At 35.0% G+C, this 72,089-nt stretch overlaps 4 protein-coding genes and 1 long non-coding RNA gene across 5 annotated transcripts; 2 read left to right on the top strand and 3 right to left on the bottom strand.

Moving 5' to 3' along the window:
• Positions 1-215: 215 nt before the first annotated feature.
• Positions 216-21,987, top strand: LOC129746846 (palmitoyltransferase ZDHHC3-A). The gene is made up of 2 exons (XM_055740744.1): positions 216-1,297; positions 18,391-21,987. The coding sequence occupies exons 1-2, from the start codon at positions 1,182-1,184 to the stop codon at positions 19,082-19,084; spliced, it is 810 nt and encodes a 269-aa protein (XP_055596719.1). The 5' UTR covers positions 216-1,181; the 3' UTR covers positions 19,085-21,987.
• Positions 21,988-33,025: 11,038 nt separating this feature from the next.
• LOC129744781 (pyroglutamyl-peptidase 1) lies at positions 33,026-33,933 on the top strand. Its single transcript, XM_055737484.1, has 2 exons — positions 33,026-33,347; positions 33,408-33,933. Exons 1-2 carry the CDS (start codon positions 33,147-33,149, stop codon positions 33,810-33,812), a joined length of 606 nt encoding a protein of 201 aa, XP_055593459.1. The 5' UTR covers positions 33,026-33,146; the 3' UTR covers positions 33,813-33,933.
• LOC129744780 (uncharacterized) lies at positions 33,842-36,022 on the bottom strand. Its single transcript, XM_055737483.1, has 3 exons — positions 34,982-36,022; positions 34,093-34,918; positions 33,842-34,034 (listed from the first exon to the last, which is right to left on the bottom strand). Exons 1-3 carry the CDS (start codon positions 35,830-35,832, stop codon positions 33,921-33,923), a joined length of 1,791 nt encoding a protein of 596 aa, XP_055593458.1. The 5' UTR covers positions 35,833-36,022; the 3' UTR covers positions 33,842-33,920.
• Positions 36,023-36,338: 316 nt separating this feature from the next.
• LOC129744782 (uncharacterized) lies at positions 36,339-38,002 on the bottom strand. Its single transcript, XR_008736999.1, has 3 exons — positions 37,122-38,002; positions 36,649-37,062; positions 36,339-36,592 (listed from the first exon to the last, which is right to left on the bottom strand). It is a non-coding gene; the product is annotated as an uncharacterized LOC129744782 (long non-coding RNA).
• Positions 38,003-39,079: 1,077 nt separating this feature from the next.
• On the bottom strand, positions 39,080-40,126 carry LOC129748530 (dolichyl-diphosphooligosaccharide--protein glycosyltransferase subunit DAD1). Its single transcript, XM_055743185.1, has 2 exons — positions 39,799-40,126; positions 39,080-39,351 (listed from the first exon to the last, which is right to left on the bottom strand). The coding sequence occupies exons 1-2, from the start codon at positions 40,004-40,006 to the stop codon at positions 39,221-39,223; spliced, it is 339 nt and encodes a 112-aa protein (XP_055599160.1). The 5' UTR covers positions 40,007-40,126; the 3' UTR covers positions 39,080-39,220.
• Positions 40,127-72,089: the final 31,963 nt, after the last annotated feature.

A 72,089-nucleotide genomic window follows, 5' to 3' on the forward strand; every position in this document is an offset into this window, starting at 1 on the left:
ATCATCTTGCCTCACCAAACAACTTTTTTCTTATGTTTGTAAACAAAGATAACCAGCACCACCACCAATATCCCGCGCTCTCCTCGCCTACTTACTGCAAAAGTCGGATAACCTAGTATTTAAAAGACCTTGGTTCTGATCTCTCGCTAAACTTTATTTTGAGTTGAAATTCGTTATCGTGTTTTAGTACATTTTAGTACAGCTGTTGTCAAACATGAACCACCCACCCCCACATCCTCTCGCAGCTGATTTTCCAACCCGTTATTAGTGGTTTTATTGCTGGTTTATAGTGGAAAACCGTGGTATTCTCGACACTGAAGTCACGTCTGGTCTGCGATGTGTTTTTGCCGACGAAAAGCTAAAAACCACCGACGAGGACGGTAGGAAAAAGAATCATCAACATTTCCATCGGAGCCGCTCCGCTTTAAGTCGAGAAAACGAGCTTGCGCACTAGTATTTGTGGTGCGGTTTTCCATTATTACAAAAATGAATGTACTTGCAGCAGCACCAGTCGTCAATCGGAATCTTTTGTGTTAGTGTATCATCGCAGGCAAAGTGCTAAATTTCGGGACATAAAAAAGTTCGTCGAATTTGCGACACTTTTCGGGGTAGCAATAAAATTATGCTAAAACAGTGGACGCATTCAAAAAAAGTTTAAAATATTGATTTGATAAAGTGCGAGAACAAAAAACCATCCAGCAGCCGTTCAAGTGCACTCACTGCCTGTTCCCCCATATCGTCTGTGTTGGGAGAAGGTTGGCAAAAGTTGTTCATAAAATGCCCGAACCCGATTATTGCTGCTGCTTGCTGCATCGATCCGTCGTGGCTATCGTCGATTGTATCAATTGAACCGAGAATAATGACCTGCTGACTGGAGAAGCAAATAGAAATCGTCACCAGCATTATTTTTGTGATTGCACCTAAAGCATCAGCAACAGCCGTGTCCATATAGACGACGGAGGCAGCTTTCTTGATTGCGGTGGAGCTAAGCTGCTGCTAAATCAAACAATCAATAACCCGACTCGTAGGTTTGATATTTAATGTGTTCCGTTGTTTTCACAAGAGAACGAGATTAAAAAAGGTCCGGAAAACAAATCTTCACAGCTAATCGCTTTTAGCTAAGAAAATTAAGAACACACTTTCTCACGTACATTAACAAAAATAATCCGATAACCATCGCAATGGGTTTCGTGAAGGACCCCTGCGGAATTGTTTGCGTCCTGGTGACCTATTTGGCCGTGATTTATGCCGACTACGTTGTAACCCGGTGGATCATTCTGCAAACCATGCAAAACAGGTGAGCGTCCGTCTTCGCGTAGATTGTTTGGTTTTAAAATGGTTGGTTATCAGCAGAAAAGAATTATCTCTTATCATATCGATGTTTTTATTTTTATGTTTCACGAAATTGAAGCGATACGAAGATTATCTTGCTCCGTGGTCTTGTAATCGAGCTTTTTTTTTTATCAAATATTTATATAATTTGTGTTCTGATTCAGAACACGGATTTTAGAACGATATTTGAATTTTGATTTTAGTATTTTTATTGACAAGAGCAAACAAACATTAACCACTGATGATTCTGTACAAGACTTTCTTGTCAGATTTTCTGAATCGCAGAACTAAAGAATTCTTGTTTACAACATACCTACATATGTAGTCTGTTATTTTTTAAGTTGATAGGTATCTAATTAAGGTGATAACACCAAATTCGCAACAGAGCCGACTGACATAGATTTTAGTTGAATTTCGTCACTAGAATTCTTCTAAGATTGTCCAATTTTCCCACTAAAATTAGATATTCAGAATGTTTCACGAACATGCTAGGTGTTTAATTACTTTTGAAATTGAACCTATTGAAGCTATTTTTATATGCAAGTTAATAGGTATAAAACTTAGGAAGGGAAAACCAAAATCCGAAATCCTGAGATCAAACTCTGTAAAGATAGTTTAAATCGTCAACAGACTTTTTAATTGCAAAAATAGACCAAATTTGCTATCATTGAGAGCCAAATTTGCTCTTATTGCCAAAAGTTTCATGCAAAGCAATGCCATTTTTAGCGTGCACTGAAACCCTTATTTTACCTCGTTTTGCTAACGTTTTTTACTCGATTATCGATGATGTCAAATTTTGCCATTACTTGGTACCACTAGCACAATGTGCTATCATTCTTAAAACGAGTTACATATAAAGCTATGATCATTTAGAATCCGTGCATTTCATTTCGGTGACAGATACATTACTAGAGTTTGGATATGCACAATTTCGGCAGCTTTTTTCAGATTTTTAAATTCACGAGTCTTTTGCATTTAAAACTAAACTTAGATTGAACCAGAACTGAAATATCAGAGTTTCATCATTCGGAATTTTCATCCAGATTTACTAGTTGAATTACGAATAATTGAAGAAAAAATGTATATAGAAAATTAAAGATTTAAAATTAAAAAAAGAGATTTCTGATTAAATATTCTTTCTGTTCCGTTAAATTATTGGGAATATTTGTTTGGAATTCAATAATTTCTATTCAGGTTCAATATGCAGAATTCAAAATCGGAATTGAAATTTCCCAAAACAAAACAAAATAGGTAAAAACCACTATTATAAAATAAGATCTGTACTTCTTTTTAAAAATTGCGTTGTTTTAAATATCTATTTTTTATTAACTTTTCACAGGATTTTAATGATGAATTAAGTTATTAATGATAATTTATTGTTGAATAAAATAACTTGTACTTAACTTTCAAGTTCAGGAAAATTCAGCTGGAAATATATTTTATTGATTTGTAGTTTAACGTTATTTATATTGTAGATCCTTAAAAAAGCAAAGCTTTGAACCAAAATCTGAATGTATCTCATTAAAATATACTCAATAGAGATTCCGCCTTTCCGACAATAGAGATTCCGACACGCATCATTATTTCGTATCTCATCTTGGCTCTCTGCCCAAATCACTACCCACCGTACTTACTCGGAGAGCGAACAAACACGTTCTGCTGGACGCGCTGCTTGTGGTTCTAGACATTCAGGAATGATTTTACGTTTATAATTTTCATATTTTTGTGAAATCTCACAGCGTGAATTGTTGCCCCTCACTAGAATGTAGATTAAATTTGCTTTCCAATGAATATACTTTTTGTTGGTCCAAACAAAGTAAAAGCACTGAAAATCCGGGTACAACCTGACGGTGGACCACAAAATCAGATGAAATTTCAATTAAAAAAAAACGCGCAAGTAGTAGTCATCTTTGAAAAATTCCAGTAAATTCAATTTTTGTTGCATCAAAAATCTAAAGACTACAAAATGTTAGAATTAGAATAAATTTTGTAGTCATATTTTTTCAAAAACTCTACAATCGCTAAAGCAGTTTTTACTAGCAATCGAATGAAAAGTAGGTTTTACAGACCACTTTTTTGAACTTTTTGTGACCCTTTCACCCAAAAAAGTTTAAAACAATATTTCTTGGCTTCATGATGTAGACATTAACTTCAGCTTTCATATGCATAAGGCAAATATTTTTTGGACGTGTAATATATGGACTACAGCAGTTTTGCTGAGGCATGTTTTTTCCGATTTTTTTCTTTTATGCTGAATAACGAGAAAACTAATAGCTTTAGCCATATATAATGTTCTAAACATATTTTACTGACATTACAAGGTTTTTATTGATATAAGATTTATATGAAATTAACCTTCCCGCGCCGCTCGGGTCAATATGACCCGAAGCGTACATTCAATTCATCATAACTCGTGACAAAAAAATCGAAAAAATCTGAAATTTGGAACAATTATGCAGAGCCGCAGAATACACAATTTGTAGTACCAGATAACTTCCGGTGACCACCGGAAATGGCCCCATGAAAAAAACCGATAATATGCCGTTCGGGTCATATTGACCCGAGCACTTGCGCACGTTCCCCTGGCCACAAATAATAACCGATTTTGATGATATTATATTCGTTGTTTAGGTAATTTTATCTAGTTTCTCAACGTTATGAAATTAAGTCAATATATTCTAGGAAGTTATCAGTAGTCCATTCCGAATGAAAAAAGTCCAAAAAAAGAGCTCTTTTTGAAATGCTTATAACTTCTGAATGAATTAATTTTTTGAACTAACTTAACGATTTTCGAAATTGTTAAGAATTTACCTTTCTACAGATGTACAAATATGTGGGGGTCCAGTGGAAGGTTTGGCCGCTATTCCAGAACTTCCGGTAGAAAAAATTCTTACTTCAAAAAAGACATCCAATTTTGGCTTTGCATCGCTGTATCTCGCTTACCAATGGACCGATTCTCAAAATTCAAATTTTAGTTTTTTTTCGTCAACTTTATTATTATTTTCATTGAACATACTTGGTTCCTTAAAAATCTCAGTTCTTCAGTATATCGTAATGAATCTCACATCTTTTTTGCCATTTTTCAAACTTCCCCTCGAGTTGGTAGGCTTACGGGATTTTGTTAGCGTGATTTCTCTAAAAATTGAACTCAAATTGGCCACTTTTTATATACCTAGAGATTCATTAGAGTCTCCTCTTTCGATGGACATACTTTTTGTGTAGTGTTTCGAAAATTTGTAACAACGTTTTTCGAATTTATTGAAAGCTGTCAGATTTCAATCAGTTTGGCCGACATTTTCAGCAGGTTGGTGTACAAATCTCGCACCCCTCACGTAGCCGCGGGAGAAACAAATCCTTTAGCTCTCTTTTGTCGCTCACCAAATCTACCTACCACCCCACCCAGCAGCAGGAGGAACTGACATCTCGCCGCATGGCTTAGGTAATGAATTGTGCTGATGCTGATAACGTAATAAATGTTTTATTTTTGTAGGTATTGTTTGAATCTTTTTTGATATTTTTTATTACATAGGTAGGGTAAATGAGCCTAATTTCGCTATATTTTGTCAGAGGTTTTTAGATTTGATATTATTGCGCCGAATCTTTAATACTTAGATATACAATTTTTTGGTAACTACATTCCAATTTTTTTTCTGAACTCTGTTTTGGTTTGAAATAATCATTTCAAGCCTTAATTTACGAGAAATATCATGTTTTATCAAGTGTGTCGATGTTCCTAATATGGCACTAATTGTTCCTAATGTTAACATATGGGTGTTCCTAATGTTAACATATGAGGAAAAATGTATCCGCGTACCCAAATATAACACTTTTTGTTCCTGATTTTGCATATGGGTCTGTTTTTTAATACTTTAAAAAGAAAAATCTTAAAACTCACCTTTTTATAAATATAACAACGTTTTTGGAATATGAATAGGGAAATAAGAACTATTTAAACCCTACACAATATTCCTTACGCTTACGCTATTTACGCTAGTTTTGAAGAAAATAGTGAATATTGAGCTCATTTAAATTCGAACTTTACCTTTTCCAATGAATACATTTATTATATTTCAAAAAGTAGAAAATTCATTGTAATGGATACAAATAAGTTCAGTTAAACAGAGCATCATGCATCATGCAACAGCATTGTTAGATGCAACATTTGGGTACACTTATTTAACTTTTATTTTAATATAATTGATTAAAATTATCATTTAATGATAAAAAACAACGATGATGCCATAGTTTCTCACATCGTGAGAGAGTTTTATGAAGTTTTTGAATCTCATAGAAAATTCGAAACATCGAAATTTTTACATTTTTGATGCCGTAAAAAACTTTACACAATGGGATGGATTGACTTAGTGATATTACCTATGAACTTTATATGGAATTTATTATCCTACATCAACACTGTTGGTGTATGAATATTTTTCGAACAATCATTTAATTTTTTAAAATAAATATTTTTAAAATTCCGTTACCAGTCTGGGCTAAAATGCATCGACATGGAAATCAATGATTTACAGTTTAAATCTTGTTTCCATATGCTAGAATATGATGTGAAATTTTTGTAGTATTATTTATCCCTAAATGCATCAGCACCCTTCTGCTTTCTTCTAAAAGAAAAAAATATAAACTTTAATTCTAACAAAATCTTAAATAACTGCAGATCGTGCTTTATGCGTAACGACATCACAAATATGTCAAAAACTTTTCAAATTTTTTTGTTTGATTTTTCATTAAGAACAAAGGTTTTTGCAACTTAGATACCCCTTTTTCTTAGTAGGGTGAAAATCGCATGTTATGTAAATTTGAAAATAACTGGTGAAACCAATTATTTTTCTGACTACGTTAATTTGATGTCCCATTTACCTTAAAACTTTTTATGTACAAACGGTAGGATTATCAATGGACATTAGGGTTTAAGAAGCAATTGAAGTTTAAAAGTGTTGCATAATGCCCCAAAAGACGGTATACAACGTATTTTATTCAGATTTTTTTTTTATTTTTCCTTTCGATTCTGTTCTCGTTAAGAAGCTCTCTGTAACTCGATGGTTTCCTTCTCTGTCGCGAAAGGTGCGTTCCTTACAACCTGGCGAAAATATTTTTTCAACATTTTAAGCTTTGAGATATACTGAAGTAAAAAAAAATCATGTTTTATTAGCTCAAAACATTTTATTTTAACAGATCGTTGAAAATTATGTTAAAACACAATCCTTTCAATCAAATTTATTTCAAATACATTCTATGACTTTGATATAATTTGGAAAACTTTGACTATGTCCATAATTAGGAACACATTGAAAATAGTGTTCCTTATTGTGGACATATGCTTTTTTCAGTTTTTACACGAACAAAACATGGTTCTAACATACTTATTACTTAAATCATGATAAAAAACAATCCGACAAAAAATTTCAAAAAAATCGGTTGACAAATTCAGCTTTAATCTTCTATTTCTAAACAGGTGTTTTTTAAGAAAATTGCTAACAATTCCATTCAATTTAGACATACTTGGAAACAATCCGGATTTCACGAAAAATCTTGTGAATTAGAAAGCTAATTTGTTAGTAAAATGAAAGTTCAAATGATCCTTTACATTATCAATTTTTTGATAATTGTGATAAGTGAAAAATAACGTCAAAAACAGGCAAAATCGAACAGTATGTTAATATTAGGTACACATGCCACATTAGGAACACTTACCCTACCTATATTTTATGGATGGTATTATACATTGATCCATTTTATTCAAGCACAATCTTCTGCAAATGTGAAATTTATTATTTTTATAACATTTTATTCTATTTTTATTATAGTCGTTTTAACACCTTTATGTCATTCGCGACGTATATCAACGATACAGTTGGCAGACAGTCATGGAAAAACTTATCCGGTACAACTGTGCCCGAACTCACGGATTTCTGATTTCAATTTTCAGCTTGAGATTTCAGATTCAGATTTCAGATTCAGATTCCAGATTCAGATTTCAGATTCAAATTTCAGATTCAGATTTCTGATTTCAGATTCAGATTCCAGATTCAGATTTCAGATTCAGATTTCAGATTCAGATTCCAGATTCAGATTTCAGATTCAGATTCAGATTTCAGATTCAGATTTTAGATTCAGATTTCAGATTCAGATTTCAGATTCAGATTTCAGATTTTTGGCGGCAGAGCTTAATCTCGGGACATCGAAGATATCATCTTCCCTTATTTTCAAGTTTCACTTGTATTTTAAATATAATGCTCGACGGAATTTAGTGTAAGAAATAATACTTTTCAAAAATATTCGAATAAGTTAAATAGGTGATACAACTGAAAGAAAGATTGAAGCACTTAACTGGTTATGATAAATATTTATTAGCAAATCAATGACGATCCTACAATAAAACATTCATAACATAGGTATCGGCATGAGCAAAATCAATCAAAATTCAATCTACAAGCCACGCGGCACGACGATTCCTCCTGTTGCTGCTGGGAGGTAAGTTTGGTGAGCGACAGGAGAGCTAAAGGATTTCGTTTCTCTTGAGACTACGCGAAGGGGTGCTAAAATAGTACGCCAACCGTCTGAAAATGTGTGCTGGACTGGTTGAAATCTGACAGGTTTCAGTATATTGGAAAAATGTTGTTACAAATTTTTGGAAAACTTCATAAAAAGTATACCAATCGAAAGGGCAGATTCTAATGAATCTCTTGGTATATAAAAAGTGGACAGTTTTAGTGGAAATTTCCGAGAGATCACCATGACAAAACCCCGAGAACCCATCAACCAAAGCGAGAGTTGAAAAATGTCAGAAAAGTTGTTAGTTTCATTCAGATATACTGAAAAACTGATTTTTTTTAGAAACAAAGTTTGTTCTATGAAAATAATAATAGAGTTGACGAAAAAAAACTAAAATTTGAATTTTGAGAATCGGTCCATTGGTAAGCGAGATACAGCGATGCAAAGCCAAAATTGGGTGTCTTTTTTGAAGTAAGAATTTTTTCTACCGGAAGTTCTGGAATAGCGGCCAAACCTTCCACTGGACCCCCACATATTTGTACATCTGTAGAAAGGTAAATTCTTAACAATTTCGAAAATCGTTAAGTTAGTTCAAAACAATAAATCGTTCAGAAGTTATAAGCATTTCAAAACAAGCTCTTTTTTTGGACTTTTTTCATTCGGAATGAACTTCCGGTAATTTCCTAAAATATATTGACTTAATTTTATAACGTTGAGAAACTAGATAAATTTACCTAAACAACGAATATAATATCATCAAAATCGGTTATTATTTGTGGCCAGGGGAGCGATAACAAACTGCAGGTCAAATAGTCCCGAAATTTTTTTTACAGATATTTTGCGAACGGCATGGGAAGGTTAATTATAATTCAAATGACTTAGATAGATTTTACTTTTGGAGTGTCAAATTTACACTCCTAGTGCTGATAAGGGTAACGAAATCTAATGCGGATGAGGGTAAAGAGTTTGTGGACGATTTTGAACAAAACGGAAAACATGATGTTCAGAATAAAAAAAGAGCTGTTTTACTGTTTTGGAATTTGGCTGGATCCCCCCCCCGAAATATCGTCGAAGCCTTACAAAGCGGTGGTCAGTAAATCATTAAGACCAATAAACTTATTCTACCTCATGATAGTTTGTCTTAATAATTTATATCAAATAAACCATGAAGTGGAGTTTCTCCCTAAAAGTATGCAAATTAGTACACCGATTGCAACTGAGTTGAGTAAAAAAAATTGAAATATGAAATTTCAATCGTAAAATGATCTTGAAATTACCATTTTCTCAACTCATATCGGTATTTTAAGATTTAAAAGTAAAGTGAATTTCTATTAGTGCAGGTCACTGCACTTCAAAGAGAAATCCGATGAGAAAAAAATTATTTTATCAAGATTGGAGATCGAGTACGCTGCTTTACGAGACTCTGCATTTAAACGATATATTTCGAACATTCAGCGAGAAGTTAAAGAAAATCCATCGACGTTTTGGAAATTTATCAACAGCCGATGCCATTCGAATACTATTCCATCGTCTGTATCATTCCAAGGACGCACGTCAAGTTGTATCAAAGAATCAGCTTTTTTATTTGCCGAATTCTTCAGCAGCGTATATACCTCGACAACTCCAGACTGCTCCGATTCCTATTTTGGAACTCTGCCCAACTATGACATTAGGTTTCCGCAACCGCTTTTAACTGAACAGGAAGTTACAAGTGTTTTGGGTACTCTCGATCCATCAAAAGGTGCAGGGCCGGATGGAATTCATCCGTCATTATTCTCGAGAATTGCAGTTTCCCTCGCAAAGCCGCTTTGTCTGTTATTTAACCGATCAATCTAAGAAGGAGCTTCTCCGAGCCTTTGGAAAACCGCGTCAATTGCACCGATTCATAAGTCTGGAAATGCACATCAGGTGGAGAACGACCGACCGATTTTAATTCTCTGCTGTTTTTCCAAAGTGCTAGAAGTCCTAATGTACGAAAGGTTTTATGCGGCAGCTACTCCGTTGCTAACCGAGGTACAGCACGGTTTTATTATGAAAAGATCAACGTTGACCAACTTGATGTGCTATGCCAGTGACCCACATGCCGCAATTAGTAAAAAAATGCAAGTGGATTCTATATACATCGATTTTGCCAAAGCCTTCGACAAAGTTCTTCACATTCTCGTGCAAGATAAATTGAGGCGCTTTGGATTTCCAGAGTGGGCAACTAAATGGTTATTTTCATATCTATTAAATCGTCAAGGCTATATAAATATTCGTGGCACACACTCCACTGTGTACGAAATACCGTCCGGAGTTCCACAAGGCGAGGAGGAGTTCCACTTACAGGGCTGGTAGCAAGTCACTTTTTAGTGACTTGGTCACTTTTTTTGGGTCAGTCACTAAAAAGTCACTTTTTTCATCATTTGTCACTAAAGTCACTATTTTCTGAAAAATGGTCACTTTTATCACCAAAAGTCACTTTTTTCACCGATAATAAACCAATGAAAGAGTAATTTGAATTGCGCGTGTTAAAATTGACGGTAGTAACGGTAAATCACTTGATCAGTCAGTTAGAAATTTTTTTCGCCTCCGGCGGAATTTCGGCATTAATCACCCTTGGCTTGAGACATTTCGATCTACGACATTGTTTGACTTCGTGAATTGAAACTAACTTTGATTGTAGATTCTAGTTTTTAGTTCAATCAACCTTTTGTATTGGAACTCAAAACTTGATATACAAAAACCCTATCTCGTCTTTAGTTAGAATGGGTTTTTATTAAGAATTGTAATTAAGATTGAGATTGAAACGAACCATTTTCTTTTATGAAAAAAAATCTTTTATGTCATAACAAATGTTATGATGATATGAAATATTCTTTAAAAAACAATTTCAGACTCAATTTTATTTCGTGTTTTTTGTTCTTCTAAATACTTAAAAAAAGGGTTGTACAAATTTACACAAGGCCACAAAAATTACATTTTTTTTAGGTGCAATGAATTTAAACGATAATTTCAACTAATTTGGGTTCCCCGAATCTAAATATGTATGCAATATTTCTATCAGCTTTTATATTTATTATTATTTATTTCGTCTTTGGTTTAATTACCGTACAGACTGATGACTTAAAAACTAGGAAATTCTTCTTAAGCCTATTTTAAAACGACGTTTGCACATATTAAAATTAAACAAATTATACACTAAATTAAAAAGTTCACAACAGTTGTCAATAGGGTGGTTTTGGCCATAGGCAGTACGGTTATGAGGAATTGAAAGAAACTGACGTTGTCGAAGTGTTCTCGTTGGTACATAAATGTTAACACGTTGTAGAATGTAAGCACAGTCAATACGGTTGGTCAATGTGTCGAAATTAAAACCTTGCTGCAGTTCGATGCGCCGCTTTTCGAGTGAGTTTAGACATATCAGAGACCTTTCCTCGTACGGTGGGTTTTTTATTGAAATGAAAATAATTTAAAATCTTTAGAGAAGTTTTTGCACTTTCTTTTTACAAAAACTCAAATCAAAAACATATTATTTAGAAATAAAAGTTTTATATGAATTAATGAGCTTTAAATAGAATCAAGTTTTTTTTACACTTTCTGATGTGATGTCAAAAATACTTGTAATGACATTTTTCCATAATCAGTTATCTATCAATTTTACTAGTAATAAACTCTTTATTACCAAAACTAAATGGCCGAATTTGACAAAATTTCTAGTTGAGGTCACTATTCACCAAATCAATAATTGAAAAAATAAGCACCAAAATGGTTATGATGAAACATGTTCATTGAAAAAACTCTTCCTGAAATGTTTTTAAAAACTAATCTTTTTTACTGCCATACTGTTTTTTCAATTTTTAAAAAAAACTACCGAATTTTATTGTACAGTTTTTTTTTTCAATTTTATAATCAACTTGCCGGATTTTTTTAATCAAACTTTTTAAATTTTTAAGACATATTTTTAACAATTGTTTCCTTGTTTTTAAATTCTAAATTTTCGTGTTCTTCAACCATAAGCCTTTAACTCCAAATTATAAATAAAAAAAAACATAATTTCAACCTTCTGTTCTTTCAGGACCCAATATTTTAATCAAAAGAGACAAAATACTCAGAGCTTGTAATTCAAAGCTTAAAAACCTGCGATTGAAACTTTAAAAACTTTTTATTAATGTTTTTTATATGAAATCATATTTTTGGATCGATCATGATTTTTAAATTAATCCAAAAAGTTTGAAAAATTGTTCTAAGTAGCAACTTTCAAAATAAATTTTATCTATAACTGACACTTTTAAAATTATTATAAAGATATTCTACTTTTTATAAAATTAAATTAAAACATCAAACATTGAAAAAATTCTGTTCAAAATTCATTTCTTATTCAGTAATCGGTAATTTGCATTTTAAATCGTGATTAAATATTTTTTGTTCAAATTAAAAAATTACAGCGGAATTTCTCACTAAACTTCCAGTTAAAAATGAGGAAAAGAATTCCAAATTTAGATGAATAAAAATTAACAATTATTATCATTTTCCTAACATCTATTCATGCTAAGTTTTGTACAAAATTTGACATTTATTTTAGAATTCAGATATTTTTTAATTTTAAATTTGCTAAGAAATTCTTTTGAAACTAATTTATTTCTTACTTTCTTGACAAAAACTAAAAAAATGACTGAGAAAATTTTGTTTATCAGTCATTTTTTTAGTTTTTGTGTTGAACATGAGTGACAAATGGTGTAAGAAAACCCTTTCCTTTTCAATTGTTTATTTTTGGTATTGTTAATCATTTTATCTAAATTTGAAATTTGAAAACCCCCCGGAAGGGTCCATCGCACCGGAGCGACTGGTCACATTTTTTGTACTTCAAAGTTATTTTTTCGTTCTACATAGTCACTATTTGGTCACTTTTTTCGGTCCTCAAAGTCACTATTTGGTCACTTTTTTTCAAATTTTGGTCACTAAAGTCCCTACTATTTCATTGTTAAACCGCTACCAGCCCTGCACTTAGGACCTCTAATCTTCGTACTCTTCATAATCGACCTGGCTACTTTCCTTCGATCGGCTAAACTTATGTTTGCAGACGACTTAAAAATCTATTGAACCATCGACTCCAGTGTGGATTGCGCAGCGCTTCAAGAAGACATGAGTAGAGTAATCGCATGGTGTGAGAAACACGTAATGGAAGTTAACGCTGAACAATGCAAACGTATCAGCTTCTTCAAAACCAGAACCACAGTTGTATTAAACTACGCTCTAGACCAGGGGTGAGCAACCTTTTGAAGCAACGGGCCACTTTTAATTTGAAATTCTTTCTGCGGGCCGCATTATAATAAAATTTAGGTAATAATAGTTTACAGAGTTTTACGCAATTTTTCATAACGACAAATTTCTGACAAAAACAAAACTGGAAAAGGATAAATAAAACGAATTCATATACTTGCATAAACATTTTTTTCAAATTTAAGGTGATTAAGGATTAAGCTAGCCGAAGTTGAATAGGTTCATCACTCAATTTGATCATTCCTCAATAATTTAATTGTTTTACTGATTTGAAAAATAAAAAGAATATTATTTTTTTACCAAAAAAAATCATTTGCTTTCCTTTTATATATTAATAACGAATAATTTTGAAAGTCTTTCTATGGTTCGTAAAAAGATTTGAACCGTTTTCTAAGAAAATCCCTTTTTTGTTCGAACCGATGCGGTGGTATTTTTTGTCATCACTTCCATTTGAAAGTTCCGTAAAGCATGGTTGTTTTTTCGGTGCATATTTTCGAAATGTTTTTTCAATAATAATTTAAATTTTGTCGTGAAGCCTCTATTTTTTGTTCTATAAACGGTATTTTTTTTAATTTGAAGTTTCGTATGAAATCATCGCATTGAAATGTTGAGCAAGGTTTCAAAATCATGAAAAATTCTTTATTTCACAGATTTTTAATCAGATTTTTCAATGTTACAGGTTACATTTTTCATCCTGGAATTTTTCTACAGATTTCACAAATTTTATCAATTTAATTTAGATTCATCTTGGTTAGGCTTTCTATGGCTGAATCATAAAAGTCGTATGACTTGGGTAATATTGATTGCTAATTTTGAAGAAAAATCACTCAATTTAATCAATGATTGGCATGATTTCCCTAAGAAATTTCTGGATATATAACACATCACACGTAACACAAAACAACAAAATTCACATTTTTCCAAGGAGAAAGGAATCTCAGAACTGATTTTTATTCAAGGGGCTGAATCCCAATATTCAATTAGTTTTTTTTGTAAGCTCAATTTTCGAGATAACTTAAAAAAAATTGGTAGAAAATAAGTAATTTAATTTGTGTACTTTTTGACAGCAATGTAAAATACAAATACTTATTGACTTAATGATCAACTTTCCTAAAGACTGCAAGTAAATTTTAGCTCTGAGAAAAAAAGTAATGGAAGTTTTCTTTTTGTTATTTTTTTACAAACCTGCATAAAACCGCATTTTTGATGAAATTTCAAAGGAAAATGAAACTTAATTGAATCTTTGATATTTTTAAACCCGAAAGTCAAATCATTTCGCAGTCTTCAACAAAGTTTTTGAATGAGTTAAAATCTTAAATATACAATATTCAATAACTTTCTTTAATGATGTCAGAAGAAGTTGTAATCTTATTTTTAGGAATTCTATATATTATGGAATTAAATTTTCGAAAGCGTTGTACAGACTAGTTCACTTTTCGGCTTCTTTCGCTGATCACAACGCCACTTACAAGGTTTGATCCTCATTCATTTTCAAGTACTCTGGCCAAATTTGAGCTCATTTGAGTAAGTTTCCAGCGTGCGCTAGAAGTTTTATTGAAAAAAGTCCATTTTTCTGGAAAATTTTCGTAGATGTGTTCTAGCAAGCTGTTGTTAATATAAAATGGTAATTTTATAGTGCTCGGTGATTGGTATGACAAGCATTCGTATGGACCTGTTTTAGATAATTGACTAAATCAAACCGAAAAAATTTAAAAATTCATAAACTACCAACTTTTACAGAAAATTTAGTTCCAAGTTGAGAGCTTAAAATCAGTAGTAAATAGAAAAAAAATATTTTTGATATAAACTTTTCATAAAAAGATAGCCTTATTTATAACCTTTAATTTGATGTATAACACTTAATGATCGCAAGAGTGCTAGCAAAGTTATTCAATTATCTATGCAACAAATTTGATTTGATAAAATATTTTTCATTCAAGTTTGCTCCACACCAACTTGTGCACAAGAAAGGATATTTTATTCAATCAAGTACCCCATGACGGGGCCAGGAGTTAAAAAAAAGCGCGCGCTTTGATCAAGTTGTAAGCAAGTCCTCTTGATGCCACGTTTTGCAGGTTGCATGATGCTAAAACTTGAATGGAGCTAACATTATGATTCAAAGAATGTGATGTGAATGTTTGAATATCTTTGCTTGTACTGTTGCGATAATTAAGTGTTATACATCAAATTAAAGGTTATAAATAAGGCTATCTTTTTATGAAAAGTTTATATCGAAAATATTTTTTTTCTATTTACTACTGATTTTAAGCTCTTAACTTGTAAGTAAATTTTCTGTAAAAGTTGGTAGTTTATGAATTTTTAAATTTTTTCGGTTTGATTTAGTCAATTATCTAAAACAGGTCCATACGAATGCTTGGCATACCAATCACCGAGCACTATAAAATTATCATTTTATATTAACAACAGCTTGCTAGAACACATCTACGAAAATTTTCCAGAAAAATGGACTTTTTTCAATAAAACTTCTAGCGCACGCTGGAAACTTACTCAAATGAGCTCAAATTCGGCCAGAGTTCTTGAAAATGAATTAGGATCAAACCCTGTAAGTGGCGTTGTGATCAGCGAAAAATGCCGAAAAGTGAACTAGTCTAATTGTACATACAAGAATATCTTGGCAATATCTGAGTGCTTGATTGAATGAAGGATAGTTAATTGATTGAAAATCAGCTTTTGGATTTTATGTAAGTTTATTGATTTATCATAAGGTTGCCAGATTGCTCGGTTTTATCCAAGTTTGCCCGAATATTCAACACAAAATTTGACAAAAGTCCGGCCCGGCCCGGTTGCCCGGATTTCATTGAAAAAGGCCCGGATCTTACCCTGATTTATTAACTTTATTTGCTAAAACAAACAAAAAAACAAATTGTGTTGTAATTTTTTTTTAATTTTTGCATCCTAAATGACATTTTTTGAGCTAGTTTTATAAAAATAATTATGAGAAATTTTTTGAAAGTCTTAAATACGATTTAAAAACGGCTGATCAAAAAAAAACTATTGTTTTCAAGTTTTTTTTCTTGATTTGTGTCGAGTAATTTCTGGATTTTGACCAAATTTGCCCGGATATTTCCCGGATTATTGGTCGATATTTTAATATCAAATGCCCGGATTTTGCCAGGTTTTTAGATAAAATAGCCCGGATTTGTCCGGCCCGGGTAGGTGCTGAAAAAATTCTGGCAACCTTATTTATCAACCCACTCAATCAAAACTAGAAGTGATAGACGAAATCTGTGAAATATTTTGAATTTGGTATGCCAAAATCAGGTATTGAAACATAGTCACCAAAAATGCAGTTCGTTATAAACTTTTGGGGGTGGATTAAAGAATTATAGGTATTGTTTTTGCGAGAAATCAAATTTCGCTGAGTCATGTCGATAAGAAATCTATAATCGTTTATCCAGTCTTTATTATAAAACTTTTCGTATGTCCGGAATTAATCAAGAATAAAAATATTTAACTTCATCGTACAATTTTAACTTTGCTTAAAATGAAGAATAATAACTTAAGTAACTAAATATTACATTTTTTCAACAAATAATATTGTATAAGTGCCTTTGAAAGAGCTTGAATCCTACAAAAAAGTCAACAAGTGGCGTGCATATCAAGTTATTTGTATTTCAATTTTTTGGTTAGTAGGGACTGCTATTTTGTGATAAATAACAATCTATCGTAGAAAAAAATCGTGGAAATAAATTCAATTTGAGATAAGCTCCGCGGGCCGCACAAATATGTCTCGGGGGCCGCATGCGGCCCGCGGGCCGCGCGTTGCTCATCCCTGCTCTAGACGGTACTCCACTTGAAAGAGTGACTAGCATAAAAGACCTGGGAGTAACCTTCGACCAAAAGCTCTCGTTTACCCAGCATATCGCCACTACAACAGCAAAAGCTTTTGCTTTGCTTGGATTTCTCCGACGAAACACTTTTAGCTTTGAGGACCCGTACGCTTTGAAAGCAGTGTTCTACTCATTAGTCCGCAGTGTCTTGGAGTATGCGGCACCAGTTTGGGCGCCTTACCAGACCACTCCGTTCATGTAGAAAGAGTTGAAAAAGTTCAGAAAAAAATTCTTCGCTATGCGTTGCGCCGACTGCCCTGGCAAGATTCCGTAAGGCTACCGCCTTACACACAAAGGTGTGGCTTGCTGTCGATGACATCGTTGAGTCAAAGAAGAATGTTCCTACAAAGAACGTTTGTCTACGATATCCTGTCAAATAATATAGACTGCCCGCAACTGCTTCAGAGTCTAAGTTTAAGCGCTCCAGCTCGCCGACTGCGTCACCAAACCACCTTTTGGATGCCAAGAAGCAGAACAGTATTTGGACAAAATCATCCGCTGAATCGATGCTGTCAAGTTTTCAACGAGGTATCGCACCTGTTCGACTTTAATGTTTCAAAATCTGTGTTCAAATGTGCAATCCGTGACGTTACCTAGTTTTAATTATGTTTTATCTATTAATTTTAATATTCGGTCTGTATGACAGCAGTCAAAGACTTCAAATAAATAAACACTGTACATTCATGTCTCACTCCAGCGGTGACCGAGATTGGAGCAGACAAGACACCGTTCGTGCAAGACCTTGCACAAAAATGCCTCGTACTGTCGTAGATGTTTTCGTGGTTCAGTCGGTGGAAGCTTTTTCAAAATCAACGAACACCAGCAGAAGAGATTCCTTGATTTTGTTGATTTCCTTGTGTCCTGTTCAGGATCACTTTGCAGAGTACTTTGAGGGTTGTACAGATCAACATTATGCCTCGCCAGTTACTGCACTCTGTCAGGTCTCCTTTCTTCGGGACCTTTACGAGGATATGCTGCATCTAGTCGGCCGGGAATGTTGCAGTATTCAAGATGTCAGCAAAAAGACGATGCAACATTTGTACTGACCAGGCGGGATTAGGTTTTCAGCATTTCAGTATGACTTCAGCAGACTGTGTCTTGTATTTTCCACTGTTAGGTCAGGGGACTTCGCTCAGTCCCAATATCTAGCTTGAGGCGGCTGGCTTCTCTAGCAACTTGAACCAGCTTACCTGGCTGGGCAAGAGTCAACACATTCCAAGGTCCAATTCTAGTCCGTGGCAATACTCGGAATAAACAAATACGGTATAACGTTAACAGTTTTTACTGATCGTTCGGTTATTTTTACCGAAAAAATTGTTTAACCGCATAAATTGTTACACATCTATCACTGATTAACTAAGTTCGATTTAAATGCATGTTATTTTAACTTTGTTATTTTTCAAATATCATCATTCTTCCCTCTTTCTCCACACAGCTTATGGGCCCCGTTCCACGTGGTTGCGTTCAACACCATTGTATTCCTGTTGGCCATGGCTCATCTGAAGGCGGTCCTACTGGATCCGGGGACCGTTCCGCTGCCGCAGACTCGCATCGACTTTTCCGATCTGCACTCGGAGCGGAACTATCAGCGTGAGCACGAGGAGTGGACCGTCTGTACCCGGTGCGAAACTTACCGGCCACCGAGAGCCCATCACTGCCGAATCTGTAAGCGTTGCATCCGCCGAATGGACCACCACTGTCCGTGGATAAACAATTGCGTCGGGGAGCGCAATCAGAAGTATTTCCTTCAATTTTTGGTGTACGTTTGCGCTCTAGCTTTGTACTCGATTTTCCTGATCATCACATCGTGGGTGTATCCCTGTGAGACTTGCTCGAGTACGGTTCCGGAGACGCAAAGCCGCATATTGCACAGCGTGCTGTTGCTGTTGGAATCGGCTCTATTCGGGTTGTTTGTAATCGCCATCATGGTGGACCAGATGCATGCCATCCTATATGACGAAACGGCCGTCGAAGCTGTCCAGCAGAAGGGACCCTATCGAAGCCACCGGCCAAAGATGGCCCTGTTGGCTGAGGTTTGCGGTCGGGGTCACCCGGTGATGTGGGTCTTTCCCTGTACCAGCTTGAATCGAAAGCATCATGACACTCCGCTTTTAAGTCATGATGTTTAAAAATGTAGGAAAGGCTTTCTGGCGGCATATAAGCTTACATTATCGTTAGGTATTCCAGCACCCTCTTGCTTTACTTCTCTTATTTATCCACGCTTTTTCGGTCTTTCCGTTACCCGTCTGTCTTTTTCTCTGTATCATAAATGATTTCCGGCTTATACTGGTGTAAAGTAATTTGAAAATGGGATGGAACTCAGCATCGTTTAGCATACCGAGCGCGACATAAAATATTTATTTGCACGTTATAGTACCGAAACATACATGTACCCACGAGACGGTTTCCCGAATGTGTGTAATTTTTTTTTTGAATCGACCACGTTGCTTCGTCAGGAGCAAGCTTGTGGGACAATTTTCACAAATGCAGTGAAATAAAATAATTGTGATTGCAAAGTATTTTCTGTTATTTTTTGTTTTCACTTTTTAGGGTCATGACACAGTTATGTTAAATAACGTTATCGAACGTTTGTCACTTCGAGAGAGGGTCAAAATGCAGACTTGGAATTTGAAGTTGATAAATCAGAATCTAGATTGAGAATTTCCAATCATAATTGATGAAAAACTTCAAATGAACAGCCAAACAGTCAAGTAAGCAACAGTCTCAAATTTGATGTCACAGTAGTAATGTTTCGATAATTGGTTTTGAGGGAATTGGTTTTCGTCTAAAAGCTTGGGAGATACTTCTGTTTAAAATTAGTACATATAATTAAAATAAATGCACATGGGAAATTGGTTTAACAATATTGATGAAAATTAATTGAATTTAACAAAAAATCTAGCATCACTAGAAAGGTTGTTAGGTTATCTCTTGTCAAAGATTATTTCTATTTAAAGAAGTGTGTCGAAGACCGCATAAAGATTACACTTTCCAGAACAAAGCTAAGAATAAGTTTTCGGTTCAACATTCCTTTTAAATTTCTATATTTCACCGATTTTGCAGCTGTATTCTAGGGTGTTGCCAGAAATTTGTGGAAAGGATTTAAATTATTTTTTCACCCAACCATGGGATTTCAAAAAGCAGAATTGATTCGAAGCAGTTCAAATGAAATCAAGTATTGATTTTTTGACATTTAGGCATAAAAGTGTCAAAAAAGTAAAAAAACCTGGCTTATTAATTTATAACCAATTTCTCATTATTTCAAATTTTTTTGGATTTATATAGAAAACAAGTTTAATAAATCCTAGATACTTCAAGTAAATTTGTGAAAATCGGTTCAGTGATTGGCAAGTAACAGCTGTTTGTATTTCAAGAGTTCCAATATTTTGCTTAACGTTGGCCTTCAAAGTGTTAGTTGACTCAAACCGTTTTTTTTTCAAAAACACGCCATAGCATCTTAAGTTTATTCAGATACGGTTCAAATCAAGACAAAATATAAAACGATACGTACAATACTTCGTAAGATCCAATAAACAATAGACCAGAGCAAAACATCAATTATCATCAACATTTATCACTCAGCATAAAATTGTCCAATATAAAAAATATTGAACACCTAATAAACAATCATCATTTAATCTATGAAATATTTCGGCTTTCAAAATTGAAAAACTATCAAAACTTAGTCAAAAAAAAAAATTGGAGAATATTGTATGTGCATTGGATCAAATCCTAAGCGAGCTTTCCATGAAGTTCCAATCTAATCACTCTTACCAGACAAAGATTTTTCAAGCAACAAACGAACAAACTCAACGTTTTCCATCCCCCTTTGTAATAACTTGTTGTTTAATATTTAAGTGTTTCAGTTGTACATATTTGCGTATGATTTTTGTTCAATATTCCCGAGCGAGTGTGTGGATAACAGCAACGGTTATAGTTTCTATTTACGATTGCGGTGGGCAGAAGCTTGATACTTATACGTTTTGTAGCGCGTAATTTGAATTTTAGTTTGGCTTACATCTTCCAAAAACCGATACCTTTTTGATACTACCGATTTTCCTATTGAACTGTAAGCGAAACAAAAACAAATAGAACAATGTAACAATCGAGGAAACATTCATTAAAATGTAAGCAATAGGGTATAGTTAAAACAAAAAAGAACTTTGCTTAAAGTAACTAACTGAATGTAGCTTTTGTATATAAAAAATATATACGGATGTTCAAAACTATTGGGTTGAATTCTGTTTCCGATATTAGCTCAAAAAGACCATACTGCATTCGCGCTACGTGTCTATCACAGTACATACATTTTAGGCAGTAGTGGAGCAACTTTAACGGCGTGAGATTCGATGGCATAAAACCAAGACAACATAAACCCTAACTGGCACCGGTGCCACCAGAATAGAACCCTTAGTTATAAAGTAAATGATAAAGAAAGTTCGAGAGATTGAAACAAAAAGGGCAAAGACTTTATATAAGATAACTTTAGAGAAAGCACAGGTTGATATGAACTATAAATGTAATGATTGAAAATGCAATTATCGAAATAGAATCACCCACACTCACCTACACAAACACAAAAGAAAAAAAAAACCAAATCGCTAATTGTCGAACGTTGAAGTCGTTAAGAGGCGAAGAAGTCTGAGCAAATGAATGAAGTAAATTGAAACAGGACAGCAGAATATCGATAAGGAACACGGTACATTGAACTTTAAAACATATAGTTTGGTTAATCTAAGATGGGTAAGAACAGAGTTTTACATTTTTATATATTTGGAAAGGAAGAAAGTATTCATAACAAAAAATCTGTACGACTCGCAGTTCGTGATGGGATGGATGATGGGATGATCCACCCTGGTAATCAGGTTGGAATGAGCGAACTGATGAGATACATGTCGTAGAAACCCGACACACCGGCACATACACACACACACAAACACAAACATTACAAACATACAGAAAACATTACATTCTATATTGTAGCTCCAGTTTCTTGAAAACAGTGAATACATGTGCATACAGATGTGCAATAACTTGTACGAGCGATGGTTGTTTCTTTCTTGTCTTAGAAAATAATGAGAAATTCTTCTTGAGATATCTTAACGTGAACCAAAGCAAACATTGGCTTTAATTATAGAAAACGTATTTTTTCCATCCACAAATCAGTCAAAAAATGTCTGACAAAAGGAATAAAGAAAAAAAAGAATAAATGATCCATTTGTGTTTTGAAATCAGAATCTCACGATATTGTTTGGAGTTTTTGATTGAAATAGATTTACTCAAGGTGGGTATATATTCAGGAGGTGTTCCCGAATAACGAATTCCCGATTCAGCCATTTTGGCTATGTAGGCTATGCAACTATACGGAACTCATGAAGTTTGTTTACCAACAAGCTGAGCAAAAAATAAACAAACTCATTGAGAGCCCCGCTCACTCCTCGCCTACTTACTGTGAAAGTCGGAGAACCTAGTGTATCTAAGAACCTTGGATTTACTGAACTGTTCTTATCCTGAAGCACCTCTAACAGGCAACAGGTCTGCGCTTAGAAGAAAGGAAATAAGAAGTTGTAATTAAAATAAAAATAAACGGAATAGCGAAACTTATTAACGAGAACAACGACTCCTGGAAGTTGGAGATCTAATTCCATGCCCGTGAGCGAAGGTCTCTGTAGATATGTTTCGCCAGAGGTGAAACCGGAAGCTGCTGCCGATAATCGAAACATTGCCGAAATTGCTGGGACGAATCAGACCAAAGAGCATGGGCTATGAATGAGTTGCAGCTATGCCGCAGACAACACGGGCACATCCTGAATACCACCACGACGAAGAATATATGAGAGAATCTCAAGCGGCAACACAAAACTAAGACCGTTAGTTACAAGGTTTCTTGGGCATCCCGTTCCACTTAGTTTAACCACCGCGCTCGTAACGCCTCTGCTCTGCTCGTCTGCTGCCTACCGGATTCGCAGCGAACACCATCCGGCATTCTCGCAACATGTCCTGCCCAGTGCATCCCTCCAGCCTTCGCCACCTTCTGGATAGTGCGTTCGCCTTAGAGTCCCGTGAGCTCGTGGTTCACCCTTCGTCTCCTCACTCCGTTAGAATACTCCAAGTATACGCAGGTCCTCCTCGAGCAATATCTACGTCTCGTGCCTGCAGAGAACAGTCGGTCTAATGAGCGTCCTGTACAGCTTACACTTCGTGCGAGAACTAAGTCTTCTCGACCACAGTTGCTTGTGGAGTCTGTAGTAGGCAAAACTTTCGTTGATCATTCGCCGCCGGATCTCACGGCTGGTGCCATTGTATGCGGTCGCCAGTAAGCCGCGATAAACATAGTCTTCGACTATCTCCAGCTCTTCGACGTCGATCGTGACCTTGTTAATACTGGACAAGCGAGTTCGGAGAGGCATTCAAAATACACGCTCTGAAGCCTCGCATAGCAATGCAGGAGACGATACGTATACATTCATTCAAACCTCCCCTCCATGAGGAGGATCTGCTCTGTCTGAGAGACACTATTCGTTTGCTGCCCCGAACGAATTGAATTTGAATGACTCAAACCGATAGCTGTCGTTGAGGAGAACATCTTCAACCTCGCCGCAAAGATTGAGGCAACAACAACAACAACAACCGAACGTTTTGCATTGCACAGGCCCGCAACGTATGGTGCAAAGAGGAGGGAGGAAAAATAAACGAAAAAACTATACTCAACAAAATACAATCACTGGTTGACCGGAAGAGCAAATTGGTCGCCATGGAAGTTCGCAGCGAAGACATTTCTTCAGTGTTAAAAGTAACATTTCACTGCACTAAGTTAAATAAGAAAGTGAACTGAAATTAAAACCATTTTGTCATTCATCAGACAATATACTATAGATAGGTAGCAAATAGATTGAGGACAGCCTATTATATCTTGAGCGCCAGCATACGATTGTATGCAGTATGCATGGGGAGCTTTAGGTGGGAAATTTAAAGCTGTGCAATACGTGCGCGGCAGTGTATAAGTGTGTGCTATAGGTAATAGTAGGTAGGCGAATATAGAAATGAGAAACACGAAATAACTCTGTAACAATCGATAGAGCAACACGATCGCTTATGATGACCTGACGAGATAATGTTCAATAAAATTTATCTTTAACCTGGAAGCAAACCAAGTGGTTTTATTTTTGTATTCGATTCCAACATTCTGTAAGGACTTTGAGGCACAGTGGAGCCGAATCAAAAGCCGGACGGGACATTTGAAGACGTCGACGAAATTACGGATTTGAAAGCCAAGCTGAAAATCACCTTACTGGTGAATGCATCCCTGTACACCCATATCGAAGATGCGGAATCGGCTCACTACGAAGAAGAGACCTACGCTACTGTCGTTAGGTATAGTTCACTGCGATATCTCTTCGTCCTAGCCGCGAGGTACAATCTGGAGCTCGACCAAATGGACGCCGTGACCGCGTTCCTTGAAGGAAACTTCCACGAGGAAATATACATGGAGCAGCCGATGGGATTTACGGAAGGAACGAAGATGTGTAAGCTGAATAAAGCTTTGTACGGGCTTGAACAATCAAGCCGAGTGTGGAACCAGAAACTCGTCGCAGCGCTGAAAGGGTTTGCCTTGGTTTCGACGATGTACGATCCTTGCGTTTACGTGGATGTAGATGGCAATACACTTCTCATCGTTGTAATCTACGTTGATGACATTATCCTGTTGTCAAACAAACGGGCCAAAATGGACAAGCTGAAGGATCAACTAAGCAGCAATTTTCGCATGAAGGACCTGTGTACTGCGAATCACTGTCTAGGCATCCGCATTCAAAGGACGGCGGATGGAATTACACTGGACCAGGAAGCGTACATGGAGTCGGAGCTCAAGAGGTTCGGCATGGTAAACAGCAAGCCCGTGAAAATCTCCATGAACACAAGCGAGAGGTTGTCAAACGAGATGAGCACCAAAACCGAACATCTGATCTAATCTACGTGAGAACGGAGGAGCAAATGGCCGACGGGTTAACCAAACCTTTACAATCAACGAAATTTGAAATCAACCGAAGCAGTATGGGCATTACTACAGTGAGGGGCAAAATAAAGTGTCCAAACTATTTTTTTATCATTTCTTTCATTTTTCTGGTTGAAATTCACCGGAAACACATCGTAATCATTTTTAAAATATTGTTTATTATGTTCTTTTTAATTTTTGTTAATGTGGCGCTGGTAAAAAAAGAAAGTTTTTCTGATAGAAAAAAAAAACAAATAATATTCCAAAAAAAAAAATGGGCAAAATAAAGTGTCCAACTCAAAAATGTATATAATTTCGATAAGTTTCCATCGCGAGGCCCTTCGAATTTGTTTGTTTTGTGTATTTTGACGTTGCATAAACAACTGGCTTGGCTCTGGAGTATTCAAACAGGTGTCTACATTCGAATAAGTTGTAAAATATGGAGAACGCATAAATTTCTGGTTCCATTCCGTTGTCCATCCGGAAACTGGTTGTTCGTGATGTGAATAACGGTCAAACGCACCGGGAAGTGGCCAAGAACTACGAAATCAGCAAGACAGCGGTATCAAAAATCATGAAGAAGATGAAAACGTTCTTATCGGAGATGGATCGCTCAGGAAGAGGACTGAAGCCCAAGACAGATGCCAGAACGGACAAGAAAATCATTCTTGAAGTGAAGAAAAAAGCAATAATAACGATCCGGCAGATACAGGAAGAGCTCAAATTTTCGGTATTGCGTTGTACTATCCGTCGCCGCATCCATGCAAAGGAGTACCATAGAAAGATCGCAGTGAGAAGGCCTTTCATCAGCCAGGTGAATAAGGCTAAGCGGCTCAAGTTCGTCAAGGAACACGCCGATAAACGGCTCGAGTACTGGAAAACATTGTTGTGGCCGACGAATCCAAATACGAGCTATTCAACCGGAAGAAGCGGGATCATATGTGGCGCAAGTCGGGTGAGGAGCTCCAAGATCGCCATATCCAAAGAACAGTCAAGCACGGAGGAGGTAACGTGATGGTGTGGGGGTGCTTTTCTCGGGGTGGGGTGGGCAATTTGGTAAAAATTGACGGAATCATGACAGCTGAGTCATATTCCAATATCCTGCGGGAAAACCTCGAGGTACCCCTCATCAAGACGGGCCTCGAAGAGCGCTTCGTTTTACAGCAGAATAACGATCCGAAGCATACGGCCAATCTGATGAAGTCATTTTCCCGTTCCTGCCGCATAAAAGCCCTTGAATGGCCCCCACAAAGTCCTGATCTGAACCCCATCGAAAATCTGTGGGCCATCCTCGATGCTCTGATTGATAAGACTGGTGTGACAAATTAAAAATAATTATTTTGATGGCATGGAGCATGCGTGGGAGGAACTCGACCCACAACACTTGCACAACCTTGTTGAAAGTATACCGAAGCACTTGTAGGAGGTGTTGAAGGCCGAAGGAGGCCATACCCATTATTAAATAGTTCTTGTTTGCCTTCAGTTTGAATCAATTTGAAGCTGTACCGATCTGGACACTTTATTTTGCCCCTGTTTTTTTTGGAATATTAACTGTTTTTTTTTCTATCAGAAAAACTTTTTTTTTTTAACAGCGCAACATTAACAAAAATTGAAAAGAACATAATAAACAATATTTTAAAAATGATTACGATACGTTTTCGTTGAATTTTAACCAGAAAAATGAAAGAAATTGAAAAAAAATAGTTTGGACACTTTATTTTGCCCCTCACTGTACGTCTTCAGGAGGAGTGTTGAAATGAAGAAGTCGTAGCAAGCCAGATGAGTTGACTGGATCTGTTAGAAATTGTGCCCCGCATTTCGCCAACCGCTTGTCGAATAACACCTTAACCACCACTGCATACTATCCATCGTTACCTTAATCAGTCCCGGGAAAGCTGTTCTTGTCCATGCATTGTCCACAGCTCGTCACGGTCGATCGTGTCATATTCGGCTTCGAAATCGTTTAATGGATGGTGCGTAGGGACCCGATGTTCAAGGATTAGTTGTAGTGTGAGGATCTGGTCCATCGTAGACCATTTTTCTATGAAGCCGGCCTGACGACAAACCAAAAGTCCAGGAAATCAAAATATCGTTTGTTCTTCTGCGGTGAATCTGGTCGTCGAAAACATGATTGTGCGGCATGGCTTAAAATAACTCAAGAAGGAGACGGAGATTTTTCCCCTATTCCGATCAATACCAGGGCCTCGTTGGAAGCTTGCTGTATCTGACAGTGAACACGCGGCCTGACATCGGGATTTGCTAATAGATTCTCGGAAGGAAGGTGTCAAAATCAATCGAGGCAGACTGGACGGAGACAGAGCAAACCTTAACGAAACTGCGCATCTTATGCTTGATTTGGACGAGGATCCAGATGCATTAGCAGAATATGCTGACTCTGACTGGGCAAGCACGGTGCAAGACCGGAAATCGGTCTTTGGTTATCTGTTCAGGTTGGGTGGCGGAGCTTTCCGCGTAAATAAACTTGCGTGGTTCCTTCTTCAACCGAATCGGAATACATATCTGTGGTAACTGTGGTTGCGGAAACGCCTTTTTGACTTTGATGAACCGGTGAAAGGTCCAACTCGGATGAAAAAAGATAACAAGAGCTGCATCAAATTGGTGACCGGAAGCAGCGGGAAAAGAATCAAACACGTGCAAACAGACTATAATTTCATCAAAAACTTGACGGAACGCAAGGCGATCACTTGAGTATTGCCCAACAGAACATATGCTGTCGGACATTTTGACGAAACCGTTGAACCATGTCCGTTTTCAATAACTTCGAGCGAAAATCGGACACCAACCATCGGAGAGGACTGAAGAGGAGTGATGCAGTACACCGTAGCGATCAAGATATTACATACAACATACTTCAGTTGGCGTGTATAAAAGGGATTTTTTTTTAAATGAAACCAGGAAGATGATCGATTATCGGAAGTCAAAACGGAGAAGGGTTATATCAGATCAGGTGAACCAAACAAACAGAGATACGCGTGAAATAAAAATGCATGTTTTTTGAGACTGATCCCAAACTTCTAGCCGTTACAATATACTGCGGGGTAATTCCGAACTTTTGGACGATAACTTTAGTAGCTATTTTATTTATTTTAAGTACATTGCAAATTTTCTGCACAAAATTAAACAAATGTGTTTGATAAGTATGAAAAAAGGATTCGAATGCAACTCATATTTTGAAATTTGGTCCACCTCACCCTGAGATGATCGGGTTTGAATTTTAAGTGCAGTTTTCGGAAAATATCCTTACTTTAAGCTAAGTTCAGATAATATAAACTTAACATATAATTTTTCTAAAAACATACAAAGAAAGTTTTGCTTATGATCTTTCGAATGAGATCGAAACAATTGCATCAAAATTTTCCCAAACTTTTGGCCGGCAGTGTATAACGTAAGGAACTGAAAAAGGCATTTAAACAATGTTGCAAAATTTATAGAACAAAAATGCAGGCCAAACGCTTCAGTGGAACAAAGAGTCGTATGTTGTATCACATAGATTAAAATTTTATTTGAATTGAAGAAACTATCTTTTAATATTTCGAAAAAGCTGACAGCTCACTCAAATTATTTTTTTTTGAACGGTAGTGCATACAAAATGCATATGTTTAGGCATTTAGTGCACTTGCACCCTTCTGACACCAAAGGATTATACTTTTAGGCTGATTTCATTAGAACGTATACATTTTTGTCAGTTGAAAACAACATCATCTAGCTCCGACTAGGATTTTCTACTGGTTCTGACCAGAATAATCCTAAGTCTCCAGATAGAGAAGTGATGAAAATAGATTCAGGTGTAACTTCGTCAGCATGAAAATCTCATTGTTATGTAAGTATACAAAAAATTCTAAAATATTTTTTTATGGCAAATTTAGATAATGCTAATTGGGATAAAAGGCAAATACAAAACGCACTTAAAAATAATTTTTTGGCAAATATATCTAAGAAAAATCTCTCGGATGAAAGCTCAAAGGATTCAGAGTTTTCGACAGGCTCTGATCATGATGTCACATACTATCCCACGGAACAAAATGAAACTTCTAAAAGTTCAGATGAGACGTTGCGACAGGTAGTTTATAAAAAATTACATTAAGTCTTTGAAGGAATATTTACATAACTTTTACGGAAAGAGAATTTTTATAATAAGACCATCTCTGGGTCGCAATTTAAAAATATAATAAGACCAAACAAAGAAAAATTAAACATCCACGGTTCTTCTGGAGAATCAGAAGTTGCTGCTGCTGCAGTTGCTAGCGAGAATGAGTCCATTCCTGGAGAGTCAACTGGCCATTCATCTAGACCCCAAAAACGCCAACGAAATCAGGCAGTCTGGATACTCATCTTGCGAAAAAAGCTACGAATCCAAGGGGAAGCGTACGTTGGTTCTACCGGAAAAAGCGACCAGCTAAACAGTTAATTTCAATGAATGAACACATATGCATTCTTGTGTATCCATTAAGGAAAAAGAGAGATTGAAAGTTTTCAACAAATTCTGGGAATTAGGATAGTGGAACGGGGCTTGTGATATAGCTCAGTTGGCAAGTCTGTTGTCTCCTGAGCCGATGTCCGCGAGTTCGAGCCCAAGAGCAAACATCGAACACAGTTGTACCGGATAGTTTTTCAATAACGATCCGCCAACTGTAACGTTGATAAAGTCGCGAATGCCATAAAGATGGTAAAACGACTATAATCGAAACAAAAAAAAAGGATAGTGGAACATGCAAACCTCGTTCATTAGGAGTTGCATAGAAATTTAAAGCCCGAAAACGCAGAAAACTAAATGTGTGAACAAAAACAAAACATCTAGAATCATACTGAAAATACTCGTTACATACAGGTTCCAAAAGGATGCTATCATATTGTTTGGAGTCAGAGGGGTGCAAGTGTCATTCTTGGGATCAGAAGGGTGCAAGTGAAAAATATCAATAAAAGTAGTTCGCCCACAGAGAACAGACGTACAAGCTAGCCCACGAAACTTGTGTAAAAATCCCAACACCCTTTTTGAACTAGTTTTTGTTTTTTGGCTACGATTACGCCTTTTCGAAAACTGGACACTTTAAAGTTGATTTGTAACTCTTGAACGGCACAATAGATGGCACTGTTTGCAGTCAGTTTCTAACGTATTTTTTGGTGATAGCATTTGAAATTTTACACACTTTTTTGATGGTTTTTTGTTCGAGCTTGTACGTCTGTTTTCTGTGGTTCGCCGTTTTAACATAAATATCGCAAAAACTTTGGTTTTTCTTTCAGAATCGTTCATTTTAGATCTCATGAGACACACTCCATCGAAAATTTAGCAGAAAAATTGATTCGATAATTTTGATTTAGAAAAAAACTTTGAGGCCCGTTTTCCAGGGCTGGTAGCGGTTTGACTATGAAAAAGTAGGGACTTTAGTGACCAAAATTTGAAAAATAGTGACCAAATAGTGACTTTGAGGACCGAAAAAAGTGACCAAATTGTGACTATGTAGAATGAAAAACGTAACTTTGAAGTACAAAAAATGTGACCAAATCAGGCCCGAGCGAAGGATCCGTCCATGGGGATCCGTCCGTCGGGATGGATTTCGAAATTCAATTTTAGATAAAAATAATAACAGTACCAAAAATAAAAAATTGAAAAGGAAAGGGTTTTCTTACACCGTTTGTCACTCATGTTCAACACACAAACTAAAAAAATGACTGATAAACCAAATTTTGGAAACATATTACAATGAATGTTTCAAATTTTCGATAAGTCAAGAAAGTAAGAAATAAATTAGTTTCAAAATAATTTCTTAGCAAATTTAAAATTTTAAAAAATTCGAATTATAAAATAAATGTCCATTCTTGTACAAAACTTACCATGAGTAGATGTTGGGAAAATGATAATAATTGTTAATTTTTATTCATCTAAATTTTAAATTCTTTTCTTCCTTTTCAACTGGAAGTTTAGAGAGAAATTCCGCTGTAATTTTTTAATTTGAACAAAAAATATTTAATCACGATTTAAAACCTGAATTACCGAATACTGAATAAAAAATGAATTTTGAACAGAATTTATTCAATGTTCGATGGTTTAATTTAATTTGATAAAAAGAAGAATATATTTACAATTATTTTAGTGGCAGTAATATAAACCAGACATAAAACCTTTAATAAAGTAAAATCATCCAGTTATAAAAATTTCATTTTTGAAGCTTAAATAATAACTTCATGTTCAACTACACTGACAAAGAAATGTTAGAAAATGAGTAATTACGTGAATGATAAAAACTGATGAAAAATTGAAAATAATGAATTCAAAACTTTTGTTAATATAATATAATAAAATTAATATTGAAAGCACAAATCAAATACAAAGTTAGTTAACACTGCGTATTAAAATTTATTTTTAAAGTTGCTACTTAGAACAATTTTTCAAACTTTTAAGATTAATTTAAAAATCATGATCGATCCAAAAAACATGATTTCATATAAAAAAATATTAATAAAAAGTTTTTAAATTTTCAATCGCAGGTTTTTAAGCTTTAAATTACAAGCTCTGAGTTTTTTGTCTCTTTTGATTAAAATATTGGGTCCTAGAAAAAGAACAGAAGGTTGCAATTATGTTTCATTATTAAAAATTTGGAGTTACAGGCTTATGGTTGAAGAACAAGAAAATTCAGAATTAAAAAACAAGGAAACAATTTGAAAATTGAAAAAAAAACTGTACAATAAACTTCGGTAAATTGATTTGAAAATTGAAAAAAAAACAATATGGAAACAAACAAGATTAGTTTTTAAAAACATTTCAGGAAGAGTTTTTTCAATAAACATGTTTCACCATAACCATTTTGGTGCTTATTTTTTTTAAACTATTGATTTGGTAAATAGTGTCCTAAACTAGAAATTTTGTCAAATTCGGCTGAACACATTTAGTTTTGGTGATAAAGAGTTTATTACTAGTAAAATCAAACATTGATAGATAACTGATTATGGAAAAATATCATTACAAGTATTTTTGACATCACAGCAGAAAGTGTAAAAAAACTTGATTCTATTTAAAGCTCATCAATTCATATTAAACTTTTTTTTGTAAATTTTGTGGCCTTGTATAAATTTTTAAAACCCCTTTTTTAAGTATTCAGAAGAACAAAAAACACGAAATAAAATTGAGTCTGAAATTGTTTTTTTAAGAATATTTCATATCAACATAACATTTGTTATGACATAAAAGATTTTTTTAATTAAAAAAATGGTTCGTTTCAATCTCTCTATCTTAGTTACACTTCTTAATAAAAACCCATTCTAAAGACGAGATAAGGTTTTTGTATATCAGGTTTTGAGTTCCAATACAAAAGGTTGATTGAACTAAAAATTAAAATCTACAATATCTCAAGCCAATGGTGATTCATGCCGAAATTCCGCCGGAGGCGAAAAAAATTTCTTACTGACTGATGTAATTTACCGTTACTACCGTCAATATTAACACGCGCAATTCAAATTACTCTTTCATTGGTTTATTTTCGGTGAAAAAAGTGACTTTGGTGATAAAAGTGACCATTTTTTGGAAAATAGTGACTTTAGTGACCAAATGATGAAAAAAGTGACTTTTTAGTGACTGACCCAAAAAAAGTGACCAAGTCACTAAAAAGTGACTCGCTACCAGCCCTGCGTTTTCTCGAAATCATCATTTCGGCACTTGCACCCCTCTGATCCTAAGCGCCTCATATATATAAATCAGATCGATAGAATAGATCAATAACTGTGCAAATCAATGATCGTATCTTATCATATAACGATTATGATGAACTATTGACCATATTCATATATTCATAAGCTGTAATTCTGTTGTTAGTTTAGATATTCTAAGAAACATTAAACTCTAAATGCTCTTATAAAATATGATTTAAATAGATAAAAATGGTAAAATTGAACGGCTACTTCGAAATAAGCCTACAATATGCGATGCAACATAACGCTGGGCGAAACTCCCAAAATAGATTTTTTGTATCACCACCCCATCAAGCCAGATGATTGATAGCTGAACAAGCAAAGGGGTAGTAGAAACATAATAAAGCGTATCACCGTGTGTGGCAAAAGTACGTACGACAGTATTAAATAAGCAGTAGGGAGCAGTGGAGAGACGGAAAAAACAAAACAACTCACTGCCCATCCATCTTGACTTGGATAAAGACGGTTCTTTCCAGCCGCCGAGTATTTTAGTAATGTCCAAAACTATTTTCGTAACAGGATTCGGACCATTTGCTGGCCACGAAGAGCGGAACGCCAGCTGGGAAGCGGTAAAACTGCTCCCCGACAGATATCTGTACAAAGGAATTAACTATGTGGTAAGAAAGTTGGAAATTCCAGTTACTTACGAAGCAGTGAACGCCGTTGTGCCGAAGATCTGGAATGAAAAACCGGCGGTAGGTTTGAGCTTCCGATTCTATCGATAGTGGTGAATAATGTCGTCGTATGTCTTGTAGCTCGTTATCCACGTTGGGGTGCATGGACGAATCGAAACCATTAATTTGGAGAAATGTTCCTACACGTCTGGCTACTGTCGGCCCGATTTTTCCAACAAATGTTTGCCCTGCGATAAGATAACATTAGCGAATGGTGGTGCCAAGTGTGATTTGCTGGAAACAAACCTGGACGTGGAATCTATAGCTTCCGAACTGAGCATGGTGCGTTGCTGTTGCTCGACCGAAGTCGGTAACTACCTGTGCGGATACATCTACCTCAAATCGTTGGACTTTGATCGCGATCGGTCACTGTTTATCCATGTGCCGGATATCAACAGACCGTACAGCTCGGCCCAGACGCGAGACGCCATCGCTCAAGTTATGGACCGTTGCATCCGTCAGTTGGACGGCAAAGGATTGCTTTGAACCTTTGAATGTTGTACTGGACGTTCGGATTAAATAATGCTACATTGTACTAACACCGGATTTTGTTTGATATTATTTTAACTTCTAATAAAGATGTACTGATTTTATCTAACCACTTTTACGACCTCGTCTTTTTGGCTTTTCAACGGGTGTTAAGTTTTGTAAAGCGCTTTCTACAACTTTGACCATTTCCTCTTGAGTTGTGTTGTTAGTTAGATTCAACTGGAAAGTATTTAAAGAATTAGGAATGGATCGATTAGGAAATTAAAAAATTACATACCGTTATACTTTTAACTTGCATTTGTTCCAGCAAACGCAACTTCAATTTCATAAATCCGCTTATCGTTTGACCATCCGTCAGTAGATATGGTTCGTCCAAAACTTCAACAGTTATTTGTTCACCATTCTCCAATTTTACCAAAAGGCCAGCAATATTCAAGAACTTGATTGGGACATTAAATCTTACCTCCGCAATCTTAAGTCGGTTTTTCGCTTCGTCTAAGCAAGCTTTCACTTGTAGCAATCCATCGCGCGATTTAACTAGATACTCGGGACATTCTCGTGCTAGTTCAAACGCGTTTGGCATAGGAAGTTTTGAAATAATTTTAAAAGCTTCTGGTCGTTCGATTTCGGCACATGCCAGGAGAAGATCCTTCCGGGACTCAACCTTTGGCTGACCGCGCTTAAAATGCTGTGCCGATAGTCTATCACCAAAAACGGAAGCCAGAAGATCGACTGAGGGATGGCCAATCATCCACAGCGACAGACATGTGTCCACCAGGGTATCCGGCATGAAACGATACTCTTCGGCGTCAATTCTCCGATGGATATCCTCAAGCAAATCTTTGGGATCCAATGATAACCGCTGAATATCGATACCAAGCGTGGCACAGCTCCAAAGATATGTGGCTACATCCTTGGCTCTACAGTTCTGGGCGAGCGGATCTGAGGGCGGATTCAAGATCGTCTCTTCCATGCGTTTGCTTCCTTCAGCCAGAAATAGCTCAGTGAGGTCATCGTCTTTGATGTGATTATCGGCGACATAGGCAAACAGGTGCGATAGACCTCTGAAGTCGAGATCCTTCGGGCAAGATTGGATAAGCGTTCTGCAGTGGGGAAATGTATGAAATAAATTTATTCATTCTAAATCTGAAATCGAAACTACTTACCGAATCCTCTCCACTATCGCATCCGATTTCAATCTGTTCATACGCGCACATTTGACTAGAGTTACCAACAATGCCATATCACCTTTATCGTCGAAACGCTCGATCTCTTGCTGCAATCGATTGCGAAACGATTCATCCTGAATCCTTACACTAGTTTTATAGCTGGCATTGGCGAGCATCACAAAGTCAAATAGTTCTAGCTGATCCGTTAGAAATCGAGATAGATGTTCAGCCAGAAATTGATCCATCATTCGGCTTCCAGCAGCGTTTTTCTTCCAAAGGCCGATGAAAAATAGCAAACTCATAAAATCTTTTTCATTTGGATTGCTACTGAACAGCTCAACGAGACGGGGCATCGCCAAACGATATGTTTGCAGCTTTGTTATTTTATTGGGTAAAAGATACATAAACCCATGGAGAAGACCCAATAGTTCGTTAAATGTTGCCTCCGGCACCCGTGATTCGGCTTCTTCATCCAACGAGTTCAAAACGTCGGTCAGCAAACGAACGTCGGCTTTTCCACGGAAGTCCGCCGTTAAACAAATAAGCTTTCCTAGGTCGTGAGTAGTGACCGATTTCAATTCCTTCAGAAAGTGCTTCGGATTGTAAATCGGATAGAAGGAAGAATACTGCAAATTGTATTGGGTAGGATCGGTAAAATCTCTCTTGTTGAGAGCAATGTGCCTCGAAAAACGGTGTATCAAGGTTCCGGCTTCACCGTCCGATTTTTCAAACTGGAATTCGCGCGGGTGGAATGTGCTGTAGAGAGCCGTCTGAGAAGCTAGAACCGGGTTTCTCCAATGGCTCGGCTTCACAAGAGGCCGGATTGCGCGCGTTATAGTTTGAAACATTTTGCACTAATTTCTTTCTGATTTTCGGCGAATTAATAAGAACTAGAATAATCAATTAAAAATTACCTGTTCTATGATCGTTGCACAATAAATCACTGAAAATGCAAAGAAAACTGCGACAGTTTCCATGGCTTGTTTACAAATAATGCATTTTCCACGTGCGAGGATCACACACTGAAAACAAAAAATAGCCATAACCAAGGAATATTGAAAGAAGGTATCACTCTAGGCCGCTACAACCCAAAACCAAGTTGTAAAGCCGCAAAATCGGATGAAACTGGCTCCCGACGAAATTAAGTTCGACGGGGTTTTCTCAAACTTGAGAATAGACGTCATTCTCGCAACTTAATTTTGGGGTGTTGTCATTCGGCCGGGTTTTGTTATTGTTGCTTGAACCAACCTACCATATCAAAAGGGCATATGAATTTTTGGTGAATAAAATTTGCTATTTTTTGTTTATTTTTATTTGAATAAAACTTGCATTTACAAAAATACAATTCATTGCAATCAGTAATAAACAACTCTTTGTAATCCTTGAGTTTCTAAGTTCTTAGAACTTAGCTATTTACTTAGCCTGATGGATGCTGCCGGAAGATGATCTCCAATTCATATATTTACAAAGCAAAAGTGGCAACCGAGAAATTACCAAACGGTTTAGAAACTGGTTTTGCTTACTTTATATTGGGCATGTTTTCCTGTTCATCAGCGTATTTACCATAACCAGAGCCTATCGGTACGGTAGGTCGGTCACTCTGAAAAACTGAAGGAAATTCCAGTCAGGAAAACGATAACAAAGTCAACTATGATCAATATTACCTTTAGAACTATACACTTTCAACACGTATCGATTATGATAATCTTCTGTGATCCAGAATTCACACGGGTCCATTTCTTAAAGAAGTTCCGGCACCGAAATTTTAAAAGAATATTATAAAATAATAGTCAGGCTCCCAGTTGCAATTGGTCTTGAAGGAAGCTTCCTACCATTGCCAAATAGAGATCCGTTTCGCATTCCGGTGTGATTGGAATCAATTCATCAATATTTTCATCCGCAGCCCAGACTGGTTCCAATATGTAAGCGAACTGAATGGCCATAGGCTTGTTCTCTTTGGTTACTCGTGTGGATAGCTCTTCAATGAATTTCAACCATACGGAGGCAGATCCGGATGTCATTCCGCTTGAAATTAAACGTTTTTGTTGACGACGTTTTCACCTTGATGTTCTTGTTTCCTGAAAAAGTTCGAAAATATATGTAATTAGAATCAACAATTGAAATAAATCCATCTTACCACAAAATTTAACAAAAAATCTGCCATGCGATCCGTTCGATACCATGAAAGTAAACAAAAAATATTTTGGGGCAGGCAGTTCAAGCAGCGAACTTTTATTTTGGGGTGTTGACCGCAGCCCAAAATTAAGAACGTCAACTTAACTTTGTTTTGATGCGGTGGCGTTCTTAATTTTGGGTTGTTTTGATTCTGAGATATAGTGCCGAGAGCCATATTGGATTTTTTTCGTGACGTCACTGTTGCCAAGCTGTCGAAGGTTTATACTGGTAGAACTCAAATTTCAATGTTAAACACATTAAAGAACTAAATTAAAATCCCATTTGATTCGGATTATGTTGTAAGGCCACTAGTTGATTGTGCTATGAGGTTTCTTTGTGTTTAATAGACTGCAGTGTGTATTATTCTTGAACTTGTTATTGAATGCACAGTCATGCTCTATGTGAAACGAGCAAAAATAATATTTTTCCCCTTTCAAAAGGTCTGATTGGTAGTTTATGGCAGTGCACCTCATCGTCATGATTTGAATCTAACAAGGTGTACCATATAAATTTCTAATTTAGAACAATTAACCCCAATAAAACCATTGCAACTTTGGTTTACTAAATTCCAATAAAAGATTGTGGTTGGATTCGAAAAATACTATTTTTGGTTATTTTATTTTATCAACGGTTCAAACCTAACTGATTTCAACATTTATAAGCAAAATTTTGAACTAATTATCAAGTTTTGTCAATTTGAGTTAGGATACCTCAGCAACTTCAATCGTCTGAATTAAAGCAAAACAATTACTACATTCAACTTTTTTAGTATCAGCCTTGAAGAACAATAATATTTCTAGAATTGTGAGCCTTCAAAGTTGAAAAAATCTTCAATTTTTTTTAATTGCTAACAAACATTGAAAAAATTCCATATAAATTCACAGATTATTGGCAACAGTGACGTCACAGGCGGTACTAATACTAAAGCAAGGCTGCCTCGGCACTACCTCCTTTAAATATTCCTTGGACCGTCTGTCCGTTTTTTGTACCGAGAGTTTTGGAGGTTAATTGTCCCGTCTCATCTGTACACGCTCAGCAAGTGTGCGTAAGAAATGTCAAAAACAACTCTATAGGCGTAACTTCACGTTCCAACAAAAATGCATCAACAGGAAGTTTCGCCCAATTGAATTTTATTAATTTTTTGAAAGTTTTAAGTGATTTTAAGATGAAACCGCGTTAATTAGGTAAAGTGCAATCGCGTACATCCGGAATGACCGTTAACTCGATTTGTTTACATTTGGCAGTTTCGCCCTTTTTAAATGTTACGCTAGAAATGAAATCTGTAATATCAAAACTTTAAAAACATTCATATAAATTATGATTTTTTTTTGTAGAATTCACATTATAGAATTTAATTTCTTGTCCCTCTCTCTGGATAAGAATATCAAGGAGAAATATGGATGCTTGAATGAATGAATGATACAGAAGATTCGAATCCAGGACACAAAATTATTTGAAAAACAGAACATGCAGAAACACCGAAAATGTTGGCCACTGTGTGATTATAATAATTCGGTAATGAATTTTGAAAAGGGCGAGTGTAACAAATGTAAACAAATCGAGTCATGAGCCGAGTGAAATAGTACGTTCAAAGAACTTCATTTTGATTGTTAAAAGTTACCTGAAGGATATTTGGTTTTCGAGAAATCAAGAAATCAAAATAACACTTTTTTTAGCGGTAATAGTGGCACATTCGCCTCAATTGAAATTGGATCCTGAATTATGATTCTATGAGTTCATCCAAAAGCATTTATAATTAAGTTAATGATTCTATGGATTCTAACATTAAATTAGTTTTAATAGATAATTGCCGTAAAAAAAGTTTTCCTTCCAAAGCCAAATTTGTTCAAAGCAACGACGCTATCTAATGGGGGGACCGAAAGGACACTGTTCGGATACAGGAAAAGGAAACAATTCGGCTGCGGTCTTATCATTAATTGTTACATATTTGTATTGTTGAAGGTTGACACAGTGCGCACTCACACAATTCTTCCTAAAGCGGAAGAGTTACAATTACAGTATGGTATGGTAGTAGATTAAACTTACCGCGCCGCACCCGACTTAGCCGATAAAGTTGACCACTACCATATGCAGGATCACATGGGCAAATATGAAATCGGCAAAACCACGCTCCGGCGAGATTCCGAGGAACTGAGTTTTGTTCTGCGGGTTCGATTGCAAACGGAGGCACACTGGAATGAGGAAATAAAGATTAAAACTTTTATTTTGAAGGCTGTGGAGCTAAATTCATTGATAAAAAATCTACAAATAATCTGCCAAATGGGAAGTATGCCAAATGGGAAGTGTGCCAAATGGGAAGTGTGCCAAATGGGAAGTGTGCCAAATGGGAAGTGTGCCAAATGGGAAGTATGCCAAATGGGAAATATGCCAAATGGGAAGTATGCCAAATGGGAAGTATGCCAAATGGGAAGTATGCCGAACGGGAAGTATGCCAAATGGGAAGTATGCCAAATGGAAAGTATGCCAAATATGTATACCAAACGGCATACGGTGTATGAAAGGTTTTAGGCTACCATTAGAATTATGTGATTAGAACTTCCTAAACAAAATCAAAACAATAATCGATAACATAATTCGGTATTATTGGAAATTAGAAGTCAAAGACGCAACCAGCTTACCTCCCAGCACGAAGCAGCTGACGGTGCTGATAAACCCGGCCAGGAACGAATTGAACGGGAACGTTCCGACCAGGCAGCAGTACACGAACTGGAAGATACCGGTCAGCAGGATGTACAGCAGGTAGGCGTCCACGATCTTTAGCTTCTTCGGGGTGCTTCCGGTGTAGTCGTCGTAGAACTTGACGAGGACGGTCTGGATGTTGGTCATGTTTGGAGATTAGAGGCGACTGGAACCGGTGCAGAAAACACGAAAACACGGAATGAAAATGCGGAACGCCGACGACGAAAGACACGTCGATGAAAACTCGGAAACAAAACTCGATATGTTTGACGCGTGTTGTTAGTAGGGCTGGGTGCTCGCGGTTGAAAATATCGACGATTTTTTTATTCTTATTAGAAAATCTAAAATATCGGAAACTTGTTTTGAAGGGTGTGTTGTTTTGTGATTTTGTTGTTTGGCTTCATTCTTCGCTCGCCGTTTGATCGTGTTGGATATCAGTGCTGTGCGGGTATTTATCGTATTTATGGTTTTTTTCCTCTCGTTTTTCAATGCCCGTATGAATTTCGATATCAGAAGAAAATAATCGGGCTTCTGGTCTCTGTGGGGGACACTTTTCTGTTTCTTTGATGATATTCGAATGACAGTGCCGTCTGTGGGAGTGATTAAAGTGAAAACAAAGTGTTGTGCAACTTGGAATGAAAATCTGCTGTGGGTAGAATTCTGAGCCCCAGCAACAATCTGCTGAATCCCCCAGAGGTGCAAAATCGATGGATGCAGTTCTATGACGATGTAGAGGAGTGCTGGCTGGCTGATGCTGTTTTTCGGGGTCATATCGCTAGTGTGTGAGTCAGTTTGCAAAACAAAGCAAATATACGGAGATTTGCTATCGTGAGTAATCCCGTTCAAGAAGTGAAATTTTATTCGAGAAAGGTATTATTCGGGTCTAGAATAACCAACTAAAGTGAAGACCAATAAGTGCCCTCAGAAAGTTGGATTATCGCTTCCTTGTAGCCGTGTCTCATTGAAAATTTGGGCTTAGTTTCCGGAGATGGAGGACTTTACACCTTTGATTAACTTACAGGTAAGACCGAAGCCTTATGTGGCCTTATTGACTATTAATAAAGTTACGTTTTTTCAAACCTTTCGGCTAGAAACAAACTTTTTATCTTCAATAAATAATAACCTGTTAAAGGATTTTCTATTGTGCTGAATTTTCAGCTTATTTAATATTAGAATAAAAATTCTGGAAGCATATTCTGACTCTGAATCCTGAGTTGAGTCTCAATTAGAAGTTTTGAGTCTGGATCTAAAATCTGTACCTCAAAAATGAATCTTTAATCTGAGTCTGAAATTGGAATCTGAAATCTGAATGAAGAAAAAAAAAGATAAAAAAAAATCTGAAATCTTAATCTGAAATTTGAATCTAAAATCTGAATCTGATATCTGAATCTGAAATCTGAATCTGAAATCTGAATCTGAAATCTGAATCTGAAATCTGAATCTGAAATCTGAATCTGAAATCTGAATCTGAAATCTGAATCTGAAATCTGAATCTGAAATCTGAATCTGAAATCTGAATCTGAAATCTGAATCTGAAATCTGAATCTGAAATCTGAATCTGAAATCTGAATCTGAAATCTGAATCTGAAATCTGAATCTGAAATCTGAATCTGAAATCTGAATCTGAAATCTGAATCTGAAATCTGAATCTGAAATCTGAATCTGAAATCTGAATCTGAAATCTGAATCTGAAATCTGAATCTGAAATCTGAATCTGAAATCTGAATCTGAAATCTGAATCTGAAATCTGAATCTGAAATCTGAATCTGAAATCTGAATCTGAAATCTGAATCTGAAATCTGAATCTGAAATCTGAATCTGAAATCTGAATCTGAAATCTGAATCTGAAATCTGAATCTGAAATCTGAATCTGAAATCTGAATCTGAAATCTGAATCTGAAATCTGAATCTGAAATCTGAATCTGAAATCTGAATCTGAAATCTGAATCTGAAATCTGAATCTGAAATCTGAATCTGAAATCTGAATCTGAAATCTGAATCTGAAATCTGAATCTGAAATCTGAATCTGAAATCTGAATCTGAAATCTGAATCTGAAATCTGAATCTGAAATCTGAATCTGAAATCTGAATCTGAAATCTGAATCTGAAATCTGAATCTGAAATCTGAATCTGAAATCTGAATCTGAAATCTGAATCTGAAATCTGAATCTGAAATCTGAATCTGAAATCTGAATCTGAAATCTGAATCTGAAATCTGAATCTGAAATCTGAATCTGAAATCTGAATCTGAAATCTGAATCTGAAATCTGAATCTGAAATCTGAATCTGAAATCTGAATCTGAAATCTGAATCTGAAATCTGAATCTGAAATCTGAATCTGAAATCTGAATCTGAAATCTGAATCTGAAATCTGAATCTGAAATCTGAATCTGAAATCTGAATCTGAAATCTGAATCTGAAATCTGAATCTGAAATCTGAATCTGAAATCTGAATCTGAAATCTGAATCTGAAATCTGAAATCTGAATCTGAAATCTGAATCTGAAATCTGAAATCTGAATCTGAAATCTGAATCTGAAATCTGAATCTGAAATCTGAATCTGAAATCTGAATCTGAAATCTGAATCTGAAATCTGAATCTGAAATCTGAATCTGAAATCTGAATCTGAAATCTGAATCTGAATCTGAAATCTGAATCTGAAATCTGAATCTGAAATCTGAAATCTGAATCTGAAATCTGAATCTGAAATCTGAATCTGAAATCTGAATCTGAAATCTGAATCTGAAATCTGAATCTGAAATCTGAATCTGAAATCTGAATCTGAAATCTGAAATCTGAATCTGAAATCTGAATCTGAAATCTGAATCTGAAATCTGAATCTGAAATCTGAATCTGAAATCTGAATCTGAAATCTGAATCTGAAATCTGAATCTGAAATCTGAATCTGAAATCTGAATCTGAAATCTGAATCTGAAATCTGAATCTGAAATCTGAATCTGAAATCTGAATCTGAAATCTGAATCTGAAATCTGAATCTGCAATCTGAATCTAAAATCTGAATCTGAAATCTGAATCTGAAATCTGAATCTGAAATCTGAATCTGAAATCTAAAAATTTTCATTCTTTGATTTTTTTTTAAATAGTTATTAAAAGTTTAAATGTGTCTATCAAATTTGTTCAGTAATGTTCTTCAATATTATGTTTTCGTCCTAAAATAACTCAGATTTTTACTGTGGTACTTCAAGTAGTAGTAATTTTTTTATGCTGAACTTATAGATCTCGTCGAATCTACCTAGAACAGTTACCCAATCTAAACCTAAACCTAAACATCTGTTGATGCATATCTGTTTTGCATCTCGATCGGATGATAAACGTTTTTTACTGATAAAACTAAAAAATTCAACTGAGCTTAAACTAAAACATTCATTTATCATGTTTAAATAATTTGATATTATATTTTAAAAACTAATTGTTTTGTTATAATTTTTCCTCCGACGTCGAATCAAAACCACCCTCCAGTAAACCCAAAGTCGTTTTCATCGATCGCAGCCAGTGCATTTTTCAGTGCTTCAGGGTTCAACGATCCGGATGATACCCGACCCTGCCTGGAAAGCGGAAAAGAAAAACTCATCTCAAAGGTCGACCGGCACGGCACACAAGCGAGTGGTCCCAGGAATCTTCGGGATAAATACTGGTGGAAACTTTTTCCTCCATCATCCATTTCACAATAAATAATTGGTACCGTACTTTTGCGGCAGGGCAATTACCCGGCAGCAGTTTTCTTATCCTGTTGGCTGCTTTGAAGCAACCTTACTTTTTTCCTGGGCCTCAGTGGGAGATAAAAAGCAGAGTACAATTTGCGCCGAAGGATAACCGGAGGAGAATCATCTTACTGGCTTGCTGCTAGCATAGCTTTTGCCGATATCCAACGAACCATATCGGTACAAAACGTGAAAACTGGGAGCAAGAGGTTTCTTTTAAGTAAGTTTTATGTTTGTATTTTTATTTTCTTTTTCTTTCACATACTTATTTCGCTTTTCCGCACTTTAGTTGTTAATCTTCCTAGCAAACGAACACCCCCGCCCGCCTTTCGATTCTGCAGGAAAAAAACAGCAATTGCACCGTACATTTCTTGAAAACGTGATTTGCATCTATAAGTGCACGACCAATTTTTTTAGAAGTACATTTTCTTTTACGTTTTTTTATGCTTTTTTATGTTTTTCTTTTAACTTACAAGGGTCTAGTTAAAAGTATTTTTTAACTATTTCTTAAGTCACGGATACGTTTTGAATTTTTGCACTTCATATTTTCACACATAAAGTTTTCACTGCATCTTGAAACCAATATCTATATCCCAGCCAATATCGAGAAAGATTTTTAAAAAATCAATACACTCTGTTGTGATCTGTATTCTCCAGATAAATAAACTAAATGAAATAGTTCTTGCAATTTAACTTGAAGGACTTGATTTTATTAATTTCAGACTGACCATTTTGACAGACTAACCAAAGTAATTCTATCGAGACATCCCCGATTACTTCGATCACAATCGAGAATTGGAAACTACCACACACTCGATAAACAACTCCGGAAACGTTTCGAATTCACAATACATATTCAATAAAATTTAAGACACTATTTAAAGTCACTCTCATTATAAGCTATAAAATATTGAATCATTAATTCCAGATTACGTATTGTGGAGCTTCAAAATTTATACGTACATAAAAAATCATTATTTTTAAATTCGATTCACACTAGGATATCATGTATGTATGTATGTATGTATGTATGTATGTATTTCTACCACCCAGGTAGCAAGGCACAGCCGGTAGCAGCGAGCAACTCTTGCTCTGTAATTTGTTCCAGACTCATCCGATTGATAAGTTCAAATGCCTTTGAATGGACTGTTCCAAAGGAGAAGAGATATAAGCAGAAGCGCTTATAGCTCTAGATGGGGAAAGGATTGAGTTGTCTCCATCGAAAGAACATAATAAACCTATCTAACATTTGAGTCGACCATTACAATGCAGAGCGCTCAGCTGGGTGGGGAGACGAGCCCGTCCTCAATTCACGATTCAGTGCTGGTGAGGTAGCCCAATGCTCTCCTCAAAAATCGCTTCAATCGGATGCCCGGATGGAACCCCCCCGAACCCCGAAATTTGATTTATGTTATATTTTATTTTATACAGTTAGATAGACAAGTTACCTTTAAAACCACCTGGAAATAAAATTTATATTAAGTTCATTAGTAAAATATTAAAAATCGTTTCTCAACCCCTTTCTTCAACCTTGGTTGGTAATTGCAGCACACATTAACACACACACTCATTTTAGGTTCAAGTTCATTCATTTTACATGTACATCTACATTGTCTTGTTTTTCCAATGCTTAAGTGATTGATTTTCTTCATCGGAGGAAGTTCCATCTGAGATTTCACTATGGGAGTTTTTATATATTTCTTCAGCTTTTCTTTTTAATTTCTCTTTGTCTTTTATTACTTCATCCAAATGCTCATCTACCTCATAGCCTATCTTCGAAAAGTCTGCTAACAGTGAATTCTTCCATGTAAAACTTGGTCTACCTCTCTTTTTCCTACGAGTATCCAAATTAAAAGCAATACTTAACGGGTGGTCATTTTCCCGTCTTCTGATGTGTCCATAATAACATATCCTTCCTACACTTACTCTTCTATTTATAGTCTTACCATCTAAAAGCTTCCTGGCATTAAATTTAGTGCCATCCGGTTTTTTGCAGTTCCTAAATATATTTAAAAGAATAAACTTTTCATAATCTGCCATAGAAACTCTGCTTTTTTTTAGTTAAAACTGCTACTTTGGTACCGTACAAAAGTGCTGGTGCTATTACAGTTTTGTATATCAATTTGCCTATCTCCCATGATGGTTTAAATGTCTTGCAAAAGTTGATGATAAATTTTGATATTTGCAATGCGCTTCGGCACCTATCTCTATTAGTCATCTTCCTATTAAGTGTAGAAGTTATGCAAACTCCTAAGTATTTAATTTTATCGCAAACCTTGAACTCCTTGCCATTCAAGGATATGCTTTGATGATATTGTGTTTTTGCATTAGGATGTCTGATAAGAACTTGACTTTTGTTGTTGTTTATAACAAGCCCTACTTTAGCTAACTCTTCTTCCACTGTACACAAAATCTCTTCTAATTCTGATTGATTAGATGAAATTATGAGTAAATCATCAGCAAAAGCCAATAGAAGGGGGAGTTGCAGGTTACCTAATCCAATCAATTTAAGATTTTTTACCTGTTGTTGTACTCTCAGAAGGACATCTTGCATAATGTAATTGAATAATAGAGGCGATAGTGGACATCCTTGCTTGATACCCATACCTCTTTTAACGCTGCTGGATAATTGATTTTCCCATAAAATTTGCGTCATTTCGCTTTTAACACAAGCAAGGACTCTGTCAATGAAGCGTGATGGTACTTTTAAATTCGCTACAACCTGTTCTAAACATTTTAATTTCACTGTATCAAAAGCTTTTTTGATATCTAATGCTAGCACGAACAAATTTTTCCCTCCATTCCAATGCTCTTCCATCACTCTTCTCGCAATGAAGATATGATCACTAGTAGATCTATTATTAGTAAATGCAGCTTGGTGCAATCCTACCTCTCCTGCATATATTCGAAGCTTGCTATCTAACCACCTAGCATAAATTTTGTATACAACGTTGCATAAAGATATTCTCCTGAAATCATCCGCATCTTTTGCACCAGATTTTTTTGGAATAGGAATCTGGACAGTTTGATTCCATTCCTGCGGAAGTTCGTTCTGTATGTAAGCTTCTTGGACGATTTCTATTAGAATTCGAACAGTGTCATCGTTCGCAAATTTAAGAAACTCCATGTAAACTTTATCAGATCCTGACGATTTCCCATTTGCTGAATTTCTTATTATTGTCTTTAACTCTTCAGGCGTTGGAGGACTTGGTAAAGGAATGAAATCATGTTCTTTACAAAATTCAATTTCTGGGCCCTCAAAAGATTTTAAAATATCTTCCCATGTTCTCAAACTAATCAGAGCGCTTTTTTTTTCTTCCTAGACTTGACATACCCTTTAAGATAACTATAAGTTTTTCGAATCCTTACTCCTGCATCAAAATCGTTAAGGTTGTTGAAAAAGTTCATGATTTCTTTTTCCTTGTGTTTTTTATTTGCTACACATAGTTCTTGCCTTCTGTTTGCTAGCCTGTGTTTATAGATTTCCATGTCAGGGTGTTTTTTGGTCCACTCCATAGCTTTCTTCAAACGGTTAAGTGCTTTTTTCCTCGTCGGTGTGCTTGGAGCTGTTGAATTTGTAAGAGTACTGTATGCAGCTTTTTTTAGTGCCTTAGCTAATGTATAGTATTTGTCGTTAATGTCTCGCGTTTTAAAGTCAGTTTCAGTTAAAATATCTTGTAGCTTATTTTGGTACTTTTCTTGAACTTTGGGTATTTTTAGTAGTTCTAGGTTGAGTTTTAGAGCTTTGGAATCTTTAGTTTCTTTATTTAAACTTCTTTTGAAAACTATTCCAGCCATTATCAATTTATGATCCGTTCTAATAGGAGTCCATACACCCTTGATGTACCTGACATAATAATCAGTGCACGGAGGTTTTAAGATGTGATCAATTTGACTTCGCTTATCTTGTCCCTTCCATGTATGATCAATGTCTTTACCTATTATGGATGAAATATTTTTCAAGTTAGCAGTGTGCAAAAACATTTTGAACAGTTCTCCATTTTGATTACAGTATTCATGTCCTAAAGCGTTGCCTATAAAACGTTCATCTTCGATAGACTTATCTTTCAAACCAACCTGGGCATTAAAGTCGCCAAGAATCAGTAATTTGTTTCTGTTATTCTTAGTACCTTCTAACAAATTTGAAAGAAACGTATTTTGATTACGATTTGGAGCGTGAACATTGACAACAAAGAACAATTCATTTCCAACTTTCAATTTTGTCCAAGCAATTCCTCTATTTAATTCCTTAGATTTTAGGATTTGTACACTGTTTCTGTCCTGTTTCCTCAAAAGTATAGCTAGTCCCCTAGTTCGGTTATGTCTTTGGTCGATTACTTTCCAGCAGTAATTAAGAGTATTTATTTCCTGACCTAGTGTGTTTACTTCCTGTAAGAACGCTAAGTCAACTTGATAATGGTTTAGTAATTCATCAATCTCTTGTCGTTTGGATTTTGTCCTGCATCCTCTCACATTCCAACATGCTACTTTCAGGTCTCTATTTTTGGTTTTAGGTAATTGGTCACCACTTTCCCCAGTACTTTCATTTATTGATTTGTCAACTTTTGTCATAGTCAAAGTATCTTTTTCGATGTTCTCTATGTTGGTGGAATTAGTTTCAGAATCAGAATGTGAATTCAAAATACTATCGTAATGATTCAAAACATCCCCTCCGCAGTAGAAAATTTTTAAGATGCTTGTACTGTCTTCTAACCCTAGATTGAATTCATAGTTATTCTGGCAAGTGACCTGTATGAGCATTCCGAAAATTTCTGAGAACGCTACTATTGCTTCATGTCCTAGCCAAAATTTATCTTCTCTAATTTTTCTTACAACATTTTCAAAACCACCGTAAACTTCAGTGTATTCTAAAAGAAATACCTCGAAGCGGCTTCTATTTAATTCAATGTATTGTGCTATCATTTGTCTGGCTTTGAACACATTGTAGTTTGATGTTAATGATTGGTTTCTTTGAATACTCAATTGATCAAGCAACGATCGAATAAGACAGTTTCCATCTCCCATAACCCGCTTTATAGTGAAGCGTTTTTCAAGGGTTGTAGAGGCAAAATTGTAAGTCTCGTTATTAACATGGTAGTACTCTTTACCTAATGTCATACCTTCCCCATTCCAATCAGGTCTTTTCTTAATTTGAAGATCTTCAACATACCGTCAACTGGGGCAACATGCAACAATTTTCAACTTCAATGGCTTCTAAAAAACTTATGTTCACAGTTAATCGTATCCTTTATGCATCAAAAGTTTTAAGGATGCTGGGGCATCAAATTGGCGTAGTTAAAAAAACTATTGGTTTCTTCAGTTATTTTTAATTTTCTAAAAACATGCGATTTTCACCCTCCTTAGAAAATGGGGTAACTTGCAACAAACTTTGTTTTTAATGAAAAATCTTATGAACACGTACGAAAATTCATAGTTTTTGATATATTTGCGATGCCTTAAAGACCATTACGCATGACAACACCAATTGCAGTAGTTTTTGGGTCTGTAAAAATAAATTTTCACATTTTTTCTGAAAATAAGGATGCTGCATACATTTAGGGGCTAAATAATACTACGAAAAATTCTAAAAGCTGAAATCATAAAAATAAATGTTTGGATGAATGAAATTTAAATGTTTACAAACGCGTGATGCAAAACATTCATATTCCAACACATGGAAACGAGATTTACAAGGTATTTATTTGATTTGCATTTTGTTGCATTTAACCCCAGACACCTAACTGAATTTTAAAAATATTCATTTAAAAAAATTGGGTGATTGTTCGAAAAATATTTTTACACCAACAATGTTGGTATAACATGAGGAAACCTGTAAAAAGTTTGTAGGCAATTTTATCAAGCCGATCCGTCATACTGGGTAAAGTTTTTTTCGACTTCAAAACATGTTAAAATTTGTACATTTATTGCTCGATTTTTCAAATTTTACATAAAAATAAAAAACTTAAGACAACTAGCTTAAGATGCGAAAAATTATGTCATCATCATTTTGTTATCATCAAAAGATAACTTTATTACAATACATTAAATTAAAAATTTATTCAATGTAGTGTTATATAAATGTTGCATCGAACCCCGCTGTTGCATGATGCCCCGTTTGACGGTACTTCACTTCCATGGAAGAGCTGACGTGTAGGGGGAAGTGTTCCTAAATGCGCATGTTGGGTAATATGCGCATACAGCTGATTGGCGATATGGCTGGAGATTCAACGTATCTAATCTGTGCAGTTTGAGGGTAATACGCTATTGAAACATGGCATGAAGAAATTTGATTGTTATATAAAGCCAAAAAAATTTAAAAAATCAAACAAAATTTTTGTCAGTTTTGTTAAAATATATTGAACTTTAATTATCGTGCGTACAGATTCTGTGAACAAAAATTTTGATGGTTTTTCTTTCTTATTCATCTGGAAATCGGAAATTCAATAAATTGAAGCTTTTGGCAAGGTTGTAAATAATAAGATATTGGAATAAGAGACAGGTTCTGAATGCCCATATCAAGGCAGGTTAAATATAGGCATCAAGAAAAATAGATGAGTCTTATAAATTTTTTACTTTTAATCATTGAAACATCAAATCTACGCTCAAATTACGATCTTACAGCGAAAAAAGAAGAACTTCATAATGATCCGACAAAAATACGATATGAACAAAATAATACCATGAAATATGGCCATATGGCATATGTTATTATGTTTCTTACAAAAGAACTTGTGATGTAAGAAATTTCATCAAAATTTCAGCTTTGACGTATGCTTAACATCCGTTTCTACCATTTTCAATCAAATAATATCAAAATATTACAAGTGTAAATGAAATATAGCTAAAAACATAAATATGCGCATTTAGCCCGCCAGTTTCGGAAATAGGCTATTTTGACTTCTTTTATCAAAAAATTATTCTCACAAAAACTGTAAGAGATTTTAACAGAAAAACTGCTCTAACGTATGTAAAACAGATGTCCGCTCATGTGTATAGAGTTTTCAGACTCATATCTATTGGAATATGGGAGAAAATGAGTCCTTTCCTTAATATGCGCATATAGCCCGCCTCTCCCCTATCATTATCCAAATCGCTTGACAATTGCTTTTCCGTGAACCAATAATAACTTCTTCAGAATCCTCGAAAAACAGGACGACTTCCACATTCAGAAACCGTTTGAGGCACTCTACAAATTTAAGACAATAATCAATAAGCCCATCCTTAGTTAAATTGTCGTTAGCACCCAAATTTGCGAGTCTGATTCCCTCAGTATTCCAATTTTGTACCACCGAATCCGTGGTTTGGCCTTTTTTAAAGTGCTCTCTAAGACCTAACTGCAAACAATCGAAAATGGTGTTTTGTTCGTAATTTGCGATTTTCAAAACTATTTCCTCGGTACGTGTATAATAAACTAATCGTCCCTCATTGTCACTTCTGAAATCATCACCTTTCCCCTTTATATCTATGCAATTAGCGTTTTCATTCGTCGTTCCAATCCTGGCACAATCAGAAACCTTTTCAATTTTCATCACGCTTTCAAGTCCTCCTGCATCGTTTATTAAAAACTGAAGATCAAAACCAAAAAGAGGATTTTGTTTCCCTCTGCTAAAAATTTTTACCTCTCCCTTTCCTGAGAACATCGTTACTTCGCATTCAAAAATTGCTGCTAATACTTTCATAAGATATGTGCTTGCGTTATGTTCTTCCTTCAAGTTGGAACTGTCGTTCTGTAATCCACGATTATTGAGACAATCTGAAATAATAGAGTTAAGCTCTTTAATGTTCTCAATATTGAAATTTCCTCCGATTTTTTCCCTAACTTGATCCAAAATAGTAAAGGCAATGTCATTTTCATTGGTATAGAAACGGCTTATGATGTAATTATTGTCGGGAGAGCCGTATCGCTCCCGCAAAACAAAATTGAATGACTGCTGACTCATAGTGATGTACGTGTAAATGAATGACTTACCCGTTAGCACCTGGCTCTCCTCCACTCTCGCTTTCATTCACACTTTCGCAACCAAGTTGACGACCTTTCCCACACAAGCAAACCTCTCACTGCTTATATTTATTCCCTCGCTATATCGGATATGCTTAGCAACCCACACATTCACTTTGTGAATCACTTTTTCGGCCGAAAGCTTTTCCTTGGTGTAGCCAATAAAAGCCTCCACCCACACACTTAACTACAGGCCTACAGTAGAGCCCGTTTTGCACTGAATAAACCCCGACTCTTTTTAGCCGCTCTCTCACAGCATATGAACCCCTTTTAACTTTTGCCGCCTCTCCCAGCACGAGAAAAAAAAATTAACACTTTAGCCGCCCTCTCCCAGCACTAAATTTTCTTCGTGCCTTTCTCAATATGGCTTCCTCTTCAGCCCGGAATGAAACCCGGATTTCCCGCGTTCAACACTGATTTTGCCCCTTTTTATCCGATTTCACTGCCGAAGCCACCAATATCACCCGCGCAACAATCACTTAACACCTCCAAAAGCCGCTTTCCACTCGAACTAACGATCGAAAAACTTCAATAAAGCCACCGCCAAAAGCACGTCCGAACTAATTCGCTCGCTCTCCGCGTATGATTCACACTAGGATATCATGCTCCAAAAGACGAACTTCAAATTTTCAACTTTCCGTTTTCCTTCTAAGACAGCGGTCGGGGAACCGGGGTAAATTACTCCAAATGGGGTAAAAGAGGAATTCTTGGGGGTAACAGTAAATATTTTTAATTTTGCAATTTTATGAATATGATGGGTTTATTTCGAAAGTAAAGAATTCAGCGACATATGCAGAAGTGGATATTTCCCCCTGAGGCATTCAAATAACGCGCTTTGAGAGCTCGCTCAGTGTTTACGGATACAACTCATATACCTACATTTATCATTCAAACCACTCCCTTTCATACGTATTTTTTCCGAAAAACACAGAAATGATGTCAGCGTTTAGTTTAAAACTGCATTATCGGAGACAGAAAGTAGAACAGAATCAGATAGCTTCTTTTTCAAAATTAACTTTGTTTTTGGAAGATGATGAAAATACATATTACTATTGAAGACATCAAGGATGCAATTGTAAGACATCTTGTCGAACTCAGAAAGCGGTTTTCTGATTACTTTCCAGATCTTGATACACGTACTGTCAGTTGGATTGCAGATCCTATGATTAGTGAAATTGCTGCAATACCAGAAGAACCTTCAGGTTTGGCAGAAGCAATTCTTGAACTTCGGTCTAATACGGAAGCACGCCTTCAATTTGATAACAAACCAAATCTGTCATCTTTTTGGATGTCAAAAGCTGCAAAGACTTTCCAAATTGCACCTGAAGAGGTGGTTAAAAAATTACTGCCCTTTGGAACAACATATAAGTGCAAACAGAAATCGATTAAACGTCGAAGACTGTATTCAAATCGCCCTTTCATCCCCCAAAGTCCCTATTTTGAAGCAATTATTTCGAACATGAAACAACATCATTTCTCCAAAACGTAGAAGAGTGTTTTAATTTTTTTTTCTTTTTTTCAATTAAATTTTTGTCTGTACAACCATTATTGTTATTTTTATTAATACTACACTGAAAGAAAAATCATGATATTCTTAAATAAATAAAAATGGTTAATTCTACCATACGTTGATATTTTCGATATAAATAGAGTTTTGGTGATTTTTACGACTTTTTGAGTTATTTTACCATGCGGGGCTGAAAAAATATGGTAAGCCTAAATGAAAAAAGAGGTTTAATTTTACCATGCGCAAAATTTGATGATATGAATGAAGTTTTAGTTATTTTGACGATCTTTTGGATATTGCTACCATGCGCGCCAAAAAAAAATGTGGTAAACCCTAATAAAAAAGAGGCTTCATTTTACCATGCGGAACATTTTGTGCATTTGGATAAATTTTTGGTTATCGTAACAATACTCTGGTACATTTTACCATGGATGTCAATAGCCAAAATGCTTTCAATCAGTTGGGTCACTTTGTTTCTTCCTTGTCATTAAAATGGCTTTTAATTTTCATTTATTGTGGAAAACTTTGGAATCAATATTGATTATGTGCTATGTGCTGCGATCTTGAAGGTAAAGTGTTTTGGTGTGCTAATTTCAACAGTTCATAAAATGATCAAGAGTAAGTGAATTTAATTAGTATTTCTGCACAATTTTTAACATTTCTTTTATAAATTTACTTTTATCGCACGGGGCGACGATGATTCAAGAAGGCAAAAATACAATCTTTGGACAACGGCGGAATACCGAAGGTCAAATGTCGAAGGAATCTTTATCAAGTTAGGTTTATAGTTCCTGATCATTAACGCCGAAGAATATTTTTGTAAGAAAAAATAACGGTGATAGTAATAGTGATGTGATGAATAAATATACCAGTATTTTTTTTTTAAATTTAAATGGTTTCATTGAATGCATGGATAAATTACCATTATTTTGTCATAATTACCATGGCATGGTAAAATTGTACGTCGTAACGCACCATAACGCATACACATTTTAATTTTAAAAACACTCATCTTCGTGATAAACAAAACCGTACTCAAAAAAATCCATCTGTTTTTATTTTTAAATTAACCCTTGGATATGGTAACGTTTACCATGATTTTTCTTTCGGTGTATTATTAAAAAGATAACTTTTTTTTATTATTTATTTAAGTATCCCACATTGTTAACCCTCAATTGATTTTAATTTGTTATATGTCTTCTATTACAATTATGATAATTAAATTATTAGATAATTGAATTATCATCGCAATGTAATAGTAGGTTTTTTATCAATAAACTTAGTAAATGATGATTGAATTATTTTTTTTGTTATTGTTTTCTTTTAAAAATTTTCTTGGGGGGTTATTGAGGGCATAATATAAAGATGCTAAAAAAACTCGATTTCGGGGGTAATATCAACTTAAATAAAAATGTTTTGGGGTAATGATTCAAAAAGTTCCCCGACCCCTGTTCTAAGAGTTGATTGTCGAACATGGAAAATACAAATAAACAATATTAAGAACAGATCATAACAAACAGAAACAAAACAAAGAAACTTTATTAAAAAAAAAAGAATAAACAGGCAATGTTAGAAAAACTGAATGAAAAAATATTAAGCATAAAAAACAACTAAAAAATAAGGATAAAATTAAAAATTGAAATTCAAAACTCAAAAGTAAACGTTTGAAAACAACCATAAAAGTAAAAGAAATTAAAAAAATCATAAAAACAAACGTTCTGACGAAGAAAATTAAAAATAAATAAAATATGAGATAAAAAATATTCGAAAATTGGACATATCAAAAAGGTTATAAATTTGATAAAAGAAACCTCAAAAATTTAAAACAAGAAAACGAAAAAAAAAAGAAAAACAAACCTTTTTGAAATTCTTAGAGTTGATGAATTGATGAAAATCTCAAAAAATATTTGTAACTAAATATGTTTGATTAAAAAACAAAACTAAAGGAGAAATAGAAAATGAAACGAAACATAAAAATAAAACAAAAAAAAAACAACCTGAAAAAACAGAAAAAAATATAAAAAAAAATACATTTAAAATACAGTTCAAATATTGACACTTGGTCAAAAAGTCTGAACGATAAAATGAAGATAAAATGAGAAAAAAACGAAAAAGCTACAAGTATCAACTACACTACTGAATAAAACAAAAATAAATTAAAATAAAAAATAAAACAAAAGCAAAAAAAATAAGATGAAAAAAAGAACAAAAGGACCCTTAATGAATTCATATAATCTTCAATTTTGCATCATTTTATACCCAGAGAAGTATAACTTTTACACCACTTTTTTACTTTTTTGTGGTCATGATCTTAAATAAAATAATAATATATCCTGGTGCGCAACTTTAGCTTCTAACTACAGCTTCTACTTAGTGAAATTTTTTTAGCGTTTCGTAGCTGATGCTGATCTACAGTTTTTTCCGCAGCATGTTTTTCGGATTTTTGATTCTTATACTTTGAATATCTGAAAACTGAAGTATCTGAATATTTAAGTTACATGACGAGGTTTCTAAAACAATAAATTTTATACAAATCGGTTCAGAAACAAGGGAGATATAGTGGCTTTTGTCAGAAATGTCAAATTGAAACGCCACAAACTCTAACGAGAAGAAATTTCTCTGACAGGTGATGGTTAATATACGAAAGAAATTAAAATGTGTTTTTATTTAATGCGAAAAATCGCTAAATGGAAAACGACGCTAAAATGAAATTGAAAAAAAATATAAAAAATAATAACAAATTCAAATTTATGAAAGAAAGACATAAAAGAGACTTCAGAATTAAAAAAAATGTATAAAAAATACAGAAAAAACTTTTGAAAAATATGTTAATATTTGATTGGTACTTTTTAGGTTGTAAAGAGAAAAAAGAATGTAGAAATTTAAATCTGGAAAACATAGTCAGAATTTTGATGAAATGTTTTTTCAACAAAACATCCGCATTGATGATATCAGTTTGGTAGAACAAATTTTACACTACAGTAGGGATACCATACGTAGGACTAGATGGGGTAATTATAAACAAAATTACTCAATTTTTTATGCTAAATAGCTCTTTAATGTTAAAATTCTGGAAAGTGACCAAAAATGAATGAGTGGTTCTCTTCTCCATTTTAGGATTTTTTCTTCAAATTTTTAAGTTGCAGCTTGTGGGCGTAAAACGTTTGTTCATAATAATCCCCTTGTCTATGGGGTAATTATGAACACTGTTACGATTTTTGTTACTTGATGACTTTTGATATTGACTATATTCCTAGATTGAAACCACCTCTAAACAGTGCATTGTAGTGAAATTTGTTGATTTTTAAAATTTGCTGTTGAAAAGTTATGAGCTATTTTCAGTTTTACATAGGTGGGAGGCATCTTTTCATATTATCGCAGATCCACAATTCTAAAAAAAACTTATAAATTATTGTATTAGGCTTGTTTTCAAGATTAATATGGTTATCGTGATTTTGACGGTAAAACAGTGAATTTTAATCATCAACCAATGCTCAGAAAAAACGTTTTCATAATTACCCCGTATCTTGAAAAATATGGGGTAAATATGAACACTTCTTTGTGCGTGGGTGGAAATTTTTTTCAACAGAAAATCTTATCACACCACATCAAGCATCGATAACTAAACTTAAAACTTTTAAAAACAACATTTTATCTCCATTCACATTGACGAGGGAGTCAAGTGATAAGACACGTCTTGAAACGATTTTCGTTTCTCAGAGACATGAATTTTGTTAATAACTGTAACTTCAAAATTTAAATAGTTAGGTTTGCAAGTTATTACTGTAACTTATCAATAGAATGACAGACTTGATCACATTTGATCAGTTTTGAGACCCTACTATGACCCTGACGGCACTTACGGCGTTTGTTCGGAATTACCCTTGTTCATAATTACCCCACTTAGCACTACTCTTTTAAGAGTACATGCACTCTTTTCGATTGAGAAATGGGCGTACTCTTTTTTTGTGAAATTCTACAAAATGTACTCTTTTTTATGAAGCCATTTGTATGTATATGTATGTATGTTTGACCCACCAGTGGCTGATAGGTCTTTCGACCCGAGTCGGTACGGGAAGTCTCGATCGCACTTTCAAACACTGTTCATGCTTAACTCATCAACACTAATTGCAGCACAACCAAGGGGTCCGTTACCACTGGCTTGGGACAGGTTTGACTCATCTTACTCCCTTCAAACTGTTCGAAACAAATAAAGAATCCTGAAAAGGTACCTAAGTTACCCACTCATGATTCCAAATTTGCCGAGATACTCCGGCTGGCTTGAACCCACAATCCATTATACATCAGTTTTCCGCTCATTCGATTCCTGTCCTACTCCCTACTAATCCCCAATAATAGAGTTAAGTCACTGACCATACTGACTGGACACTCGATTTCGATTTCTGGATAATTTTTCCAGAAAAAAAAAACAAAAAAAATCATTTTTCCAACAGTACGCAATGTCGATTTCAGAGTGCGCATCGATCGATTTGAAGAAATGCTATCCCAGTTAGGAAATGCCACCCAACTTTAAAAATAAAACACGCAATTTCTACGATAAAATCGGGCTAAACAGGACCATTTTTCCTACAGGGCATTTTTTGTCAAATTTTTCAGGTTTGCCACCTGCCGTCGGTATTGCGAACCTGCAAAAGCTGACAACAAAAAATTAGACAGAAAATGGTTGAATTTTTGTTCTAAGAGTCAAGTCAGTGTGGTCAGTGGTTAAGCTATTGTATAAATACATCATGAAAAAGTAATGCAATGAAAGGATACTTATCTTTTAGCTATCCAAAGTTTTTGCAGTTTTTCGGCGATCCAAACAGAAAGCTGCATATTCTTCTGTTACGAAAAAAAACTTAACACAGCAGTCTAGTTTTTCATACCGACCCATGAACGTGCACGAAAGGATAAAAACAACAACACGTTTGCTCGAAAAAATTCAAAGTACGCTACCCGTCGAAGCTGCAATTTTTATTTAAAATTTCTTTTTCACTCAATTAATATTTTAGTTTCAAACCAGCTTCAAACAACACCCCCAATAAAATTGAATTTCAATTTTTTAGATTAAGTTTTCCAAAGGCCTATTTTAGACACAATTTTAACGCAAATCTTCGCGCTGTCTGTTTTTTTTAAATTCCTCTGCTGCGCATCACTTCAGCCATACGTCGGTATACTTTTTTTTTTTACATTAAAGCACTTTTCATTCATAAAATGATTATTTAAACAAAAAGTCAAATGCATGCGCCATGAAAAGCTTTGTTTTTTTCCTTTGATTTCCACAAAATATTCCTCGCTGCTTCCAAAAACACTGAAGAACTAGGATCTATTCAACTAGGAAAACTGAGAACAACGATGATCGACACATTTATTCCACCGATGGTGTTAAAATTTCTCCTAAATATCACTTATAAACTTGCTTAACCGGCCATTCGATTTAAGAATAATTAAACTAATTTTATAATAAAACACCAGCGAAATATTAAAAATAAAAATTTAACCAACGGAGCAAAAAAAAAAGACGTCATTTGCCAACAAGTCATGGCTTACTTCATGTACTTTTTTTTATGAAGCCATTTATACAGAAAATGAACTTGTTTGTTTGAGTTGAGGAAGTATGATTTCCACATCTTATACAAGAAATACGAAAGAAATACAGTTTACCAAAAATTTTAATACCTTATCTAAATATCCCGTATTTATGAAGGCATTTTTGCATCGTAATTTACAGTGAGTGCAATAAGCGCCTTGCAATATGCAATCAACCCTGAATCAAAGCAATCGAAAGATTCCTTTTAATTAAACCACGGTTAATGAAAAGTTCATATACCAGTAATCCGAAAATCTCTTCTTGAAATCAAGTATTTTATCGTATTTTGTTGGGTTTTTCAGTATAGCATCAATACTTCTTTTCCTTCGAATAATCCAAAAAGGAATATTAAGCTCCTGACTTTTCCCTTTTCATTATTTGAAGAATGTTTCAAGAGAAAATATGTAAATGTCATGAACGGTTTTCTATGAAAATTCAAGTGAAAAATGAACACAAGAAAATTTTTTTTTTTATTGAGTCACATCAACGGTGTTCAATGCAAATTTTACATTTTCAAAGAATGTTTGCACGTGTATTTCGATGTAACAAGCTCATAAAATCATACAATATGTAAAACAATGTAGCTTTGGTTTGGATTTTGTATAGATTTGGGATAAATTTGGGCATTTTTCTTCGATATCTGGGCAACCAGGCCGGACCAGACTTTTTATTTTTTTTCTATGAAAAAACCGGGCAAGCTCAGATAAAACTTGGCAATCTGGAATGCTTAGTCACACCTACTACTTCCAACAAATTGGCAGCATTTGAATGACTTCACATCTCTCGTTTTATTGAATTTTTCCTTACTGCTTTGAAATAAATTTAAAATTGTACTATTTTTAGCATAGCGGGATATGATGGACTAGAGTGCCCCGAATGATCCGAATTTTGAAAAAGCTATGTGCTGCATGCTAAAATTGATCCTAGGCCTAGTACAAGATTTTATGCCAAATTTGGCCCAGATCGGATCACGGGAAAGGATCGCTGACGTTTGTATGGGATTATGAGACTCTCCCTTTACCGTGGTCCGATCTTGCCCAGATTTGGCATTAGATCTTGTACTAGGCCTAGGATAAGTTTTAGCCTGCAGCGCATTACATTGTACAAGTTTGAAATTTCCCATACAAATTTGGGGGCCTTGTGATATAGCACAGTTGGCAAGTCAGTTGCTTCCTGAGCCGATGTCCGTGAGTTCGAGCCCTAGAGTAAACATCGAACACAGCTGTACCGGATAAGTTTTTCAATGACTGGTCCGCCAACTGAGTCGTTGATATAAGTCACGAATGACATGAAAATGTTAAAACGACTAAAATAAAAAAAAAAAACATACAAATTTGGGGCAGTCTATTATTTATACAATAAAGTGATGTTTGTAAAGCCTCAAGGGATTAGAAGAATTTTACAATGACATAATATTCAACAACATCAAACAAGTGAATTTGAGAAACTTAAACATATTTACTAGTAAATTTTAGTTCAATAATTTTTGTGATATTCAGAGTCGAATTTTGAAACACATCGATATAAATTTCTTCATGGTCCCCGTCCTCAGTTATTAACACTTTAAAATAAATGAAAATCTATTTCTTTAGAAATATAAAAAAACTTGGATTTTAAAACAATCAATTAAAAAATGTGTTCCATAGTGGAATAATCAAGTGGCAGAAGCTGTTAAAAAACGGAGAAAAGCTTTGAGAAAGTTGAAATCGAACAAATCAATCAAAATGCATGAGCTCCTGAAAGAATCTTTTAAAACAGCACATATTGAGTCAAAACGAACAGTTGTAGAGGCCAAAAGAGCAAGTTGGGTAAAGCTAGCAAATACATTTTCCATTGAGACCCCTTTAAAAGAAATGTGGAACAAATACAGGCAAATTCAGGGAAAAACTAAAAAAGCGCAAAAATAAATGCAATAACTTATGACAACCGAACAGTGAAAGACTCTCGAAACATTGCTGAGCTCCTAGGAGACGCATTAAAAAAAGTGTCAAGCAATGATTCGTATGATCAAGAATTTAAAAATTACAAAAACGACACCGAACAAACTTCAATTGATATAGAAGATGAGCAGATTGCCGAATATAACAATACCTTTTAATATGTACGAGCTGATGGAAGCATTAGAAGGACTCAAAGGATCATCACCTGGCCCTGATGATATCCACTACTCGATGATTTCGAACCTACCGCTGGATGGCAGAACCTTACTACTTGATGCATATAACCAATTATGGTCTAAATCGGTTTATCCTGAAGAATGGACGAAAGCTTTAGTGATTCCCATATTCAAAGGAAAAGGACAAAGAACAGATCCCCTGAATTATCGTCCTATTTATCTTAATAGTTGCCTGGGGAAAATTCTAGAAAGAATGATCAACAACAGATTAATGCACGTAATAGAACAAAACAATTTTCTACATGAGCACCAATGTGCGTTCCGGAAAGGAAAAAGCACTATGGATCATCTTTATCACCTAGAAGCTGACATCCGAGAAGCATTCCAAAAAAATCATATAGCACAAGTGGTATTCCTAGATATCAGTAAAGCATATGATACTACCTGGCGAAGACTTTGCTTAGACACATTGAAAAGGTGGAATATACAAGGAAGGATGCTTAAATTTTTGCAAGAAATGCTGAAAAGAAAAACCTTCAGAGTGATGGCTAACGGGACATGTTCTAGTGAAAAAGAAATGGAGACTGGTATGTGTCAGGGATCCGTACTTAGTGTCACGTTATTTCTTGTAGCAATAAATTCCCTTACAGAATTTTTGCCTGTAGTCAAGAGTTTGATCTATGCTGATGACGTTAGTTTATTGGTTACTGGTGAAAATGCAAAGGAAACCGAAACTCAACTACAAATAGCTATGGATAGCATTACAAACTGGGAGAAGAAAACTGGTTTTAAAATATCAGCTGCTAAAAGTGCCTCAGTAATTTTCAGAAAACCTCGCTCAAGAAAACACTGCAACCAGAATACGTTAAATTTGAATGGAGATGTCATCCCTCGAAAAACCAGCCATCGATGCCTGGGGGTTGTCTTAGATCAGCATCTCAAATTTCGTATGCATGTACAAGAAATCAAAGCTTCTTGTGAGCAGCGAATAAAGTTTTTACGAAGCATTTCATCGACGAATTGGGGAGGAGATCGAAATACCCTGATCAAGTTATACAAAGCAACTATTCTAGAAAAAATGCTATATGCTGCACCAACGTACAAAAATACATATCGATAAAAGTTTGCACTTGCACATCAAGAAAGGGAAAAGTGTCAATGAAACTCGACAACTTTTCACGCAGCTGAAAAATACTTCTTTAAGAATTCATAAAGCCATATATACAGATGGCTCAAAACAGGATTCCAGATGTGGTTTCAGTGTAGTATGTGATCAAATTGTGATAAAAAAGCGAATAAACAACACTTGTAGTATATTCGCAGCGGAGAGCAGAGCGGTAGAATGTGCTTTCGAGTGGATTGGGGAACAAAATAGTGTAGGCGCTTATGTGATTTTTACAGACTCGATGAGTGTTATAAATAGTCTAGAAAAATATAACATCAAGTCCAAATGGAAAGACAAGATTCAGAGGATGTGCTATGAATACTCTAGAGCTGGTAATCAAGTTTGTTTCTGCTGGATCCCTAGTCACTCAGGAATAGTTGGCAATGAAAAAGCTGACCAGGAAGCGCGAAATGCATTGGAATTGCCCGAAGAACATAGTTGTTAGTTGAAGAATAGTTGAATATAAAGAATTCGTGAAAGTAATCAAAATGCAGGTACTCTATAAATGGCAAGCTGAATGGCATAACACTTCGAACAACGAACTGCGAGAAATTAAGAATGTTGTAACACCGTTCAAATCAGTATTCTTAGGCAATCGGCGGGAAGATGTTGTTCTTGCTCGACTTCGGATTGGACTTTTGACACATCGATATCTGCTGGACCGTACAGAGAGGCCTATTTGTGAGAGATGCAATGCAACCTCAACTGTTAAACGTATAATTGAAAATTGTGAAGTACTAAACCAAGATCGGATGGATATAGGAGTATCACCGAACCTAAGAGAAGCATTTGCAGATGATAAGGATAGGGCGCTAAAAATGCTAGATTTTCTCAAAAGGATAGGAATATTTGACAAAATTTAATATGTGTTAGCAATTAAGGCATATGTTTAAGTCATGTTAATTTCTTATTATTTTATCATTTTTTTCCAGACCCGAATGTAAAACAAAGGGTCTTTAAATAAATTTAAAAAAAAACAATCAATCGGAATAAAACACCAGAAATTATGAATATTATGAAAGATTTGAAGCTAGATATTTGCAATTTTGTATCGCTTTTCAAAAAATTACTTAAATTTGTAATAAAAAGTTATATTTAAAAGAATTTGAAAAAATGATTGAAAGTCGTTAGATCAGAGATGTTAATTCAAAAACTGATTTACGTAACCTAAAAAGAGAAGTTTAAATTCTAACCAATGCAATGAGTTTTACATTTAGATATTACAGTTAAGTACGATTTCCCCAAAAGTTTCAGGAATAAAGGGTCGACTGATTTTCAACCCCTTATTAACACTAACATTTCGGCTTTGTCATCAAACTGAAGTAAGCCTCACTTTACACCCACCACATTACAAAGCTTCCCAAATAAATAAAAAATCATGACTTAGAGACAGCAATATAGTTAGATAGGTAGAGGGTAGAAACATCATCGTAAGTGGCTTCCCTCCATTCATCAGCGGCTTTGTTTCGTCGAAATCGCTTTCCACACCGTGAGTTCGGATCGGATGAATGTGTCGCGAACGTCCTTCTGGAAAACTGGAAAACACACATTCAATACAACTGAACAGTCAGCCTGCCAGCAGCGAGGGGAGGAAATAAGCTGGAAAACATTTTCCCGGTCTCCCCCCACGATGACAGTTGTGTTTGGTTAGGAAAATATAAAGCCGCATTTGCCGGGGACATTTCCGGTGGGTGGTTTTCCCGATGCTATACGCCGAGAGACAGACACGCATAACGTGCGGTATCTAGATATGTTTGTGGCAAAAGGTTGTGGGTGGAGATGATGTGTTATCTCAAAACTGAGCAGCCTCACAAACCCCTCCAACGCAAATATTTGATGGTCTTTTTTTTTATCTCCTATTACAACATACATCTCGAAACCCGTTCCAGACCCTCCTAAATCAAGGGTTCACTAGGGCAGGAATTCTTGACCGACCCCAGCTGGACTTCCGATCCAAAAATTCCATTTAAGGAGCCCAAACAAAAAAATATCGTTCGAATTCCGGGCTGATTGCCTTGAACGTCTTACTGCATCCTTATTGCCGAAATATTTGGGAAAAAAGGCTCAACCAGCTTTCTTAAAGGGATGGAAATGGGCTTAAAGCAATATTTTCCTCCCAAAAACAGCTTAAATGCAAATCTCCTTTTAAATGAAATATCAAACTGACACGAAGCTGATGTCTTATGAATAGGAGAGATTGAAAAAAAGTGCTGTTTGCTGCTTTTCGCGAGCGAACAAAATAAAAGTCAAGATCAAACAGATAGGAAAGAATTGCTAATGGAATTTTAGGTATTTGCTGTGTAATATTTGCGATATTATCGACCGCTGCAACTTTTCTTTGCGGGTAAAGAGAAAAGTATGATCGTTTTAATTCGAATGCATAGAAATGAATTAAACTTTTTTTTTTTATAAAATGTGTTTCAATTTGAATTTGTTAAAAAAACAACTATCAAACAAACTTTTCATCAAATCATTGTATTATGGTTCTGGTTAAATTTTACATAAATTAATTTAAATCGATCTTATTTACTTTCAAAACAATGCAAATTTTCAGAATTTTTCTTTCAAATAGCTTGGTCGTTAAGAGTGCCAAGGGTTGCCTGGGGAAACTTCAACATCAAATTCCAAAAACCGACCTTTTACATTTACACTCAAAAAATAACCGAAATACCGATTATGGAACTTTGCTTATACCGTGGTTGAATTAAAAGAACCTTGGCCAAATGACCTGTTCAAAATTTCAGCTCAATTGTACTTGATTTGAGGGTTCTCCAAAGCCCTCAAAATCTTAAAAGTTTAGATTTTTTAACCCCTCAAAAATCTAAGGGAAATGCTAAGGAAATTCGAAACTATGAAATTTCAACGTTGAAGCCAAATTACATGAAAACGCATAAAATGTTAAATCTGGCGTTATTTCAAAAGTCATATTTAAACCACTCGAATGTTTATTAGGTATCTTATTAAAACTCAATTTTTCACTAGCGTGGTTAATTCTTTTATTAAGGAGGTTCTGAAAATAATAATCATAAAAAATAAAAAAATAAGATTAAAATGAAATTTACTTAACAGATTACTAAAGTTGAATTGAAAGGAATCATCTATTTCGTTTGATTCAGAGTTGATGTTCTCGTTCACTCTCTGGACGTTGTTAACTGCATAATATCTGACCTATTTTTTTTTAAATTCAAAATTTACGCGTTTTTAAGATATTTTTTTTAGGTGATCGGGGTGATCACCCAAGCGGCAAAACACCGTTATAAAACCCGCAAAAGCTCGAATTTCTATAAAAAGTTGGAATTTTTCTTAGTAGATGTGCTTTTAAATTTTCAAAATTCAAAATTGCCATATGCAGTTTCTTTTTTATTTGCTCAGATTTAGAAGGAAACAATAAAAAAAAATCTTAAAACTATAAACGTACGGAATCATGTGATTTTAATTTTTCTTTATTTTTAGAAATTTCTACCATGTTCAATGCATTACCAGATCTTGGTCGTTCTAATAAGTAAAAAAAACCTTTGGCCTTCAAGTGTTAAATTACCTTTATTGTAAGAAATTTAAATTTTAGTCAAATTATCCATCAGAGTGATAAGTTTTCCAGTTGGTGTTAAAGAAACGTATGACTTCAAATGACCGTCTAACTTTCTAATCTTTCTTTTTGTCTTTTAGTTACCAATATTTCACTAAACAAATTCAATCGTAACAACAAGTGTTGATGCCGCATTAAATTCATATTTGATGAAGTTTTGAGCAGCGAAAAGCTTCCCGTTAGGATTTTTTTGTGTTTCAAAATATTTCTTAAATAGAAGGAAAATTATCAATTCAGAATCAGGAAAAATCATTATAATGAAACTTTACTTTAAGAATAAAAAGCTAATACATATTTGAAATTTTAATATAAATTTGAATTTAAGTCCTCCTTTTTCCTTTGTTTACAGCTGGTTTATTGAGAATTTTGAAACTTTACAAAGTCATATCAGATGTCTAATGCTAACCTTATTTTAAAATCTAAAGCAGTGCTATTTTTCACTTGCGTTTATAAGGAATTCATGACTTATTGCAAAATAAGAATTCAGGTTCTGAATCACAGTAAAGATTCTCTTTCGCGAGTTTTTATCACCCTCAATTTTCCACCATTGAAATATGAATTATAAACCTCAAATTTATACCTATATTATGAAATTCAAAAACAAAAATTTTAATTTCATATCTGATTTTATTTAATTCTGTTTGAAATGTATCACATCAAACATTCATATTATGGGTGACCATGAAAAAAATACAAGTACTGCCAAACAGAAATCGAATATAAAATATTCATAGTAAGAACTTAAATTTTAAAAAATCTTCTCAAGAGATTACAGCAACAATAAATCGAAAATAAAAAAGATTACATGTTATGACTTTTGCGTTCCCTATGATTTTTTAGAGCCAAAAGGCACAAACAAGTATTTATATAAGCTGTTTCAATATGAAGGAATTAGTGTTGGCGATAGAGAATCAAATCCATCTCCAGAACCCAAAATCTGCATAACACAAGGAAACAAAATTCACATTTAACGAGGTGCAAAGAATTTGAAAACTGGGGTGAAATTATGAATCCTATTCGATTCGAGTTACCCGTTTCGAGTTGAACTCGAATTGAATTAGAAGCAGTATTACGAATCTCGTTCGAGTTCTAAATTTTAACGTATTAGATTTCGAGTAAATCGGGTAGTAGATCATCTCGAAAAGTTCCATTCGAATCGAGATCGGTAATGCCAAAGTTGGTCGAATCGAACGAAACTCGATTGTTTCGAGTTCCATAATCCCGCCCCTGATTTCGACTTTTTTGAGAGTACCTTATGCAAATTTGTATTTTTTATCAGCTCTTGTTTCCGGTATAAATTTTGAAAATACAAGATTCATTGAAAAAATTTGAGTGTAAAATATCAAAAAGATTTAGAAAAAGAGGTTTTAACTTTCATGAAGACTGTGTGTAATTTACCATTAGAAAAAATTATAGAAGTAAGTATGTTTCCCCATTTTGTAAAAAAAAGAAGATTATCTAGACGAAATCTGTAATGTTTTTTTTGGAAATTTGTCACTTTTTGGCATTCTTCCCTCTAATCTGTATCGTTGAATGAATAAAGGATAATGATAAGATTTTACTTATTTTTGGTTGTTCATGTATGTTAGTTACTTCATCAATTATCATTGATCGATTTCACTCTAAACTGCTTAGTTTTAAAATTAATAAATGCCAGAAAAAAAGTAGGGAGAGAAAAAATCTGACCAAAAAATAGAGTTTGAGACGCCAAAATATTCCAAAATAACTGTCCCTCGGTTTTATTTTTTCCCTTGTGAATTAAAACAATCCTTCTATCATTCCACTATTTTTTCGGCAACAAGGCAATCTATCATGCTAAACAGTCAGATGATCTTTTAGTGATTTTTAACCAACACTTCTGGATTTCAAGATTATGTGACCGTCAATTATGTCACCGATACTGCTTTAAACTCATCTACACTAAAATATTGAAATTTTAAGTTGAAATTTAGCTTAAGTTTTGATATTCTGAATCTGAAAGCTTGACTATTTCAATTGCAAATGATTGAAACTCTTCACTAAAGAAAAGTCATAACTTTCAGAATTGACCTCCCATCCGGTACAATTAAAATAGGAAATTTTGAATGATAACTTCAAATTCAAGTGTCAATCAAATAAAATTAGGTTCTAGAAGCTTCATATTCAGATACTGATCTTGATAATCGTATTTTCTATAGAATTTGTATTTAAAGTGTTGATTTAATATATTTTGTTTCCAAATTTGAAAATAATAATACTAAATTTCCAAATCACGATTCAGTTAAATACCCCAATGAAGAATTTATTGTCCGTTATTTATGTTTGTTAATTAGTTCATCGGCCTTATCGGTAAAAAGTAAAATACTTCCAAAAAATTATAAAATATCAGAGCTCTAATATTTAGAAGTTCAGGGAAAAAAATGAAGATAGCTTGAATTTTTTTTTCTACATTTCCATCTCTCAACATCGTGTGAATTATTTTAACCCTCATCCGCATTAGAGTGTCTTTTTGACACTATTGCAAGTTTGAATGCTTGTAACTTTTTTCAGAAGCTTCAAAAAAGAAAAATTTCTTCGGGGACCCTAAATGAATTCGAAAGTTCTTTGATATTGCATCTTTTACTTTATTTATGAAGGAACCCTGGAAGCCTGGACAAAAAAACTCCCTTTTTCGATTTAGAGTGTCATTTTGACACTCCAAAACTAAAATCTATATAATTCGTTTGAATTATTTTTAACTTCATACAAAACTTATATCAATAGAAACCTTGTAATGTCAGTTAAATATATTTAGAACATTATAAAGGGTGATACGGTCAAAATTTTGTCAATGTCAACTTGACGTATTTCTTTCAATTTTGCATTTAAAAAACCTGAACGCCCCTAATTTTGAAGGTGTGTGTGTAGAATGTTGCTCCTATTTTGATTTTGGAATTCACTCTTCAGTTGTCAAAATGCCGTCCAAGGAAGAAGAACAGCGTATCAAAATTTTGCTCGCGCATCGCGAAAATCCGAGCTACTCGCACGCAAAGCTGGCAAAATCGCTAAAAGTTGCCAAATCAACCGTTACAAATGTAATTAAAGTGTTTGGGGAACGTTTGTCGCCAGCCAGGAAGTCTGGATCGGAGGGGAATCGAAAACCGAAAGTCGCTGAGACGACAAAGAGAGTTGCCGGTAGTTTCGAGCGAAACCCTAATTTCTCTCTCCGAGATGCCGCAAATAAGCTGGGTGTATCGTCTACAACCGTGCATTGAGCCAAAAAACGAGCCGGACTATCGACTTGCAAGAAGGTAGTGACTCCAAATCGCGATAATAAACAAAATACGACGGCCAAAGCGCGATCCCGGAGGCTGTACACGACGATGCTGACGAAGTTTGACTGCGTGCGAATGGACGACGAAACCTACGTCAAAGCCGACTACAAGCAGCTTCCGGGACAGGAGTTTTATACGGCAAAAGGGAGGGGAAAGGTAGCAGATATTTTCAAGCACATGAAACTGTCAAAGTTCGCGAAGAAATATCAGGTTTGGCAAGCCATCTGTATCAGTGGCTTTAAAAGCTACATTTTCATAGCTTCCGGGACTGTCAACCAAGAAATTTACGTGAAAGAGTGTTTGAATAAACGTCTGCTGCCTTTCCTGAAGAAACACGGTTGTTCCGTACTGTTTTGGCCGGATTTGGCATCTAGCCATTACGGCCATGGAGTGGTACGCCGCCAACAACGTGCAGGTGGTTCCCAAGGACAAGAACCCTCCCAACACGCCAGAGCTTCTCCCAATTGAGAAATACTGGACTATTGTCAAGCGGAACCTAAAGAAGACCAAAAAAACTGCTAAGGACGAAGGCAAGACAAACTGGCTTTCTGCGGCGAAGAAGGTGGACAAGGTGGCTGTACAAAATCTGATGGCAGGGGTTAAGCGTAAGGCCCGGCAATTCGGATTTGGAAAAGCGGAAGCCCAACTGAATATTTTTCCTAAATTTTAAACTAAATAAACTTGAAAAAGAAATTTAATTTGATGTTTTAAATAAACGATTTCACCGATTTACACGCGTTTTCCCTTGACCAAATTTTGACCGTACCACCCTTTATATAGCTAAAGCTTATAGTTTGCTCGTTATTCAACATGAAAGAAAAAAAAATCCGAAAAAACATGCCTCAGGAAAAGTGCTGTAGTTCGTATATTACACGTCCAAAAAATATTTGCTTTATACACCTGAAAGCTGAAGTTAATGTGTACATCATGAAGCCAAGAAATATTTTTTAAATTTTTTTTAATGAAATGGTCACAAAAATTTCAAAAAAGTGGTCCGAAAAACCTACTTTTCATTAGGTTGCTAGTAAAAACTGTTTGAGCGGTGGTAGAGTTTTTTGAAAAATATCATTACAAATTTTATTCTAATTCTGACATTTTTTTGTCTTTGGATTTTTGATGCAACAAAAATTGAATTAACGGGAATTTTTCAAAGTTGACTACTTTTCGCGATTTTTTTACAAATTGAAATTTCATTTGTTTTTGTGGACCACCGTCAGGTTGTACCCGGATTTTCAGTGCTTTTACTTTGTTTGGATCAATAAAAAGTATATTCATTGGAAAGCACATTTAATCTACATTATAGTAAGGTGCAACAATTCACGCTGTGAGATTTCACAAAAATATGAAAATTATAAACGTAAAATCATTTCGATTGATTAATCGAAAAGTACGGGTTTTACACAACATTTTTACATTTTTGGTGGCCATGATCTTAAAAAATTAAAAAAAAAAAGTTCCATGCGTGCGCAATATAGCTTCTAACTTCAGCTTTCTCAGACACTAAGTGAAATTTTGTAGAAATCGGTTGAGAAACAAGAGAATTTTAGCGAAAACAGTGTAAGCCGTAATTTGACCGCTCGCGGTATGAATAGGTATACCACATGCGTTATTCGAAAACCATAACACTTAGAAAAATTATAAAAATGCAAAAATACTTGCATTTTAAAAATAAAAATAGTTGTCGTTAAATTTAGGAAAAATAAATTATATTAGGCGTAATCATCATTTAAAGTCCAAAAACCGTCATTTGACCGTGTTAAAGTGACAGTTTTAAAATACCAGATATACCTACAAATGAAAAAAAAATTATCAACATTTTTTCATAATGGATATTATAGATTCGCTGGTTGTTTTATAAAAGGACGTAGAAGGATATTAAAATGAGTATATAGGGAAACTTTGATGAAGTTTTCATTATTCATATTTTGTTTCATACTTTTTAAAATACATGTTGTTCAGTGAAATTCATGGCGGAAGAAGGAGCATTGCTTATATTGTAGACTCATTTGCAACTGACCATCCCCGACCCCCGCAACCCCTCCTCCCTCCTTTAGCTCACTCGAATGATCGTTTTTTCACCAGATATTAACGTTCCTTTATATTGACTGATTTTTAATAATTGGAAAATTACCCCAGTATAGAATACAGGGCTGGTAGCGAGTCACTTTTTAGTGACTTGGTCACTTTTTTTGGGTCAGTCACTAAAAAGTCACTTTTTTCATCATTTGGTCACTAAAGTCACTATTTTCCAAATAATGGTCACTTTTATCACCAAAAGTCACTTTTTTCACCGAAAATAAACCAATGAAAGAGTAATTTGAATTGCGCGTGTCAATATTGACATGAGGCGAAAATTGATTTGATAATCCGCATTTAATTCCCCTATGTTGGGTCGATCCTAATAAATGGATGTTTTTATATAGGAAGAAGAAGAACCACTCATTCACCTAATGTATTCAGAACTCGAGAGGTTAGTCCGTACTTAGTAACCAGATTGTGCAAAGAGAATGTTTGGCCTGCCGATGCGATACTACCACAGGATATTTTTGATAACGTTGAGAACCTTCTTTCACCTTAAAACATCGTTGTTGGAAACTTGTACCGAAATAGAATAACTTTGATATTTTTATATTATTAGATTTTTTTTGGAAGCAAACACACGACTAAAACAGGCCATCGAAACCCGTAATATGGCAGAAGTCGAGCTATCTCAAGCGATGCTAGAGGGAGTTTCGACCGTTTCGACTGTTACAGGGTTGCTAGCGAACCGGGAAAACCGGGAAAAACTTTGGAATTTGATCACGTCACCGGGAAACTGGGAATTTCGGCATCTCACCGGGTAAATTGACATTTTTGGATTTTTTTTTCGAAGTTTCAAAAATATTTTTAGAATTATTTCAAAATTTAAGAGTATTTTTGAGAGTCTCGATATAGATTTATCTCATAATCGCTTATTTTCGTTCATTAGAAAAATAAGCGTTTATGTTATCACTTTTTTAACTAATTGCGGTTCTCTTTTATAGAGGGTCAGCAACATACAAATGAATTAAAGTGATCTAGAAATTCAACTGAATTTGATAAAAATCCACCTGTCACCAGTATATGCATCAGTTCGAAGTTTTCTGAGTAAGTTTCAATATGGTACAAAAGTGTTATTTTCTCTAACTTCCTTGGTCTAGTCAGGAAAACGATTCTAGTTTATGGAGATATTACACTCTCACTTGAAGAGGTTTTGTGTAAAGATAAAAAAGG

This window comes from Uranotaenia lowii, chromosome 2 (genome assembly GCF_029784155.1).
Source record: "Uranotaenia lowii strain MFRU-FL chromosome 2, ASM2978415v1, whole genome shotgun sequence".
In the NCBI taxonomy this organism is placed as follows: domain Eukaryota; kingdom Metazoa; phylum Arthropoda; class Insecta; order Diptera; family Culicidae; genus Uranotaenia; species Uranotaenia lowii.

Excerpts from the sequence above, each read along its gene's own strand:
- LOC129746846 (XM_055740744.1), top strand. The coding sequence starts at position 1,182 with ATGGGTTTCGTGAAGGACCCCTGCGGAATTGTTTGCGTCCTGGTGACC. Across the intron at positions 1,298-18,390 it reads CTGCAAACCATGCAAAACAG|CTTATGGGCCCCGTTCCACG; the intron begins GTGAGCGTCCGT and ends TTCTCCACACAG.
- LOC129744781 (XM_055737484.1), top strand. The coding sequence starts at position 33,147 with ATGTCCAAAACTATTTTCGTAACAGGATTCGGACCATTTGCTGGCCAC. Across the intron at positions 33,348-33,407 it reads TCTGGAATGAAAAACCGGCG|CTCGTTATCCACGTTGGGGT; the intron begins GTAGGTTTGAGC and ends TATGTCTTGTAG.
- LOC129744780 (XM_055737483.1), bottom strand. The coding sequence starts at position 35,832 with ATGTTTCAAACTATAACGCGCGCAATCCGGCCTCTTGTGAAGCCGAGC. Across the intron at positions 34,919-34,981 it reads GCGATAGTGGAGAGGATTCG|AACGCTTATCCAATCTTGCC; the intron begins GTAAGTAGTTTC and ends TCCCCACTGCAG. Across the intron at positions 34,035-34,092 it reads TGCAAGTTAAAAGTATAACG|TTGAATCTAACTAACAACAC; the intron begins GTATGTAATTTT and ends AATACTTTCCAG.
- LOC129748530 (XM_055743185.1), bottom strand. The coding sequence starts at position 40,006 with ATGACCAACATCCAGACCGTCCTCGTCAAGTTCTACGACGACTACACC. Across the intron at positions 39,352-39,798 it reads CAGCTGCTTCGTGCTGGGAG|TGTGCCTCCGTTTGCAATCG; the intron begins GTAAGCTGGTTG and ends TCCTCATTCCAG.